Here is a 65,910-nt window from a genome sequence, read left to right as displayed (position 1 = left end):
AATTGACCAAAAAAAAATGACCGGAAATGGCTCGATCGGATCAGTTTTTGATAAAAACGTTGTAATAAGGTTTTTATAAAAAATTGATCCGATCAAGTTCTTCTCGGTCATTTTTTTTGTCGATTTCCTTACAGTATCCTTAAAATCACATTTTGAAGACATTAAGCGGCTCGAATTATCGAAATTCGATCGGAAAAGGAGAGATCCTTATCTTAACAAGTTAAGGGCGCCCTTATAAGAAGTTTTGTGTATATATATAAATACATATAGTCATCGTATTTTCAATTTAACACTACATTATTACGAAATGTTTTTTTAACGAAGTTTTATTTAATAACATCCCCATAAAAGAATAAGTCTTCGGATTGCGTGCACAATGACAAACACCTCACAGATATCAATTATTCACAGTAATAAAACCATATGCTTCCACACAGAGAATCACATGCTTGCTGGTTGTCATCTTCTATTTGCATGCTTCACATTGTTAGGCTGTCCTTAGATTCCTAAACAACCGACATGTTCCCTAATGGGAATAAAATTGTTCAGAAAAAAAAAAAAAAGAATCATGATTTTTTTATACATGTACAGTATTATGTATGCATTTGCATTAAGTCATTAAGGTCAAGATCGTATCGCCGGCAGAAGGGTTGAGACAATAGCTAGGTACGCACCAAAGCAGGGCTGGTTGACCTAACGCTAAATTCAACTACGCGCTTTTTAACTAAGTCATGTATGCGTAAGTACGAACTAATTTCGGATCGTGAAATAGAGAATGACTCATGAAATTAGTTGTAGTATGTTTGATGTGGTATCTGCTGCGCAGATAAATGTAGTAGTTTCGGAGTCAATACGAGCAATAAACACCGACTTTTGGAAGAGATGCATTTATTAGATAAAAAGTTAACATATGCTACTGGAGCTGGAATTACCGTGACTGCCGACAAATATCAGACTTGCACTCCAATGGATCCTCGTTAAGGACTTAAAAATTGTACTCATTGCAATTATAAAAGTAATTTAGTGGTCAATTGGTCATAGAACAATGGCATGTGTGCGTTTTGCTTCCAGACTTGTGTGGGCGCACAAAATGGGATGGATGTTGATTCTGCTGCCCATGTGGAATGGAGAAAGGGTTTTTTCTTGATGCATGTCATTCATGGAGGAACTCTATGCTAAGTTTTTTTTTTTTTTAAATATATATTTTTTGCCAATATTATATATATCAGTAGAGATTAGCGGAGTGTTAATAGGTTAGTCAACCGAGAGTTTCATATGCTATCCATAGAATTGAATTCCAAACGCCCAAGACGGGACTTGAATCCTGGCCTCCCACAGAGGAAGGACAGTATCAATTAGGACAGAGCCCATTGGTAACTCTATGCAAGTTGGCATGCCAGAAGGATTGGAATTCAAAGGAAATAAAAACGTGGGGTACTTGGAGTATGAAAGGCTATGATCAATAACGTGGGAAGCATCGGTCAGTCTATGTGAGAAGTATCGTTAATTGTGAAACTACTGTGACAATTGGACATCAACAAATAGCATGCGCGGTTCCGGCACCTGACCTTCTGATCAATTTATCGCTGGACTAGCATCTTACATTTGATTTTGATGTGTTACGTGTCTTCCTGTGTGTAATAGATTTTTGTTACGGTTGTCTTAGTGGTACACGGTAGTTGTAATCATCGTATTCATCAATGAATTTCTTTCTCTTTCACTTTAAAATAAAAAAAATAAATAATGTGGATAAACATAAATGGATTTGAGTTTATCATTTTTGGATTTAGGCCATTCAAGCAGGACGTGGAAGGATAAGAACCAGAAAGGGAATTATACGTAGCCACTGGTTTTGACTTTTATTCATGCACCCTACATTAATGCTTCAATACATTAATAGATAACCTCCATCGGATGTGTACGGTATGCACCTTTTAATTCATAATATTATTGATGGAAATTCCAACTCATCCCCTCCGTTAAGCTATTCGCCTCCCATATTGCGGGTCGGGCGCCTAGTCATCTTAGCTCGTCTATCCATACCAATCGGTCATCCTAAGTCTGGTTCTTATGTTTTTCGCCCTTCTGCGAATTGGGCTCAGCCCGTTCGTACGTGTTGTCTAAACCATGTCCGGTTCGGCTCACTACAATATATAGCCGGACAGAAAAAAAGTGATGAATTGAGGGGCTATAAAATACAAAAAAAAAAGAAAAAAGAGAGAGAGAAGATAATGCATCAAAAATGCTATAAATTGTTCATTTTAATAAATTACTACAACTTTTGTTTGGTTTTGTAAATCGATCCTTCCAAAAAGCAACAACCCAAATTGTAGTTGCAGAATTCTACCCCTTCATTAGGGTAATAACAATTACCTCTACTTTCAATCAATCATTATTCCCTCCGCACGTAATCCTACTAAATTATTCAAAAATTTCTAAAAAATCCATCCAAACACAACAATAATTTCTTCTGCTCTTTGGAAACTTCAAATCCAAATGGCTTTAGATTATCAATGCATCTACCCACCGTTAAGTTCCACCGCTCCCTCCTCTCACGGGCCACCGCTCGCCTGCATGGCGGGGGGTCCCTCCTTTAAAAAGAGAGGCCTGCAAACACTCTCTCTCTCTCTGAGTTTCTACCCCTCTCCACTAGAAGAACAAAGACCAGGATTTTGAAATCGAAAGCAACCCTTGTCCAAATCACAGCGCTTCGCATTCCGTCTACTCGTCCCCCCCCCCCCACTCTCTCTCTCAACTATGAGTCCATCAGCCTTGACACACCCCCAGCCCCAGGCGACAACGGAAACCCCCCGAAAACGCCATCATTCTGCCGCTGAAATCGAAATCAAGGTGGGACCCACCACCACACAGACGAGCGGTGGATTAAGCGGTAGAAGTTAGCGGTGGGGGGTAGAATTATTGTTAGATTATTGCTTTGTGCTGCATAAGAATGGGCCATTTTAAAAAGGTTACAGAACAAAGTGCGATGCTTGCTTTGTTCTTAATTTAATCAAAGCAACCCCCGGCTTAAAAGAAAATCATCATCATATAACCACTTTGTTCTTTTACTTTCTGAAGTCTTGATTTGACAACGGAAATGACAATGAAGTGAAAGAAGCCACACTGAAATGAAAGTAGTCCCTGCTAACTCTCGCTGACTATAAAAAAAAAAAAAAAAAAAAAAAAAAAAAAAAGAGGAGAAGAAGTGAAAGTAGCCATTTTTAAGTTTCCTAAATAAATAATATGCTTTTTAATTACCCATCAATGATGAAAGTAAAAGGTGATATGTTGTTATGATTCTCAATAAAAATGTTATTTATGAATTATAAAAGTCATGAAACACACCAAAATGTTTTATGATGAAATTGTCTATGGATATATAGGTAACCTGATGAGTAAAAATTTATACACTCCTCTAATCTTGTCTTCGATCACTTTTTTTTTCAGATGAAAGAAACTATTGTAAATCTAAGTGGGTTAAAATATTCTTTTGCTGAGAAAAAAAAATGTAAGTGGATTAAAAAACAGATTGCAAATGATAAAATAGGGAGAGTGTGAAAATAATTTTTTGATTTAATTTGTTTTTATATGTTTTGTTCTCCAAACCATGCAAATATAGTTTTTGGTACAATTTTGTATGTCGAAAATTGTCGATGTTGGATGATTTTGGGTAATGTATTATATCAACTCTGTAAGGTTGTTTCACCAATTCTAACCGTTAATCTTTCATAAAAAAAGTTTTATTTGATCTTGAATAGACGAATGGACATTGTAAGTTCCAGAAAGCTGAGCTCATTTGTGTTAGCAATTTTATTGACAAAACACATATTTTGTATACCTGGCAAATTTTTATAGAATCCTGCTATTGGTACAAACGGAAAGGTGTACATACGGTGTACATCGCCTTGTGGAACCCACTACGGGTTCCACACGAATGATCCGGTCCGTTGATAAATTTTAAAATATGTTTTGAGTGCCTTTGCTAAAAATCAGCTCAATTGAATATGTGTAAGTACTTGATCATTACACATATTCAATTGAGCTGATTTTTTGCAAGAGCACTCAAAAAAATATTTTAAAATTTATCAACGGATTGGATCATTCGTGTGGGACCCGTAGTGGGCCCCACACGATAATGTAGATCATATGTACACCATTTCATCTATACTCTTAGCATTTCTGATTTTTATATGAACGGTTCACAATCTGTGTCGGCGTGCACAGACCTCTTTTAGACCCGTTTCGGGTTCCAAAAAAATAATCAAAGCCGCTCATTTTGTTTAAAATACTTTGTTTATGATCCCTACCAAAAATCAGCTTACTAGGATATCGGTAAGAGTGTTTAAGAAACATGCAACTTTGTCCCAGAATTCAACCCTAAATTCTTGAACAAAATTGGATGTTTCGTATACACCCTTACCCATGTTCTATTCAGTTGATTTTCGGTGGGGACCATAAACAAAGTATTTTAAACAAAATGAGTGGCTCCGATCATTTTTTAGGGACCCAAAATTAGCCTAAAAGAGGTCTGTGCATGTTTGCACAGATCTGAAATCTGTGTGGATATCTTTTTCGTTTTTATATACCTAGGCAAACTATGGTTTTTCAGACACGAATTGTCCAATTAAAATATTATCACATGATGTATACATCTACGGAAGTGGGTTTAATGGAAGCCAATATATGGAGTAACCTGATTGTCGATGTTGTAGCTAGTTTAAACTAATGAATCCAATTAAATGCATTGAACTCTAATTGTCGTTATTGGATATATATTATATATAGTATCTCTATTATAAAACAGAAGGGTGTGAGGACAAGTTGTTGGAACAGTTTAGATTCATTTGATCCAAAGGCTATAGTGCATCTTCTCATTTTCCGGTTAAGTGCTCATGATTTTTACCTAAATCACACAACTGTCATCCCCTTTCAACCGAGATGCGTAGTGCCGTAGGCACGGGCTAACACTAGTTATGCAATAACACATGATGGTTGTAAAGAAAATGCTAATCTCTCCTATATAGCGGTTTGGTTTGCACGCCTTTTAGCTTATTGGTTTATTATGGTCTGAATCTAGACATAATTATGTGATGTCCATATTCAAAGTAAGACAATTAATGGACATACAAAACAGTAATACAGGATGAAAAATTTTAAAATCAGCCCAATGAACTGACAATAACAAGTGTGAATGTGTATTAAAAGGTGTAAAAAAATACACAAAAATACTTGTTTTCCTTGTTTTCTTGTGTGCTTATTGTCAATAGAAAGACCGATACAGGATAACCAAACAGATTTATAAAAAATAAAACACGAAAGAAAAAAGAAAGAAAGATGCGTATGAATAGGCAAATATGGAGTAATTCCAGGAGCTTTGTTTTTTGTTTCTTAATAATCTTAGTGTTCGGGCCAACTTATGGACACCTGATCAATTAGTTCCGGAGGGGACATTATAAGAGCTTTAATTGTTGCTTAGCATGCTTTAGCCTCAAGTCAAAAAGTTTAGAATTTTGTTGGTAGGTAATCTACTGTAGTAATTAATTATACCAAGGTCAAAAAGATTTTGAACTAAAATAATTAGTCTTTTTTGGGGCGTGGGGTTGGGGCGGGCGGTTGTTGGCCGTTTGGAAAAAGCAAATCACAAAAAATACAAACAAATTAATTAGTGTGCCGCTCATGACAAAATGATAAATGGCCTTTCTGTTGGCGTGCTGGTAAAAGTCATAGTAGGGCGGCCGGCCCATATAGCATCATGAGGTACCTAAGTGCAATTGTTTTTTCATGAGGTACCTAAGTGCAATTGTTTTTTTCTTTAATGAGATCATATAAAAACCAATGCTTTGTTTGGTTTTCTTTTAAAATTTCAAACTCAAAAAACACTCGTTACCCTACTTCTAATCATTACTTTCATTTCTCTCTCCACTTATTACCCATATTTCTCTTTACACTCATTATCTCAAAAACCAAACTCAAAAATTCTGAAAAACTTATTCAAACACAGTACAAATAATTTAGGAACTTCCCAACAGCAGGGATGACGACGTCTGCAGCAAATCCAGCGATGGTTTTTCAGCATGCGACTAAAACGAAGTTCAGTTAGTTGCTGATTTTGGTCACTCATCCCACCTTCCTAATTAAGGTGGGTCTCATGGATCCGACACGACACTGATTTCATACATTGTTTTTTGTATTTTTTTTAATTTTGTTTTGTTGTTTTAGTAGCAATCTTTTTTCGTATTAATATAAGCATATAACGTAGGATGATTTTTTGCTAAAAAAATATTGTAATAGTTTTGGAACGTAATTTGCGATGCATGTGGGGTGTATGTATGTGGCTTTGGACACAATTGATTTTAGAGTTGTGTTTATGTTCCTTGCATTGCTCTTAAATATATCTTTCACAAGTTTTAACCACATTTGACCAACTCTCTTATCCTAATAATGCTTTGCAGTGTTCACTATGGAAAAACTGTTGCTCTCCAAAAGTGGAAATCTTTGCATGGATGGCTGTCACAGAGAAGGTGGCAACCAGGTCACTTCTCTTGAGTAGGAACATTATCGGTGAGATCCAATCAGGTTTGTGTCCTCTTTGTCTACTGCATTTGGAAACCCATCATCATCTGTTCATCCATTGCCATTTTTCTTGGACTTTGTGGTCTCTAATTTTGGATTGGTGGAAGGTCAAGTGGGTATGTCCACCCTCTGTTCCAATTTTGGCTAGTTGGTGGTTTGATAATGGGTTCCGCAACCTCGAGAAGCACATTTGGGAGTCTTGCTTCTATGCCATGCTATGGTCTAGTTCGAAACGACTTCGTCTTCAACAACTCTTCTAAACAACCTTGGGAGGTTGGGGATTTGGTCAAAACTAGGGTAGCCATGTAGATGAAGGCGAAATTCAAAATCAAAGTCTATTGTGTGGAGGATTTTAAGGTTTTTCTAGACGGAATCCGGAAATTAAAATTGTAATGTAGTCTAAGGTGTTTATCCAACTATCTGTTGGATGTCTTTCTTTTTCCAGAGTATCCAAGCTCTTTATGCTAGGATGCCCTTTCTCAATGTACCCTTTTGAGTAATATAAAATGTTTCGTTTGCTGAGAAAAAAAAAAACTACATTTGACCAACCTAAATTATTCACAATGTTTAATTTTTTAGTTCTAACTCTAACTCAAGATTTTCCATTTCTTAAAAAAAAAAAAAATCCTACATTAATTCTGACGTAATAAACAGAAAGGCTAGATGGTTCCATGAGATATATAGCCAATATAGGACCAGAATATTAATGATCCTAATATTTCTCTAATGTCTCATGGATGAATTCTTTTAGAAAATGTTTAATTCCAATTCAATGTACTTAATCCAATCGTGTTGTCATATCATGTTCCGCACTCCCACTCTCATCTAGCGTAATCTACATGCACAACACTTCCAATGGAGATGTTATTATGTAAGGGAAAGAATTATGAAGGAAAGAACATTGTTCTTGGAAAACATAATGAGATTTGTTTCGTTTTCTCCGGCTGGATGAGATTTGTTTCGTTTTCTTTTCACTGAGTTGAGTTATTTTGCTCCCCAGCTTTTCCACTCGATGTAACCTTTCGAGATTTAATAAAATTTCTTTTTACTAAGAAAAAAAACATAATGATTTTTCTTGTCAAATCATTATAACTCTTAAGTAGAGCAAAATAACAATAACGATTACATTGACTGCAATTAAATAGGACATAACTCTTAATTATTTTGGGTTAGTGCGATGAAAACTGCTGCAAAATAGTAAAATTCATCACACGAGGATGCAAAACCCCCCTCCAGTGCTGTCAAATCATATACTCCATTCGTCTCTATATAATTGTTCGGCGTACAAATCTAAGCCTTTAAAAATATGCATATTTTTTCGTAAAAAGAATTAAATTTTTTCACAAATCAATAGATATCAATGAGTTTTTTTTTTAAAGTTGTGAAAATATTTGAATCTTTTAACGAAAAAAATACATATTTTTGAAGGCAAAAGTTTACGTGCTGGACATTTATTTAGAGATAGATGAAGCAGTGTACTGAACTACTGATAGTAAAAAGGAACACATAGCTTAGTGACTCGGACCGGCCAAAATACCAATACGCATAGTCTCGGTAAAGAAAATGGTAGGCTAGCCCACATGAGATTTGACAACTTTGCCTCCACGAAGTGTCAGGATTTCAAGACAAATTAAAGGTTCCCATTGTCGAGGAGTGTTTTATTATGACGAGGAGTCATAGAGCAGCCTTGTGGAAAATTAGAAGACAACATAAAAAACAAAAAAAAACTTAAGATTGTCGCAGTGGTTAATCGATTTGCCTCGCCAAGACTTATCACCCAAAGTCACATGGTTGATTCCCCTCGTTCGGCAACGATTTGTTCTTGGGGCACTTCACCTCAAGCAAATGCGCGAAAAGGACTGTGGATAAACCAATGCCAACAAGTTTTCCCCAAAAAAGAAAAAAACAGAAGAAGAAGAGGTTGTAGGGGTTTGGATAATACGTTTCACTATTCCCAAAGTTCTCTTGCTTCGATGGATGAAATTTATAATATATGGTTATTACATCAATTATTATCTGTAATAAAAAAAGGGTCAAGATAAAAATCAAAATAACATATTCCAAATTATCACGGCCAGCTCTAGAATTGTGGTTTAGCGGTGACAAAACTGTACATAAGATTTTTGTAATGCATGACTCTATTTAAACTAAAGAGTTTGATTCGGTTAAAAATTTATCGAGCTTGATTATTTTGTTTTGTTAACCAATACTACCAATTTTTGAACAAATTTAAGTAGATTTTCATTTACAATGGCTACACGCGAATAACCCAATGCAGACAATAGCATAGAAGAATCAAATAATATTTGAAAAATTACAAAATTTTATTGCATAAATATTTAAACCCATGGGGTTTACTTGAATTACCTCAATAACTAGTGTAGTCACCCATGCAAAGTGCAATAAACGAATTTATCATATGCACGTATTACAACCCATGGATGTCGTTTGACACACAGATTTCCTTTCTGCAATTTGCTGTTACATTTCTTCCCTTTTTATTTTATTTTTTGTTGATCTAACACTTAATCCACACAGAGTTTGCATTAAAGGACAAAGTTTGGAGTTTTTAAAAAAAAAAAAAATTTAAACTTCATGCTTCGTAATGTCATTTGGCCCATGAAATTCGGCTTTGTACTTTTTTTCGCCTTCTTTACTAAAACAAAAATTAAAGGACTAAAGACTTTCTAAATAACAAAAAATATTATGAAAATAATTTAGTGGTGGTGGGTTTATATAATTTAGGGATGATCTTTTTGTTTTACTTAAATAACATCATTTTTTTTTAAAATTGTTGTGGTGGCGACCACTGCCACTTGTTCCCCTCAATATGATCCACATGTGTTGAAAGCCATTCAATGTGTGAGTTTTGCATGCATCATGTGGAACTTATGTGCATCGGATGAGTTTCACCTTGCTTCTTCCTTCTCTGACGAAATGCAAGCTAGCTTTAGGTAAGGTTGGAAGGAGCTAGGCACTTCGCTAAAGATGGTATGTCTTGTGAGTCCTAGTTTAGTGCACTTAGCCCAGTTGGTTTCCCGAATGAGATTCTTCATATATAATTTCCTCAAGATCTAAGAAACGACTCCGTCACATCCAAAGGCATATACACAATTGATTCCAAAGGTACTAAGTTTGTGTCCGGATTTGTGTTTTGAAATCTATGTCAGTAGCACCGCTCCGCAAGGAAATTATGCAAATTAAATATGAATGGTCCAAGAATGTTGGCAATAAATATTGAATAGTCCAAGAGCACCAACAAGGCTGCAATAAATTATTGGCAACACTACCTTGCAAAATTAGAAGTATTTTAATCCTAGTGATCAATAAAACGAATGAAAGTTGTGTGAGACTTTAAGGAACTTTATGGGCGTGGTCTCTGGTTCCCATGGAATACAATCTTTCCACTCTTTGTACTATCATTTATTTATTTATTATTTTTTCTAGATTTGTTATGGGTGTAGGGTTCTGGGGAAGCACTTTTTGCTTATGGTTTTGCATTTTCTAAAATGAAAGGAGAGTCTTTTCGAAAAAATAAAAATAAAAACCGAAGCACAGGGGTCCGTTTGATTAGCGAGATAATGGTAGAAAATGCAAGAAAGAGAAAACAATATCTTTTTTTTTGTGTGTGTGTGTTCACGTAGCAAGAAAATCCGAGAAATTAGAAAGTGAACTTTCCCGTATAACCCTCTAAAGCTTGAGAGCTTGCCTCACTTTTTCTCACAATATGTGCGGAGAAATTTTAAGAAAATCAACAATAATTACTCTAACTTCTCTCTTTACCCTCTTTCCTCCACCTTTTCTCTTTTAATTTGGGCAACTTTCATTTTTTTCAAACAATAATATTTTATTTTCTCGATTTTTTTTGTTGCAAAACTTTCATCCTAATCAAATGGATGTGAGAAAAAAATTGCATTTTTTTTCTTTTTTCTTTTACTTCACTTTTTATCTTTGTCACTTTTCATTATATTTTCCTCGTTAATCAAACATACCCTAGGTAAATCATACTCCTAAATGATCTGAATTGTTATATATGGTTCTATGAGTTTGATGGAGTGATTTGATTCTTGATTTAGGACAAAATCGAACCAATAATTTTGAAGATCGCGCATACATCTGGTTTGATGGCCATAATGTTGTAAGATTAATTATCAGGTCGCAATAGTACGTCTAACGTGCTTATAGATTTTAGATCTTTGTTTTATTTGCACAATCATGCACACGCTCGACACATGTAGAACCGTGCACGACACGAGTAATTCAGTCGTCTCGTATTACTGTCACGTGGTGCCTCAATATTATTTTCTACCGCATATTTTGGTGAATAGTGGCTTCACAAGAATGGGTGGTAGAAAAGGGTGGTAGAGCACCACGTGACGGTACCTCGATATCGCTCAATAATTTAAATAAAAAGTGATGTGGCTTGTTAGATGATTCTCCAATTTTGTTATTAATTACGTACTTACTACTAAAAAATGAACTATGACAATATAGTTGTCACTTAAAGTATGTAGCTAAAGAATATTTAGTGACATCATGTATGAATTACAACGTATGAACCTGTGACATTACATCAATTGTGAGAGTTTACGAGATAACAAAGCGCAACAACTCAACCATGGCAAGAAATAAGACCTCAAAGGTAAGAAACAAAGAAATGAAAGAAAAGTTCCTCAAAGGGAAGAACACTAATACGCATGTGGGAAGATTCGAATTCCTGACCTCCAGGGGTAGCTGATTTTAACTCAGAGGTGACAAAAATATGTGCAAAAAAAATTGCATACAACAACTCAATATTAAAAAACGATATTGTCTTGCTTGAACACTTTTTAAATCGGGCCTAATTTATTTTATTTTGTTGATCTATATGGTCTACTCAGATATTTGAGAAAATTTTCATTCACTCTGGCTTCATAGGATTGATTCAGTGCATAGAATGTGAAAAAAATATCAAATTACACACAAAAATATATAAAAACTTTAGTGTATTTTTGGAACCCACAGGGTTCTCTTGAACCCCCTGACATTTTAGTGGAGTCTGTTAGGAAAAATATTGCAATATGATCCGAAATTCCAGAGTACGATTCCACTAATAATAAAATGAATTACAGATTTTTATTTCATGAACAGAAACGAAAAAATACAGAAATTTGTTACACCGAACCGAGCCCTGAATCAGTCTCCTTAAAACAAATTCACCGCCTCACCGTTGGGTGTTGGAGGTTGACCGGCGTCTGTCTCCCAGGATAGAACGGTTAGACCACGGCTATCGGAACACCACCGAAAAGCTGTCTTGGCGAACTGAATGCTACGTCTGTCTCTCTCTCACACAAGAACGAACTCAGAGTATACTTGGAGTATTTTTGTGGACCTGTGATCAATCCAATACGGGACTGCCCTATTTATACACCTCTGGAAGGATTTGTAACTTCCAGAAATGAATTTTGGGCCTTCAATTCACAGCCTTGAATAGGGTAATTCAATACATGAAACTATCAGAATGAATTGGTGATTGAAATCTGCCATAAACCACACTTTTATGGGGCAATAACTTGCTGAAAACTGTTGGAAATTAAAGGATGTCGTCCAGGTACAATGAACCCGAAATCGGGACCCTTCGGTAGCCTCGATGATCCTCCGTGTGCCCCAATTTCCATTGATCACTTATCTGAAAATTTCCAAAAGAGTCGCCTCTGCTGACCTCCTAATAAGATGCAAGAACTATCTTTTGGGAGGGCGAAGTGATGTGGGGGTCTGCAATTCTAGAATATAAGTGCTGAGAAGGTCTGATTTCCTTGCTTATTGAAGTGAAAGCAAGTGCTCAAGGTGGTCAAAGTTCATTCGATTCTGTGCTCCAATTGCCTTATTGTGTCTGGTGATGCTTTGGGCTGTAGCTGCTTTGCTGCTCAAAGGTACTCCAGCTATGATGCTTGGTTTCTTTTCAGATTTAGGATATCTTCTCTTTGTCTTATCTTTTGGCCTAATGTTTTCTTTCTTCCAATACTCTATTGGAAGTCTTTTTTCCCTTTTCCATGTATCAATATCATGGTTTAGGTTTCTTTTTCCTTGATGTACCCGTATTAAGTTTCTAATAATATAATTTTTTTGCCGATCAAAAAAAAAAAAAAGATGCAAGGACTAACCCGATTTATTTTATTTTTTGGAAACACATTAGAAATGCATTGATAAAGATTAAAAAAAAGGACAACTGTACTATCGCTATTACAATAATTAAAGCACGCCAGCAAGCAACCGAGTGAAGGCCAAACTAGCCCAGTTGGTTTATGAACGTGTCAGTTGGTCAACTGAAATCTCATACTATCGGGAAATGTGAAAATAGCCAAATATGGGAGCAGTAAAGATGTTTCCTCATACTTATCTTGGATTGTGTCAATGACTCAATATATGCTTGTTCGGCTAACATAAGTTATTTGACTTATTTTTTTGTGTTTTTATTTAATTTTTTTTGTATTTATTAGTTTTTCGTCAATTTTTTTTGAGGATTATTGCTTCATCGTGACGAGATGAATCTAAAAGGTAAAAAATTACGATTGAAACTCGGTTTTTTTTAAATAAAGACAAAAATAAGTTAATAAGCCAATTTTTTTTTGTTTTTATTCCAAAAAAATTAGGTTTTAATCGTAATTTTTTACTTTTAGATTCATCTCGTCATGACAAATCAATAATCCTCAAAAAATTAACAAATGCAAAATTTTTTTGAATAAAAAAAAAAGCCATTTGATTTATTTAGTCAAACTTTACATGATTTGTGATATACTATCATTTCAAGATGTGGAAAGTCTGTGATCCAAACTTTTGTTTGAAAATTTAAGAGTAAAAAGTGGTATTGGAATATGACTGGCTCATCATTAATTTAGTCCAATCTCATAGAATAGTTTAACAAAAACTCCACGAATACTCGTCCAAAGGCTTAAATCTGATCTGATGTTGTTTTTGGATAAAGGATTAGGATCCTCTCCGTCCTAAGACAATCCTGTTCAGAGCATTTTTTAAGTGTAGAAATTATTGAAATCGTTCGCATTTTAGATTTTGTTGAGAACGTTAATCTTGTAAAAAGTCGTATGGATCAGATGTCAGTGTGCATAAATATAATCGAGTATTGATTGATATACTCATGTACTATATAAAATTAAAACATGAATGATCTCGGTTACTAAAGTGGATTCCAGAATGATCAAAATATGCTCTCAACAGGACAGTGAAGTTTAAAAAAGGGAAAATGACGGTCAATTACGTGTTTTGATAATTAATATCCGCCAAGTACATTTTCAGCATTAACAAATATTCTCAACATGTCCTTGGCGGGTATTAATTATCAAAACACGTCATGGACCATCATTTTCCCTTTAAGAAAGGGACAGAGCTCATGTCCAGTTTTTCTTTTGGTCCAGTCCGTTTCAGTTATGGGCCTTTGAGGGCCTCTTCTAGACCCGCAACAAAAATCGAAAAAGCTCATCGAGTATGTCATCCATGTGGAAATTTTGCATTATTGAACATCGATATATACATAATCAAAAAACATATTTTAACAAGGATAAAATGGGTAATTTATTTGTACAAGGAAAATGGGATGACAAAAAATAATATGAAACTTAAATTGCTGATTTTTTCATTGTATGACTGCGTTTCATTCATATATTATCTATTTTTGTTTGATGAAGCTAATTTTTAAAGCAAATGAAATATTCAACGAGCTCTACAAAATGAATCATGTGTTATTATTGTTGTGAGCCTCTTCTAGGCCCACAAAGACCCAAAATCAGACCGGACTAAAAAAAATAAAATAAAATGGATGAGGTGTTCTGTCCCTAAAAAAAGCCTAGAGATGATTCTCTTCCTTGGGTAAATACCTAATGCACCATAAATGTGCCCGGTATAAACCAATCATTTTGGTAGGGTACATGGTGACAAATATTTGTACCAAAATGGGTACAGGCACAAAAATTACTGCAATTAGTGGAGCATTGGGGGAAGTTCTAGAGGGAGCTAGTGGCATCGAGCGTCAGCTTCTCTTTAATTCGATCAAGATGCAATCCGAGATGTTCATTGTCGAGCATGAACGGCCCAGATCGGCCCACCATGCAGACTGTCCACGCACCCCGGGTTGGTAGGGAAATTGGGCTCGTCCGAATCTCTCCCAGATGATTCGGGGTTGGTAGGGGACGGAATTGAAGATCCGAATTCTCTGCAGTTCAACTGCAGAGAGGCCTCTGTCGTTTTATCATAGCAATTCATTTTTGCATTTAACGGTTCAAATTAAAAAAAAAAAACTCTTCCAAAACAGAATTTTTTAAATCTGAACCATTAAAAACACTTTTAGACGGATTATACGAACGATGCTCTACAGTCCAACAACAGACGGCAGAGAAGCCAGATTCCCACCAAAAACCTATTATTGGGTAACACGTACGTAGGACACTCACTAGGAATCTGAGGACCTTATATATCTAAAACGAGGATCAAAACAATTCAGAGGCAGGATTTTCTGTGCCGGAAATCTTTGCACTTCTATGTCAATGGATTTTAGGGCCGTTTGATTTATAAAATATAAATAAAACACAAGCACAATTCCACGGCCAAAAAATTCTTCGGCACAAAAGCACGAAAATTTTCAGGAACAGAAGAGATCGGATCCTAGCGATGGATTCGGGTTTTATTCGTACCCTGCCCCTTTTAAGGGGACGGTGTCCTATAATCAGGTAGTGCCCTTAACTGTACCATCATCACTCACGTTCTAAAGGCAGAGGGGAATGGACAATAGTCACAATATTATAATAAAGTACTACCCAAAAAAAGAAAAACAATCAATTGAATTTAGGAAAGAGAAAAAAAAGAAAGAAAAAGAAACAGAAGGGTGTCAGTTGGTCCCCGCCACTACGCCGTAGTACTTGTTTAAATGCGTCCACCTAAATAAAGAGGTCTGACTTTTTCGGGTTCTTTTCCACTGCTCTTGGTGCATTATTGCAATCCTCTTTTTTATTTTATTTTTGTTTGTTTGTTTTGAGTAAATTTCACTGACCTCTCTTGAAATTTCTGACAAGCGTAGGGGCCTCCCTTGAGGTTTTTAAAATTATACTTTCCAAACTTTTTTTTCTTCTTCTTTCATTTTGAGTAAATTTCACAGACATTTCCTGAGGTTTCTGACAAACGTAGGGGCCTCCCTTGAGGTTTTTAAAATTATACTTTCCTTCCTTGCTTTAGAAACTATTAGACAGATTCCCGACAAAACTTAGTTTGTGTGTTAGAGTGTGATAAATCTTGAAGTATACCAAGTTTGGCAATGGAGCTAGCAAACAATAAGTGCGTTCCATCTCCATTAATTCAAACTTCAATCATAAATGCCAATGTCCTACCACACACTTGAGGGACCTATTGTTTATCATAATACACACTTTAATGAATATTTTAACACACAAATTATGAGACCCCACCAAGCAAATCCTGCATCGGGGAAAAATAGAAAGGTGAAATGATATATAAGTGAATCCGATTAGCTGCTGTATAACTTGAGGTTAATATTTTGAGTCACATGATTAAGCGAATGGTTAGCATGTTAGCTGGGGCGGATCGTTATACAAATGTACTAAACTCATTGCGGTACTCATATATATATATATATATATATATATATATATACACATACATACATACATACTAAGTTAGCAATGTCTTAGCACACACTTGTGGATCTCATTTTTTTATCTTAATACACACTTTAACAAACATTATAACATACGAAGATATCAAACCCATTGTGGATACTCTAACTCTCTAACAGTGCTAAATTTAGCTCTGAAATAACACAAGTACCCTTAAAGTATAAGTTTATATTTTTTTGCATTATTTTTTTCATTATTTAAATTTTAATTGGATCTGTTAACTAATATTAATTAATATTTCATTAATTGAATTATTGAGTAAATCTCGTTCTTTTTCATTTCCTAATATATATATATAATATGCTTGAACTTGTATAATTACTTATGTATTTTATATGTAGATAATTGTGGTCTATTGTTATTCTTAATTTCTTACGTGTATTTGAAAATAAAAAGCACTCGTAAATGCATAATCCACCATATTAAATATTATCGTGACTTGTTTACTATATATTTTGACAAAATAAAGTTGTTATTACACATTCTTTAATCGCACGAAGAAATTTAAAAAATATTTTTTTACCAAAATATCAATTCCATTTTCTCTTTTTTTCCAAAATCACTAAAAAAAAAAAAAACTATCTGTTAATCAACTAGCAATTTTTTATATCTTTTTACAAATAAAGACTTAAAAACCAATGAAAAATAAAAAATATCACATTTTTCAAAAAAGATCAATATGTAAAGAAAAATAAGAAATGAAGAAGGAACAAAATAAAAAATAAGTCCACAAAAATAAATACTAGTAGTAGTTGTAAAATAAATAATATGGAATAAATAATCAAATTAAAAATGGTATGAGAACATAAAAGCGTATAAAAATTAAAAAATATAACAAGAACCAATAATCAAGGATGAAGCTAGCGGGATAGTAGGGGCGGTCGCCCCCCATATGATTTTAATAAAATATTGCTATTACATGAAAAAAAAAATTATTATCAAAATATATAGTCTCACCCCCGCTTCAGAAATATAGCTCACCCTCCCTGTGCGAAAACCTGGCTCCGTCCCTGCCAATAATTCAATTAATGACATATGAATTAATATTAGGCAACAAACCCAATTAAAAATGAAATAATGACAAATATAATGCAAAAATATATGAACTTATATTTTAAGGACATATATGGCATTTAAGAGGTAAATTAAACATCGTTAGGGAGTTAGTTAATAAAAGGGGAATCTGTATAGTAGTTTCTAAAGTAAGGGAGACAATGTAATTTCAAAAAGCTCAGGGGAGATCTTTGCATTTGTCAGAAACTTCATGGGATTGACAGGGAATCTGTATAATAGTTTCTAGTAATTTTTAAAGCAAGAGAGGGCAATGTAATTTTAGAAATCTTATGGGATATCTCTGCATTTGTCAGAAACCTCATGGGAGGTTAGTGAAATTTACCCTTTCATTTTTCAGTAGTATAATACATAAAAAATTGGTCTTAGTTCCATTATTTGAATTTTATAAGCCCACAAGTCAACCTATTAATTTTGTAAGGTGTCAAGTCCATTTTAAAAAGTTCATAATAGGCCCAGTCCACTCCTTAAGATAGAATACCCAAGAGTTTAGGCATTTTCATTGAGTTTTTTAGGGTGCACACAAAAAGCTAAACCAAAAACATGTCTAGAGGCCTTGAAACCCAGTCATCCTGAGATCACAAAAACTTCAAAATGTTTTCCCTGCCTATGTACTATTATAACTATAACTATGTTGTAATAAATTTGTCTCGAAACATCATCTCTTTTTATTTTATTTTATTTTATTTTACCGCAAACGTGAAAATAGTTTGCTTTGATGCGCTTGATGATTTTTTTTTTCTTTCAAATATGGAACCAATTACATTAACCCAAGTAAGTGATGATAGGATACAGATAATAAAAAACTCTTGCAAAAAAATTTCTTCTTTCGAGCACAAAGAAGATATGGGAGTATTCGCTTGAAATATTAGATATTCGGTATATACTAGTAGCTATTCATATCAGGAAATTGATATAAATACTGGTAGCTATTAGTATTTGGTTGTTTTTTTTTCTTCTTTTTCTCTATTTCTTTCCTCTTGTAATATTTTGTTATTATTGATAAAATACTTTTTTTCCTGTTCAAATAATAATAATAATAATTATTATTATTATAATAATAAATATCTCTTGATAAACGTTACCGTAGCTAGTTTTTAATTGCTAGTAATAATAATTATTATTGGAGTGTTTGGTCAATAAATTTGGAGTGGTGGAACATGAAATGGGTATGCCCAATATCGGTTCTGAAATTAGCTAGTTGTTGGTTTGCAAATGGGTTCTCCAATTTGGAGAAACATATTTGGAAAGCTTGCTTCTATGCGACACTATGGTTCATTTGGTTGGTGATAAATGACTACATCTTCAACAACTCAACAAAACAAATTTCGGAAGTGGGAGATATAGTTAAAACTAGGGTTGCGATGTGAATGAAGGCCAAGTTCGACATCAAAGTCTACACCGTGGAAGAGTTCAAGATCTTTCTAAATGGTATCAGAAAATTGAAGTTGTAATCTAGTTTTGAGGTGTGTTATCCAACTATCGATTGGATGCATTGTATTTTCATGGTGCTTCTATGCTTTATTAGCTAGGTTGTTTTCCCTCAATATAACCTTTCGAGTAATATAAATGTTTAGTTTGCCGAGAAAAAAAAAAAACCATATAAAGATACTTTTCCATTCTTAAAAGAAAAAGGAAAAGTAGCACTTCGTGACAAAAAGATGGGTGTAGAGGAGCATAACCCGACACGAAACCTGTCTCCCCCCTGGCGCATGCCTAAACACTCGCTGGGCTCCACGGACCCAACCACTTGAACGGCTGAAAAACGCTAACCGTAAGCGACGGCCACAAACGGGTGATGCATTAGTTTTTGCCCAAATAGAACCTAGCCTAGCCACACAATTTTTAATTTTTTTTAATTTTGATAACCAGATGTCCGGACCAATTTACGCGCACCTCAATCTGGCCACACAATTGATCATGCAAAGTAAATGAACGTTCGTAGCAACAAGAGAAAAAAAGAAGAAGGTAAATATGAGCGAACAAAATACTTTATTTTTCCTCTAAAAATTCTGATAAAATATATTTTTAAAAATATTTGGGAGATTGGACATTGTTTTTCTCCCTCACAAAAATAAGGCCCCGTTCCGCTAAGATTCTTATTTTTAAGTACTTATTTCTTGCTTTATGAGACGGATCATTATTTCACAATACATTCCTTTTAATTCAACAAATAAAATAAGTACTAATTTGAGTTATCGGAACGGGGCTTAAATGGGAATATATTGCTCAATTTGGATGACAGTGATCTTGTGGAGAAATGAAACTGATATACCATCTTTTCATAATTTCTACGTTGGGATTGACTGGAATGGAAATGTGATTTCCGCTGATATATAAACCAGGAATTCGCATTCCCAAAGTATGTAATGTGATCTTTCCCATACAGGAATCCTAGATTAATTCCTTGGTTCAATCATAAAAAAAATGTTGGACTCTAGTAATTTTGAAAATAAGATTCTTGAATTACTAAAAATTTGATTCCTAATTTTACTAAAGATTACGAGCATCCAAACATAAAATACATAGTACTTTGTTGAATTGAAGTGTAATTTTTACTAAAGATTACGAGCATCCAAACATAAAATACATAGTACTTTGTTGAATTGAAGTGTAAAAAGCATTAGTAGCTTAGAGATCGAATGTCTTTTTTTTATTTTTTATAATAAATTAAGTGATTGTGTGACATCAACATGGGTAATAGACTTTCTCATATGACGATTATTCATAAAACACAACATATTCACAAAACAAAATATAGGATCTACCATATTTTAATCGGAGCCGCTCAAATGTAGGAATCAAAGAAAAAAGAAGTAAAGCATGCAAAAAAAAAAAAAAGAAGTCAGTCATAATTCATTGACAAAGACGAGTCGATCGTCTTAAAAGAACTAAATAAGAGAGTACAATATGTTACGAGGAATACTTATGTCTGATCGATCAGTAACGTTGCCAAAAATATAGATTAGTGGGGCACAATGAAACAGTTACACAAACACAACATAAAGATTTCCTGGGTAACGATCTTATGGCAATATGAAATAGTTTATTGTGAATGCTTTCAAAAGTATCTACTTTCAAGTATACAATCATGTTATCACTCACCAATTATTCACCAATTTGATTGCGTTACGCATTTTCAACCGGATTCATGTTTGAAAATGCCCTCTCAATAATCAATAGTGGTAAATTCAAGTGGTAAGGTTAATGTCAAATAAACTCATGGATAAATCTAATCACTTTGAATTTCCATTTTGGCTAAGTCTTTAGTTTAAGTGTCATTTTTAAAACTCAAACTAAAAAAAAAAAAACCCCCTCAAAGAATGCAGTGGGGCGGGGCCGTGCCTCCACTGGACCTATGCTAGCTCCGCCATTGTGTCTGATCGACTTCATTATTTTCATAGATAATTTAGGTATCTAGACTTATAAAATAAACATCTCCAATAGCCAAATTAGATGGTGGAAGGTTCTGTACCATCTCATTTTCCATATAGATTTTTTGTCGCAAATTAGTAGTATTTTCTCCCATTCGGAATCTTATATTATTACTCTAGCCCTTTTCATAATTATAATCGTTTCTACCATACTCATCTCAAGCTCTAAATAATTTGAGGGCTATTATAGAAACCTACAAAGGTCGGAGGGACACAAATTCATACACAGATGTGTTAGTAATAGATTGACGCAAGTGAGTTTCACACAATACACGCAACATACGAAGGTCTGAGGGACATAGATTCATATATAGATGTGTTAGTAGTAGACTGACGCAAGTGAGTTTCACACAATACACGCACAAAGTCAAACCCTGCGTTCCTCTTTCCTCTTTGGAAGAGTTTTTTTAAAATCTGAACCACGAACTGTGTGATTGAGCACTGCGGTGTAACAGAGCGGTGAACGTAGGATCGGTGCAAATACAGATAGAATCCACACGCATCGAGCGATTTCGAACTCATCAAATTCTGGATGTGTGCTGCATTATCTTGGGTTCTTCCTACCTATCTCTTACTCCGCCGCCGAACAGGACCTTGGTTTAAACACTTTCCCGTCATGCTAGCAAGTTGGCCACTTGAAAAAACAATTCTGGACTCTTGTGCTTACCAGCAGATCATCACAAATCCTACGCGCACCGACTTAACTTTTACTGCGCTTCTATCGCTCTCAATCTCATCGTCCAAAAGTATTTTAAATAGTCCGAATTTTAAAAAACTCGTCTTTGAAAGTGTTTTTTTTTTTTATAAATCTAGATTATTAATTGTTGAGATGGATGGTGAGATGCTGAGCGGTAAAATAGAGCGGTGGACGTAGCACCGCTGTCCAATCATATGTCGCCACGTCCACACGTCGCTCCGAAAGTTCGGTGTCATTTATTTTTTTGCCTTCCTACGGAAAAATTTTTCAGTGCCAAGGGGTACCACGTGATGCTCGCTTGGCGCATTTGAGCCTTCTACTGCATTTTTAGACGGCTCGGATTTAGGGAGAGAAAAAAGAGAAAGTGTTAGAATGAGAGGGTTTTAATACAAACCATCCAAAAATATATTAAACGGCCTGAATGTGTCGAATGGATACAACGTGAGATATACCCACCTCGCAGCGAAAAATTTCTCCTTCCTGCGCAAATAAAACCACCCACCCACCCACCCACCCGCATCGATAAGAACCCAAAAAAGGCCATCGAACCGACTCGTCTCATCACTCTCCCTCTCTCTCTCTCTCTCTAAATTATCGATTCGATCCGTCGGTTACTGTTCGATTTGTTCAGAGAAATTCAGACTTATCGATTCGGTCCGTCGGTTACTGTTCGATTTGTTCAGAGAAATTCAGGATAACGTTCGGCCGACACCTGTTGAGCCTGCATGGAAGGGAGAGATGATCGTTTCTTCTCCTCCACAAGCTGATATGCACTTCTTAAACCGACATGGATTGCGCATCGACAGATTCTCCTTTTTTTTTCCTGTCTCTTCTTCCCCCTTTTTTTTTTTTCTGAGTTTTTTCAATTACTGACGAGTAAACCCTAGATTCAATTACTGAGAGTTTTCGTTTACCGGCCTCTAGTTTCTTTAAATGGGCGGTACCATAACCAGATCTGACTGTTTGTTGCCATTTTTAGAGGAAACGAAAACGAAATCTCACCTACTTTTTCCCCTTGTAATTTCTCTCCTCTTCTTTTCTTTCTTTCTTTTTCCCATTTTCTGGGGAAAAAACTGACAGAAGAGAGTGAGCACACAGTGGTAAATTGGCTATAAATCTGTATACCCTTGCTCTTGTGTGCTCACTTCTCTTCTGTCATTTTCCAGAATTTGATCTCCCCCTCTCTCTCTCTCTCTCTCTCGATCGATCGAATTGCCATTTCTGTTGTTCTTGATACATCAAAATTGCACTGGGTAGAATATTTTATTATATTTTGTGGGATTTAATGGCATGGAAGCGTGGCTTTTGATGGGTTTTTTTTTAAAAGTTCTTTGAGAAGGTAACCCTAATTACTGTTGCTTAATTAACGGAAAATTAAACTGTATGATTATGGGACCATTACTCTGTTGTACTAGCACGTTAAACGTCTCCATCATTCTAGGCTGGTCCTCCACACAAATCCCTCTCCCTCTCTCTCTCTAAATCTGACTCTCTCTCTCTATATCTCTCTCTCTCATCAGCGACTTGGAGTTACTCTATCTTGTTATGATTTTTCCTTTTTTTAAATCACGCGCATGCAATGTTTACTTGAGAATTGTTTCCAATTTGGAGTTTGTTTTTCCACCTGAATCTGGCCATCCTCAGATGGTTTGTGCGCTCAATGCACAAATGGGGACCATTTCTTGTTCAACTCAATCTCAGTGCAAATGGGTTTTTACCAATTTCGTGAGTTCCAATTTTTGTTTTCTTTGTTGAGAGTTGTTAATTGGTTATTCCTAACTTTTCATTTTTACTTTTCTCAGTCTACTCTATTTCCTTCCATGTTTTCACCCTCTTTTGTTTGCCTCTTGTTCCTTTCAGTTTTGTTTTCCAGTTATGGATCGTGATGGAAGCTTGTGATCGAGATTCTGCTATGGACGAAAATGTCACAGGAGAAGATGAAGACCAGGTTGATAAAAGGCCTAATCTCTTGGAGATCATTTGGAAATAAAGTGTAATTTATCTGATTCTCTCTGTGAGCCCTCATTATTTTTGGTCACTAGATTTGTAGGGGTTTTTTTTTTTTTCTGGGATCTCATGAGTTTTGATTGTTTATTAGAAGTCAGTTGGAAATTTCAACCGGTATCTGTGATCTTATCTGAGGAACGAGTGCAGCATTTCATTTTGAGGGGTCATTTTATGTTGAGGCCTCGAGTTTTTTGGTATTCCGATATTCCGTGACTCTTTTCTCCCTTTTTGAAGGTTGAGTTCGTGAATTCGACTGTTCCTTGACCGGAACAGCGATACTGGGGCGGGCGCGACGCAACCGATTCTTGGCCATTACTTGCTTTAGATGCTGCGCTCATTGCACACCAAGGTGCGATGGTTTTTAATAGCCCTAACATAGCGGTTTATCTGCAGTCTTAACACCCTTATACACCAATATACCGGCAAGATAGACTGGAAATCACTGGCGTATAGGCTGGTGCCCGCTAAGTATTGATATTGGGAAGATCAAGGTCGTTGTTATCTTTGAGGTTATATTGAAATCGAAAGGCAAACCACTCAATAATATTAGGAGTGAAAGTCAAATAGTACTTGATTTCTTTTTGATCCGAAGGTTTCTTTTTTTTCCATTTGTCGCCAATGCAATTAGTTTTTGGGGTGAGGTCATCGGGATATACTTGATGTGATACCATTTCATTCTGCTGGCTCATTTTTGTGTTGTGGGCTCTAATTTTCCTGCAGGTGTTCATGCATCTTTTTGCCCTTTTTGAAGTTAGAGTTTTGTCTCGACACGCTATAGGTGCGAGTGGAATGAGCAAATGGGATTACATCATGGAACATACAGGTATTGCTCTTATCTTTTCCTTCCCAGTTTTCTCTGTAGCTTTTTTGAGGTTGTTATCTCATGAATTGTTTAAATTTCAGCATTGATCGGTATGTCCAAAGCATATTACTTTGACATAACACCTAGTATACATAAAAAAGCTAAAGTCGTTGCCCTTTAGATTGACAAGAAACTGTTTCACATTTCAGATATTGGAAAAAATCCGATGTTATCCAGCCGTGAAATTCAATTATTTCCACCGGCAATAGTATATGGTGTGTGATTTATGAATAATCTAGGCGTGAACATTCTTTTCCCCAGCTATTTATCTTTCTCATATCAACTATGTAAGGTGTTATTGGGTATTTCTACATGAAGATGCTAGATAACAACTATCAATGGGGCTGGCATATGTTTAAAGGGCTATTGGAGTGGAGTTTATTGCGAGCTCCTTGGTCTTCTTTATGTTTCTTTTAGACTCTGTGTAATGGAATTTCCGAAGTATGTAAATTACCTTAGACACACGACAATTGATTGAGGGTGTGAGATATGTGTGCCCTAATTTTTATTTGACATTCACCTAGGAAGCATTTTCACTACTCAACTATACGTGAAACTATGATATATGACAAGAAAATCAATGATATATTGTAAACATATTTTATGTTGGAAACTAGGCAAAGTATATTGGAAGCAATATTCATGATGCAATGTCACGATGTTTTTGACATTATAATTAGATAGGTTTGATGCTTAGAGTACATTTACCCGACACCACACCCAAACCATGCAAGATATCTTTTTAGAAACTAAAACGATATATAATACAGCTTCAAGGGATAGAAGGAATACTTTACACGCCTAAGAAGGGTCATAGCGCATGTCCTTCATAACAAAGAGACCACAAACCCTCGTCACTTTGCATCAAATGTCACAATTAAAAAACAACCAATGTGTTCATTTGGTAACCACTTATCCTCATAACCAAGGTTTATAGATTGTACACGCTTACGAAACTAAGACACAATGGTTAGGCAACCTTCGGGATAACTTTTTGCCGAACTTTAGGTGCATTCTTTTTGGTTGTTTGCTTAGCCTCCGAACCTCGCCTTCTAATAAGGTTGAAACACCACAAGCGTAGGGCTAGGTCGTCGATAGCAAAATATCCGAAAGTCTGGGATCGTACTCACAGAGAATCGAAATATAGCTAGTTTGGATTGTAGGTTTATATGGTAGAGTGCGGCGTTCAAAACGGCCAACTTGATTTTGCTTTAAAAGTGAAAACTAAGGAAAAGATTAGAAATGAGCTTAATTAACTTAAAAGAGGCAAGTCTAGAGATCGTCCATCCCTTGACAAACGCCGCTACCGGTTCTCGATTATAACTCAAGCGAGAGTCATGACCGCGTGCTCACGCCCGAAAGATTTAACTTTAATGACTGCGTTTATCAAAAGATGTGATTAAACGGAACTAAACAAACCTATTTTTGCTAATGTATCTAACACGTAGGAGGCCACGAGCCCTCGGTACGTCGCTTGCCAAGACCGCTTGACTAACTTCATACCAAGGAGTTAACACTCCTCGCTTAGACCAAAATTGACTATGTTAATCCATTTCCGAAAACCATGATTTTAAGCCCGAATGTTTGATAACCAAATAACAACCTAAGTCATTGGGAAAGATTAGCTCAAGACTTAGCCAAAAGACTACTCAAACATATTGAAAAGACTAAAAAACATGCTTAAGAAAGGAAACATGATTAACCGATAAAAACGAAAATAAACTTGATATTAGTAAAAATCTAACAAGTAGCTACAACATTAACAAGCGAGAAAATAACATATGACATTTACTTACTTGAGTTCTTGAAGAAAATTACTAGAAAAGCTTGAAGAACATTAATGGAGTCCTACAAAATAAAAATGACTTAAAGTGAAAAATGACTAGCAAGATAAAGATGAGAGAGGGAGACCCTATTTATATAAGGTGGCCTTACTCTCTCACAAAATATCCCAAAAAATATACTAAAAGTAGTCAAAAGTGAAAAATAACCCAAAAGTAGAAGGTTGAAAAAGGTAGCAAAACGTTGATATTTCTCCAATATGAACCGGTATTGTGCAACCCCCAGTACTGGTACAAGGCCTTCAAACGAGCTGGAAAAATTGAACTCTGGACTCTATGTACCGGTACTGGGAATTGGCCAGTACCGGTTCATACTTGACAGATTTTTCGGGCAACTTCGCGGACTCGCTCCGGACACTCCCGAACTCGGATTTAGGCGTTCTTTGAACCGTTGGAAAGCTCGTCGAGCCTACTTTCTAACCCAAGTGGTTTGGATCAAAAGTAATTTGTACATCAAAAATTATGACAATTCTACCATCAGCATGTCGGAAGATGAGTAGCTTTAGTAAAATCCTCACTTCTTCAATTCCCTTGACTCTTGGGCGACTCGAGCAACCTCCAAACCATCTTTCGAGCACCACAATGGGGTGACACATAGCCTTGAGTACTTGGGTGCACCTGGAGCATTCCTTGACGATCAAACACACCTTATTTATGCAGATTGCCTGAAATACACAAAAACACATCTTACGTGCAATATCGCATAAAAACGACAACATATACGTACAAACACAACATACTAGAGGATTTAAGCACCAAGAATATGCATTATTGGGTGCTTATAATTGTTTTCTTTTGATTCTTAGATTTGGATCAAATTTTTAAAACACGTCATTTGTCTCGATGAGAGGGATCAGAAAAGTATAGAAACATAAACCGAAGGTTAAAAAAGTTCATGTAAGATAACGAAAAAGACTCACAAAAAGTAACTTTTTCGTCGTCTTATATGAACTTTCTTACAACTTCGGTCTATGTTTTTGCACTTTTCGATTCTTTCCATCGAGACGAACGATGTGATATAAAAATTTGAACCAAATCTATTAAGAAAGAGAAAATAACTAAAAGTACTGCTAAAAAAATGTCGATAAAAAGTTAGGCCAAAGGGGACCTTAGTAGTCACAAAAAAAATCTGGAAATCTCTCTTTTTTTTTTTAAATTAGTTTATACCAAAGACTTGGCCTTTTGAGATAGTAATAGGTGATTATTTGCTTATGTTAAATGTTCTACTTGAATCAAAAGCAATTTATGATGCAAGGCAGTTGTCATGTATGTCATTGAATGACAGTGTCATGGGCCTACTTTGAGTTGTCTTTAGGCATAGCTTGCCATGGTTTACAAAATTTTGTTTGGCTCCTTGAGCACTTGGTTGGTAACTTTTTTTTGCTCGGCAAAAGAAATTTTTATTAAACTCGAAGGGGTACATTGAGGGGAAAATAAACATTACAAAAGACTAATACCGTAGAAGATATCCAACCAAAGTTGGATAGAACACCAAACTACACCTTCACTTTTCGAATCCCATCCAAATAACCTTTGAAATCCTCCACCGTGTAGATAACCTTCACTTGGTTGGTAACTTGGTAGAGATATTTATTCGCATTGCAAGAACAATGTATCTCCTCAATTTGATAATTGGAAGTCCAGGAATTAGGAAAAGAGCCCATCTTCGAGATATTTCTTTAAACGTGTCAAACTTTCTATGTTATGCATTTGAGTCAACTAATCAAGTTTAAGTGCTATCTAAGGTGTGATTGTCCAACAAATTGTTGGATGCTTTTCTTTCCCGGAGTTTTTAAGCTCTTTATGCTTGATGCTCCTCTCTCAATGTACCGTTTCGAGCTATATAAAAGTATTTCATTTGCCGAGCACAAAAGAGTTTAAGTGCTATCGTTTCTAGCCCAATAGCCTGCCCTGGGCTAAGGCAAAAGAGGTGGCAGCCTTAGGCTCCCCGAAAAAGTGTTGGAAGATAGTCCCCCAAGTATTTTATTTAGTACCTGATGTATGAGATCAATTATTTTTCAAATACCTAAACAAATAATTCCAATGGGAAAAAATTATCAAAATTTGCCTTAGGCCCCCAAAATATTAGGGCTGGCTCGTGTGGCACATGGCTCATGTCTCTTAGATTGATAGAGCTATGTGTTGAAAATGTCTTCTATTCATTCATCAATATGCCTTCCCATATCATTCTGCGATTCAAATAGGAACCAATTAAAAGTCTAAAAATCTTATGAACAATGGTAATATATAACTCTATTGATATTAAACAATTTTTAGCAAAAATGTTGTGCATTTGTTGCGAGATAGTGGATTAGAAAAAGAATACTAAACAATAGTTTGCGGGGCTGAATGATTTTAGAAATGGGTAGTGCTTTACTTTCTTCCTCTATTTTCTCTGCTCTACAATCATTTGCAACATAACAAAATATGTTGGAATCAAAAGTTAGGGCTTTTAAGTTCACTTTGTTATGATTGATGATGATGGCAAACTCTTATTTCAATTCTCTCTCTATGAATCCTTCACTCTATATATGGTTGAAATGCCCAGCTCAAGTATGTGTACCTATGTTTAGTTAAATAAAATGTATTTTGTGAGTATTCCTTAAACAAATACAATGCTAGCTTTCTGTTCAATAATTGAGTATTTAACTATGTTTCATGATTCTAAAATAAGTGGTGCATTATTTGTTCATTTTTTGTTTGATATGAAGGAATTCACATAAAACTTTCTATGGGGTGTAATACATATGAAAGTTATATGGTTGAGTCCAGGCCCAGGAGATGCTATTAAGCAAATAGCATCAAGTTGAGTTCCTTGAGTAAAAAAAGGCTAGAAGATTAAAGTTTATCTCCATTTGATACGATAAGAGTTTGTCCAATAAACCTGAGAACTATGGTTGTATTGAACCGATTGTCCCCTCTTGGGAAGTTTCAAGTATGTTTGAGAAGTTTCAACATTAAGTACATACACAGTGGTTTTAACTTTCGGTTGGATGTTTCCTTTTTTGTTCTCTCTTTTCACTCTTCCTATAGGTGAGCATTTTATGTTCATCTGCTTGCATGTACCCTTTATGAGTTCTATAAAATGTTTTGATTTGCCGAGCAAAAAAAAAAGTACATACACAGTGGTTAATTTATTATCTCTTTATCTTGGATTCCATGACGATTTTTTTTTTTCCATGACGATTGGTATTTTAAGTTTGTTTTTTTTTTATCCGGTATTTTAACTTTTGTTGGCATTGGTTTTTGGTGGTTTTGGGATTCACTATTTGACTTATGAGCTTATTATTGTCCCTTTGCTGGTTTCTTCTTCTTATTTGCTGTTTAGTTCTCTTGACTCGCTACTCCCTAGTGTATGGTTCTATTGAGTCTTAAACTATATACACATGCTTCATTTGATTGGAGAAGGAAAAAGTGCTATAGACTAAGGCCTCCTCCTTTAATAACTTTGTCAACTGAAAATTTGGTAAACAATTTAGCTTATGTTCTTGTCAAATGGACTTGTCAATTGGATGCTTGTTATGCTAAATGGAAGGTGTTTTTAATTTTGATTTCAGTAATATAAGTTGTCTTAAATCTTGGTTTTTTAGTTTCGTACTCAAATTAGGGTACAATAATATAGTAAGGTCGTACAATAATATAGTAAGGCCCCGTTTGGCGAAATAAGGCAACTGGTTTATTTTTTTGTCCTTATTTAAATTTTTTTCGTATTTGTTAGTTTTTCGTTAAATTTTTGGGGATTATTGCATCGTCATGACGAGAGAAATCTAAAAAGTAAAAAAATTATGATCGAAATCCAATTTTTTTTGAATAAAGACGAAAAAATTGGCTTATTTTTGTTTTTAATCAAAAAAATTAGGTTTTGATCGTAATTTTTTACTTTTTAGATTTATTTTGTCATGACGATGCAATAATTCCCAAAAAATTGACAAATAACCAACAAATACGAAAAAAATTTGAATAAGGACAAAAAAAAACCAATTGGCTTATTTAGCCGAATGGGGCTTCAGTTTTTGTGGCTTTCCTTGTTTTGGATAGTAAGTTTCTTTTCGATTGACACATACAGATTAAAATGGGAAAATAATGTGCATTATGACTTGCTTTGGAAATAAGTTTAATGCCTCCAGCCTACCTCCAACAATATAACTCTACTGATGTTTCTGCATACATATACACTATACATATGCGTATGTTTAAGGAATAATATGATTTCTTCACACACGTTTTCAAATTTTTAAAGAAAGTAATAGGAACCTGCAACGTGAAGTACATGCTACTAAAGAGACAAACGATTAAAGTTTATCTCCATTTTATGCGATAAGAGTTTGTCCAATGAACTTGAAAACAATGGTTGTATTGAACCGATTGTCCCCTCTTGGGAAGTTTCAACACTCAGTACATACATAGTGATTAATTTAATTTGTCTCTGTGGTAATCTTGGATTCATTGAGAATTTGTCTTTTAAGTTTTGTTTGCATTGTTTTTTGGTGGTTTTGGTATTTGCTGTTTGACTTCTCAACTAAGTCAAGCTAATCAATCCGTGGACTGCCTAGCAAGGCTGGGATCACAGGAAGAGGAGGAACTGATTGTAACAACAAATGTCCCATTAGCTGCGAGGGAATGTGGGGCATATTCGTACTTAGTTTATCGTTTTGGCATCTATTTGGCTTGTATCCCTATCTGGTATGATGATTCTCTATCTTGGTTGTAGCTTTTTTGTTTAATCTATGACATTTCTGTTCGACAAAAAAAAAAAAATTATCGTTACCTTGCTGGTTGCTTCTTATTTGCCGTTTAGTTCCCTTGACTCGCTACTCCCTTTGCGTTTGAATTATATATACATTGACCAGTTGACTTTCTAGGCAATTGAAAATTTGGTAAACAATTTAGCTTAATTTCTTGTCAAGACTTGTCAATTGGATGCTTATTATTCTGAATGGAAGATGATTTTAAATTTTGATTTTTGATTTTTGTAATTTTAGTTTTCTTAAATCTTGGTTTTTTAGTTCTGTACTCAAATTAGGGTACATGAATATAGTAAGTTTTATGAGGTTTTCCTTGTTTTATATAGTCTTTCTTTTCTATTTTTTATTAGAATTTAAGTACATTTCTGCTTCAAAAATAGCAACAACCATTAAAACATACTGATTTCAGCAGGGAAAAAAAATTCTGCATTATCGCTTGTTATGTGTTCGCATACATATACACTATCCATATGTATATGTTTCAGGAATAATATGATTTCTTCACACATGTTTTCTAATTGCGAAAGATAAAAGAAAACTCTCTTATTCTCCTCGCATATTTAGGGAAATAGGAACCTGCAACGTGAAGTAGATGCTACTAAAAAGTAAAGAGTAAATTTTTTTTTGATAGGCAAAGAAATATTATTTTATTATTATTATTTTTATTTTTTTGCTCAGCAAAAGAAACTTTCATATAAAGCTTGAAAGGATACATCGAGAAAAGAGCATCTAAGTGTAAAGAGCTTGGATACTCCGGAAAATACAAGCATCCAACAGATAGTTGGATAAAACACCTTATACTACGTTATAGCTTTAATTTCCGGATACCATCTAGAAAAACCTTAAAATCCTCCACGGTGTAGACTTTGATGTTGAATTTCGCCTTCATTCACATCACAACCTTGGTTTTGACCACGCCCCCCACCTCCCACGGTTGTTTTGTAGAGTTTTTGAAAATGTAATCGTTTTTTACCAACTAGATGGACCAAAGTGTAAATTAGAAGCAACATTCCCTAATGTGTTTCTTTAGATTGAGATACCCATTATCAAGCCACCAACTTGCTAAAATCGGAACATATGCTGGGCATGCCCACTTGACCTTCCACCAATCCAAAATGATAGACCACACAGTCCAAGAAAAGTGGCAGTTTATGAACAAATGCTGATGGGTTTCCAGATGCAGCGAGTAAAGAGGGCACAAAGCAGATTGAAACTCACTATTAATATTCCTGCTCAAAAGAAGTGATCTAGTTGCTGCCTTCTCCGTGACAGCCATCCACGCAAAGACTTCCACTTTTGGCGAGCACAAGTTTTTCCATAGAGACCCCAGCAAAGCATTGTTGGAGTGTAATAGCTGATCCCATTTCCCATATGCTGATTTAACACTAAATTTTTCGTCTGCCGACCATCTCCATTGTAAATAATCAGGCTTAGATGGATTTAGTGTCACACTTTGAATCCTCTGAATCAAATTATCCAACTCTTGCCTCTCTCGCCTGAACACCCTTCTTCGGAATAGCAACTCCCATGAGCCCCCATTTGCCTCACTCCTCATATTACAAACTTTTTCTGCCTTTTGATCTGATAATAGGAAGACTCTTGGGTACTCTTCTTTCAGCGTAGTCTCTCCTAGCCAGGAGTGTTCCCAAAATAAGTTCGCATTTCCTGAGTTAACTTTGATTCTAAAACTCTCTAGTAATGAATAGCCGAGGTGTGAAGAAGGGTCCTTCAGAGAACAAATATCCGCCCATATTTTCGATGTTGAACCTGAACCATGAGTATATGGGAGCTAGCAATTTGCGTTCAACCCATACTTCCCTCTGATAACTTTTGCCCAGAGTGATTCTTTATTATTGCCCTATATCCCCCACCATTTGGCCAAGAGTGCTAAGTTTTGTTGAGGCATCCTCTTCACCCCCAACCCCCCGTTGTCTTTTTTCTTTGCAATCTCATCCCATTTAACCAAGTGCATCTTCTTTTTATCTACTGTATCACCCCCAAAAAAATTTCTTTGTAATTTCTCCAGTTTCTTTGCCACCGCATCTAGCATTTTAAACAGCGACATAAAATAAACAGACACGTTTCCAGTGTTGGAATTGATAAGGGTCAGCCTTCCCCCCGACGAGATACATCGACTTCTCCAAGTAGTCAAGAGCTTTTTAGTCCGTTCAATAATAGGATCCCAGGTCTTAATTCTACCCGGGTTTGCCCCCAATGGCAGTCCAAGGTACTTGATAGGGAGCACTTCCACTTTGCATCCCATTATATCGGCCAACAACATCACAACTTCATGAGGAACATTCACTCCACTGAGAGAGCTTTTTGAGAAATTGATTTTTCATCTTGACTTCAATTGGAAGCACCTTAGGATTCTTTTGATGTTTGCCATCTCTTCCAGATCATTGTTGTAGAAGAGAGTGGTATCATTTGCAAACTGTAAATGCGATATAGAAACCCCATTGTGTCCCAATTTAGTGCCTTTGATGATGATGTTCTCCTTAGCTCTTTCTAGCATTAAGTTGAGTGCCTCCGCTGCTATATTATTAGATACCCAATAATGGGTACATCGAGAAAGAAATGGCAAGCATCATTGAAAGAAAAAAATCAATCCAATCATATGCATGCCAACAATCCCAAAAAGAGAAAAGAAAAAACCAACCAAGAGTCGAAGGAAAAGAGAACAAAAAGAAACAACAGTTCAAACTTTATGCTTTCTAATGTCTTCCAAATGGCTCCTGAAGTCTTCAACAAAATATGCTGCAAGATTGCATCTCCCTTTAACCCATAATGCCACTCTTAGTTTGATAAGGTTGACCACATCATCAATATTAGGAATTGAATTCTTGAAGACGATCATTTCTAGCTTTCCAAATGAACCATAAGACGGCATAAAGAGTGGTATTCCAACATATTTCCTCCAAGTTATGAAAAGAATTGGAGAACTAGAGATCAATCAGACCAAAGATAGTTGAAGGACAAACCCATGGGAATATTCCACCAAAGAAATATAGCTGACCAGATGTTCCAAGCAAAACTGCAATGAAGGACTAAGTGAGAAGGTGTTTTTGATGATGCAGAGCATAGAGGACAAATGCCAAGATTTGAAGGAATGATGTTTCTTCTCACAAGTACGGATCTTTTGGCAATTCTATCTTGAGCAGCTTGCCTAACAAAAGCATCAATTCTAGCTGGCCCAAGATTTTTTCAAGTTGAATTGAGGCTGCTGTTAACTTGAAAAGTTTTATTCTTTCAATTGGAATAATTCGATTTTACAGAGTAACAACCATTAGAACTCCATGCCCAAAGAGGGTGATCGACCCTTGTTGGAACTAAGTTGAAATTTTTGAACTTATCTTGAAGAGTAAGCAACTCACTTACCTCCCAAGGACGATGTCTTCTTCGAAAGAGGAGGTTCCAATCAACTTAGGGTGAAATAGGGGACACTTTATTTACCAAAGCCTCTTGTTGCACTGAAGTGAGAAAAAGTCTAGGATATAAGGATTTCAAGCTCCCGTTCTCCAACCAAATGTCATCCCAAAATTTAGTAGCATTACCTGATTGGACAGAAATTAAGAACCAAAGTGAGAAATGCTGAATCATATTCTCGCTGTAATAGTTGCTTTGGTTTTTCCTTTGTTATAATGATTGCATTGCTAATATTGGATCCATCTTCATTATCAATTCTAAAGTTGCTAATCATCTGAACCCTTTACATTGAAGCATATTCTTTTAATGTACCTAGGCGTTGGGTTCAACTTCTAAGTCTTCTGGATATATTCGAATTATGGTTTCATCTATTATACCCGACCGTTAGTAACATTCATCCTCATTATGGCCATTTTTATTTGTCTATATGATTGTATCATATATTTCCTCTCTTTCAGGGATGCTAGGTATCATTATTGGGTTGTGGGCATGGGTTATTAACAAGCAACAAGGGCATTCTACTTCTACATCATTGATTTGGATTTAGGTAAGTGCTTGAAACAACTAATCGTTCATGTCTATTTGTGCATGATGTCTCACAAGGTTTAGTATTTTCAGTGTATTTTTTTCATATTCGCAATCACGTTTATATTTTGGAGGTTTAATTTATTAAAAGGAAAGGCAATCGTGATTTGGTTTTTGTTTGCTAACTATGACTATGCTTAGGCCATCTACACACACAAAGAGATATTGAAATTTAGGAGAAAAATGTACTTCCCATAGACTTGTAGGGCTTGTGAGAGTATTTTTTCCTGATGATTGTGCATTCTCTATAATGTTTTGGCTGTAATGACAAACTCTCTGCTTGCTTGACCAGGTTGTGTCATAGTAAAGAGCGCCCCAAGCGTAGGGATAGGTTAGTTGTAGCATAATAAACTCGGAAGTCCGAGGTCGAATCTACAGGGAGCCAATGGAGTTAGGCCGGAGGTTTGATTTACGAAGGGTTTTTAGCGTTAGGATCGCCAACCTTTAGTTCGACTTTGAGATGACCAACTTTTGAGTGATGATAATTCTAATTACCAAAAAGATTAGAAAATGGAATTTGACAGGAAATAAAAGCGGTAAGATCTAGGGGCTCATTCCGCCCATAACTTAGGCCGTTCAATACTTCTCTTTGATAACTCAAGTGAGAGTCATTGTCATTTGATCTCACTCGGAAGATTTAACCATGAAAATCAAGTTTAACTCATACAACGGGGTTTGAAAATGGAAAAGAACTCATTTAGGCATTTTATTAAACACATAGATGTCATGGTTCTAAGCATTGGGTGTGCCAAGGAAATTTGTCTATACACAATCAAAGAAGTTAACAATCCTAAATTTAGACAAAAGATTAGAGTTCAACAAGTTCTTTGAGGTATTTTTGCAAACACCTAGAGTGACATAACTCCAAGCATTATATGTGGTAAGAAATCAAGTTCTTGCCTACACATAATCAAAGAGGTTAACAACCCTAGGTTTTGTTACATAAAAATGAACTTAATCCATTCACAAACCACATTAAGCACAAGAAATGAAAGAAGCCATTAAACTACCCAAGTTATGGGGTAGAAATCACCCCATGACCAAGCCTAGATCACTACTCACCCATAGTGGGTGTATACACAAAGCAAAATGATGAGAGAAATGAAAACATGGGCAGAAATGAAAATAAAAGCTAGATTAATGTAAAGAACAAGAGTACTTACAACATTAATAAAGGAAATCTACCCCAAAACCTTATCAATCCCCTTCCTTTGAAGAGAGAAAGAGAGCTAAGAGAACTAGAGAAGAGAGGAGGAGAGGGAGGTAGAGAGAGAAGGACAAATGAAGAATGCCCTAAAATCGGGCTAAGGGTGGTATATATACCCTCTTTATAAAATAATTACAAAACTGCCATTCAAATGTTCGTGCGGGATTAAGGGATCGATCCCTATGCTTTTTGGATGCTGCTGGAGCTATTAGGGTGGGGGGGGATCAATCCGCATACACAGGGGGATCGATCTCTGTGCTGGCTGGATTCTGCAGACACTTTTTCAACTTCACGGGCTCGCTCCGAACACTCTCGAACTTGGAATTGGGTGTTCTTCGAACCGTTGGAAAGCTTGTTGAGTCTATTTTTTAATCCAAGTGGTTTGGATCAAAAGTATTTTGTACATAAAAAGATATGACAATTTTACCCTCAGATGGTCGGAAAATGAATTGCTTTGGGTAACATTCTCGCATCTCCCGCACTTCCCTTGACCCTTAGATATCCTAAGTATGCTTTAAAGCTTCTTTTCATGACTTTTGGGATTGTCGTGGAGCGCCATGTGGTCTTGGGTACTTGGACACACTCGGGGCTATCCATGGCCTTCAAATGCACCTTATTCACCCGATTTACCTGAAAACGCCAAAAACACACCTTTCGTGCAATATCGTTCAAATCAAGCAAGTTATGCACTTGTGTGTGACAAAAATGAGAGAGATAAGCCATATTATTTACAAAATTGAGGGTTTATCACTCTCCTATTTTCATGAGTTGTATAAAATTTCATTTCATTACTTGAAAAGCCTTTGTTGTAAGTTTTCCTGTTGACTATAGTTAGCAATGTTTTAAAAGGCCCGAGGCGCATCAAAGAGCCAAGGGCACTTGGAGCCTAAGCGACGAAGTGCGTCTCAATTAAGTGATGCCGCACATTTGAAAAGTTGAGTAGAATATACCTTACCAAGTGACAAAATGACCGAATATCATCAAATATGACATCTATTATTGAATGCAACATACTATATAATAAGCCAAGTATCATACTTTGAAGTCCAAAAGGTAGAACGTCAAGAATCAAGTTGACATTCAAATGACCATATATGAAACGTAACAAAAGAACATACTATGCATCCATCAAAAACTAATCTTTCAGTGTTTAACGTGTAGAAATTAGAAACGTGATGAAATAATAGTATGCTAATTGCTTACGCCAATAACTTTGCCTTCAAATGAGGTTGAGACACCCCAAGCGGTTAGGTCGTTATTAGCATAATAAATCGGTAAGACTAGGATCGTACCTACAAGAAATCGGTAACAGCTTATTCGGATTGTAGGTGTAAGGATTTCCTTTGGTTGGTGGGGTTCTTTCTATCAGAATGATTAAAAATAGAATTTACTAAAGTAAAGGCGGTTAGGTCTCAGGGATTGATTTACCCACGACTTAGCCGTTCATCTAACTCAAGTTAGAGCGCGGCCGCGCAGACTCCACTGGAAGAATTAAAGCTGAAGACTACTTGTAACTAAACTCAAAGCTCGGATTCAAATTCAACTCATTCAACCTAAGTGAGATAGGAGAAAAGATCGGTCTCACGCATACGAAAATCAAGCACATAACATAGAGTGAAAGTTCTAAGCACGACGCATGCTAACTACACGACTACAAAGAAGTTACCAATTCAATGATCAACACCGGACATCATGGGTTTAATTCATTCAAAACCTTGATATTAAGTTAAAGGTTGTGAGAAACCATTTGAACTACTAAACCATGGAGTTAACCTCACCCTATGACCAAACCTATAAACTACTCACACATATTGAAAAGATTAGAAATCATGCAAAAACTGAACACATGTTTAATCGATAGAAACAGAAATAAACTTGATTTATACAAAGATCCAAACCATAGCTACAACATTAATAAGTGAGAAAATAACATACGACGATTACCTTAAGGAGTTCTTGAAGGAAATGACAAGAAAAACTTGAAGAAGAACTAAGGAGTTCCTAGAAAGCCAAAAAGACTTAGGTCTAAATCTAACTAATAGCCATCCATTCCATAAAAGGCATACAAGTCTATTTATAGGGCTTGCAAAATATCTCTTAAAAAAGACCAAAAGGTCTTTAAAATATTTCAGAAATATTCCACAAGTAGAAACTTTCTATAAATGAAAGGTTGAAAAAGTTAATAAAAATCTGCAGATTTTACTTTACTGGTGGTACCGGTACTGGCACTTCCTCAGTACATGTACCAATGTTTTTGGATGTTTTGGACAACTTCTGGACTGCTAGTACCGGCATTGGGGAATTCCCAGTACCGGTACCCGCTGGGTAGATTTTTGGACAATTTCACGAGCTCGCTCTGGACATTTCCGAATTTGAATTTGGGTGTTCTTTAGACCGTTGGAAAGCCTGTCGAGTCTACTTTCTAACCCAAGTGGTTTGGATCCAAGATAATTTGTACATCAAAAGATATGACGATTTTACCAACTGGTCGGAAAATGAATAGCTTTGGTAAATCCTCATATGTCTTTCAATTCCCTTGACCCTTGGGCCACCCGAGCAACCTCCAAACCATCTTTTCAAACACTACAACGGGGTGGCACGTGACCTTGAGTACTTGGTTGCACCCGGAGCATTTCTTGCGTTCAAACGCGTCTTATTTATACGAATTACCTGAAACACACAAAAACCTACCTTACGTGCAATATCGTATAAAAACAATAACATGTATGTACAAATACAATATACTAGAGGACTTAAGCACTAAAAATATGTATTATTGGGTGCTTATCACTAATAGTGGCCTAATATGGAAAGTCACAGTCTTGTAGAAGAAGTGCCAGTGGAAAACATATTAGGATTTGAGGCATTTTATAAGAGCTGTGATCTGGTGCTTTGATCACATTAAAAGCAGCTAAAATCAGGTGTGTTGTGTCTTACTCAGCGTTATATTCAAAGAATGTATGGCTCTGATTGAAGGCAAAGGTTTCTTAGAGTTAATGGTTTAGAGCGCGCTTTATGTGCCTTGGGATAATCCCAAGGCCGCGCGTTGCCTCACCCCCGCTTTGCCTCTTGCGCTTCGCTTCAAAGAGCTCACTTTTTGAAATCACTGATAGTTAGGATGCTTATATATGATATTTGGTTCATAAATGAGCCTATCTATTCATTGAGCTCCTTCGCTTGTTTTGATATTTAGTTGGTGAATAGTGAATTTCTCACATAATTTTCTCTATTAAGAGTAATTTCAGAGTGTGAATGTCACCATATCTGTTTGTGAAGTTAAGAGAAGCAATGTATTGGCATCACAGTTTTATCGTACTCACTATGGTTAAAGGAATGCTGGCTTTTCAACCTCCAAGTTTCCTATATCGTTAAGTACGAGTATCTACTACAAGCTCCATTTTCTCTACCTCTGAAATAAAGAACTATGTGGAATCCTTAGTTTTTAGGGAAAATGACGGCCAATGACATGTTTTGATAATTAATACCCGTCAAGGACGTTTTCAGCATTAACAATTGTTCTTAGCATGTCATTACAGGATATTAATTATCAAAATATGTCCTAGGTCGTCATTTTCCCTAGTTTTTAAGGGATTTGTTTAGTGAAGAAAGGGAATTCATAATTGAAGTACTTGTATACTTTAGTCACTTGCATCATTCATGAAAAATTTGGTGTACTGGTGGTTAGTTTGGGAAGTTAGCAAGTTGTGTTGCGTAGTCTCCTCATATTAAGTTGTAAGGGGAGCTAGCTATAGTTTTTTTTTTTGGTCAAACGGAAATACCCATAACTTAATCTAGTGAGCCATAGTTATACGGACTAAGTACCATATTACAGACTAATCTAAGAGGAAAAACAAGAACCAAACTTAGGTTCTAAGGTGTCCAACACCCATGGCGTCGGCAAGAACAAACTCCCCAGCTGCAAAAGGAACATGGAACATTTTTGGTAACCACCAGCTCCTCCTCTTTTTGGGAACCAGACGGGCCAAACAATCCGCAGCTTGGTTAGCCTGACGGAAGGTGTGGGTAATGGTAGAATTGGTCCTAGCTGCATTACGTCTCACCTCTTCGGCTATATATGTAATGATGAGCATGATCCAGAGAGGCACCTTCAATGCACAACTTGACTGCCACACTTTGAGTCGGACCCGATTATGACATTGGTCATCCCTTTCTCAAGAATGATCGTAAGCCCTCTATGAAGTGCTCAGATCTCCACTTCAAGGCTGGAGGAGCAGTCAGCTTGCCATGATGCATGTTAGAAGTTTCTATAGCATGGTGCAATTAAGCTACCCTCTAAACTTTATCATAATTAACTCATAAAAACAAAGTGGACAGAAGCAAATATAAACTTTTATCTTCCCTAGAATCAATTTTGAGATAATCTAATCCCGCAATGAGACGAATTATGAGACCCAGTGTTTGTTTTTCCGCAATTTTTACGTGTGCCGATCATGTATTTATTGAAATCCAATGAACACAATTTTTTATTTGATTAATGTTCTCGCCGAGATCTACAAAGTGAATGGAGCTAATCATCAAAGTGTGCTCGAAAAATGGCCAAAAAATTAAAAATAGACCGGAGGGGGACACCACCACCCCTCCTATCCTTGTTATGATATATTCATGTTTCTCTTAAAAGGGTTATCAATTATTAGGACCTTTCCATGGCCGCCCCATGCATCCAATTTAGTAAGGAAGAGCTATATATCCAGCTATCTATCTTTATAAATGGTCTGCTGTAGCAAGTGTTAGACTTGGAGATCTCTCTGTTACATCCCGCCTAGATTATTCACCTCGCGCATAGTTTATGCATTGACCACAACCTCAACCTAGCTCTCGATTGGGTTCCTCGATTACTGCCTCAACCTAGCTCCTGATTATGCATTGGCCTCCGATGAAAATCATCTCAAAAGCAATGTATCCAACTCAACTCTCTGGCAATGTTTTGGTACAATTGTCCGCGTAGGAGAGCTATATCAATTTTCATCCCTTGTTTAAAAGATTGAAGATACTCTGAGTTGTGTTGCAAACTTAGGAGATAACTCCTGAAGGCCTCCAGAACCAGTAATGCAATTTTAATTTGGGACTGAATTTCTACAGCTTGCATTTTCAGGATGGAAACTCATATTATGTTGTTATCCTTTCTATGGGATACCTACCAATGACATGTTTTCAGTAAAATCAACCATTTTGATTTGCTTTACGAAGTAGCTATGGCTGGTGGAGGATTCTTATGGTGGTCTTTTTGCTAGGTTAAAATGAGATGTTCTTGATTTTCCCAGCAATAAGTTGCACCTTCCAAATTGCTTACTTTCACCTTTGAAGCTTTTGCGACAATGTATTTAATTATCTCGATCTATAAGTGAAGCTAAGTTTTGCCCTCATCTTGAGACTCCATGTCTCTCTCTCTCTCTCTCTCTCTCTCTCTCTTGGAGATCATGAAATTATTATTTTTTTTTTGTTTTTTTTTGATAACTCATATTTGTTTTTGATAACTCAGGTTGTCTGAGCCACTTTTTGCACACTCCAACTAATTCTAGAAACTAATTCTATTGTTCACTAGCAGGGAGCCTAATTCAAACCGGATCGAAACCTTGTAACGACTGGCCCCTCCACCCTTCCCCACCTGGAGTTGATAGCATGCAGAAAGTTTTGAAACCGAGGCTTAGGCGGAGCAGCTTTGAACCCGAGACTTAGGCGGAGCAGCTTTGCTATTGCTACTGGTTCGACATTAGTGCCAACTTGTTTCTAATTCTTCAGGAATCACTTTGGCTCTCTTTGGAACTTAGGGAAAGAAAGGGGGAAATAAGGGAAAATAATTAAGAAGGAAATAAAAGGAAAATTTTTGAGAAAAGTTGACTTGGAATTCAAAATTTTCTCTTCTCTTCTCTTCTTTTCCGCTTCTTTACACAAGTTCCAAACATACCGTTAATGTTGCTTTCATATATGGTGACGATCATTAACAATTTGAATGGCGGTTTGTGGTTCTTTTCCTTTCTTCTTCAGCCTGGATTTGAACACATTTAATCGCTAATCGTGAAGTGTTTTTTTTTTTTTTTTGCTTGCACTAATATTGAAGTATTAAAATTAACACAAGTTGTGTTAATTATTTGGACACTACTTGATTTTGGATATTTGAATCTTCTATAGATTTCCTATTCAGATATGATAGATATTCTTGCATCACCATCTCACATGACTGACATGAGGTTCATTTATTATAGAATTTTTCGTACTTATTCTTTTCTTATTTTCCTTGAGCCTTCAAAAGATAGAATGATAATTTCTCTTGTCCTGTTTGCTTGGGTAATTAGACATACGATGAGCCGTATCTGGTGTGTGGTTTGTAAAATCGGCCCGCATTTGGGGGCTCTTTTTCTTTATTTATTTATGAATTACAGTAGTTATTTAGCAAACTGAATATCGTGTGATGCATACTCGTACGTAGACCTATAAATGCTTACGGTTTTATCAATAAGGGTTTGTTCATCTTGAAAAACTGGTAGGAAAAGGGAAGGCTACATATGTTATTTGTTCATCTGAAGCAGTATGGTGCTTGCTTGGTTTTTGGTGACTACTGATGATAATAGGTTCATGGATACAAACCATGCTATATATTTTCCATGAGTTCTGTTTTCGGTGGTTTTCATATATATGTGGATATATTTATAACTGTTTGTTTCAAGGTGTTGGAGAAGATTTGAGTATTACCATTGAATTTTCGGGATTCGTTTTCGATTGGTGGGTTTGATTTGGGGGAATAATATGGTTTTGGTTTTGATTTGTGAAGGGAGGAGTTCCCCGTCGGAGAGACTCTCATCGGTTCAGAACGACTCGTGTTCGAGACTCTCGTGAATTATCGAGAAATTGAAGTCGATGCCCGTGGAGTGAGTTCAATTGGGAGTCGTGGGGTTCGACTGCGGCAGCGAGACTGGGTGTTTCTGCCATATTTTCTTGGAAGATTACTGTGTTGCTAGACTGGGGCAGCGAGACTGGGTGTTTCTGCCATATTTTCTTGGAAGATTACCGTGTTGCTAGATGTAGCCTAGTAGTTACGAAACTTCTGTTAGATGGGTACAAATTAATGTTCTGCAGAGGATTACTGTTGAGGTGCACGCAACATATTCCAACTATCGGTTGGATGTGTTTGTATTTTTGGTGGCGATCCTAAGCTCTACGAGCTAGGCTGTTATCCCTCGATGTAACCCTGTGGAGTTATATAAAATGTTTCGTTTGCCGAGAAAAAAACGAGAAAAAAAACATATGGCAACACATGTAGCCTAGTAGTTAAGAAGACTTCTTATATGGGTCCAAATTTGGAATCTGGACATGTGCGTACAAATCACCTTTGAGGCCCGTCTCGGTCTCGTAAAGATATTCGGAGTTTACTGATTATTTTGTTTAAGATATGTTGTTTAGGGTCCTTGTATAAAAGTAGCTCAATCGAATATCGTTAAGGGCGTTTATGAAACATTCAAATTCAAGCTTAAATTCTAAAGCAAAGTTGGGTGTTTCATAAATGTCCTAACCGATATCCGATTGAGTTGTTTTTTTCACATGGACTCTAAATAATATATTTTGAACAAAATTAGCGGTATGATCAAAAAAAAATTACAAAAAAACAAAATTAGCGATACTGATCATCTTTGCGTGACCGAGACAGGCCTCAAGGTGTACACTTGACCCCATATTCTTTTTGTGTTCATAAATAATTTTCTTCGGGTCGGATTTCTGGGTTTGTTTGGCGTCGTCTGAGCAAACCCTAGATGTAATTATTTACAAGTTTTCATCTATTTCCATTGCAACAATGCTACAATTATATATAAACACTTAAACACACATTCACAAAAAAGGTGGGCCCTCCACGCATTGCACATGCACACACTTACAAAGGGGGTGGGCCGCACACACGTGTTGGGTTCACAGACTTCGGATTGGTGTTGTGCAGTGAGGTGCACAGCATTGTGTTGCACACTTTTGAGCTATCGGATCGTGCATTCGACGGCTCGAATTTTATCTCGGCAACTAACGATTGAAAGTCATTCATTGCTGAAATCAGATCCGAGCCGTCGGATGCACGATCTGACGGCTCGGAGGTGCGCAGTACATTACTACTCATATCACTGCATAACATCATCCCCAATTCGGGAACCACCCCCTTTGTGAAGTGCAATGTGTGGGGGTCCACTCCCTTGTGAGTGTGTGTAAGTGTTTACGTGTGTGCGACGTTGGTGTTTGTTGGGTTGTAAAATTATTGTTTCCATGCATTTACGGTTCGGAGGTACGCAGCACGGTGTTGCGCACGCCACTGCACGACATTATCTCCAATTCGGAGTCCACCCCTTGTGGAGCACAGTGTGTGGGGTCCACCCTTTGTGAATGTGTGTGAAAGTGTTTATGTGTGTATGCAACGTTGGTGTGTGGGGTTGTAAAATTATTGTTTCCATAAATGGGTGTGCCATGCCCAGATCTCTCATTGCCATTTCCTGCTGTTTCTTACTGCCATTTCTGGGGAAAAACGAAATCTCATCTACTTTTCCCCCCTTTATAATTATCCTCTCTTTCTCTGTGCTCTTTTCTTCTCCTTGCTTCAATTTTTCGGAAAACAAAAAAACTGACAGAAGAGAGTGAGCACACAGTGGTAAATTGGCTATGAATCTGTGTACCCTTGCTCTTGTGTGCTCACTTCTTTTCTGTCAATTTCCAGAATTTGATCTCTCTCTCTCTCTCTCTCTCTCTCTCTCTCTCTCTCTCTCTCTCATACACATTACCAATTACCATTTCTGTTGCCGTTAAGAAGAAGAATCCGGCGGTTTTATTACATCAATTTGTAATCGTTTTGGTTACCCAGAAATATTTTATTATATTTTGAAGGATTTAGTGTGTTGGAAGCGTGACTTTTGATGGGTTCTTTTGGTTTCATTGAGAACCTAACCCTAATTACTGTTGCTTAATTAATGGAGAAAATGTATGATTACGGGACCCCTCTCTCTCATTATAGACTGGTCCTCCACACAACCTCTCTCTCTCTCTCTCATCATCTTCTTTTCAGCTTCTTGCACTCATCATGTTAATGTTTTTGTTCCCATTTTTAATCATGCGCATGCAGTGTTTACTCGAGAATTGGGGAGTTTTTGAGTGTTTTTTTTCCATCTGAATCTGGCCATAATCAGGTGGTTTGTACGCTCAATGCAAATGGGGACCATTTCCTGATTTGTTTCTCCTCTCTCATCAATTGAATCTGAAAATCTTGTTGAGTTCAATCTCACTGGGCAAATGGGTCTAAACCAATTTTGTGAGTTTCTTTTCTTTTCATGTTCCTTTTGTCTCTCTAGAGTGTGCATCTGTTAGATTTTGTTTTTCTAATGGTTTTTTTTTTTGGTGTGTGGATCTATAAACTTCAATTTTGTTTCTTGCTATTTGGTTCGGATCCAATCTTTCCCCCCCTTCTGTTTGCCTCTTGTTCCTTTGGTTTTTTTTTTTCCCCAGGTATCCATTGTGATGGAAGCTTGAGAGATTCTGCGATGGACGAAAATGTCACAGTGGAAGATGAAGACCAGGTTTCTGATCATATACCTGAGTAAGTTTCATGTAATATCACTGATTTTACTGCTTAGAAACTTAATTTAGAAACTAATAATATGTAGAAAATTAAAGCTTATTCCCTTTGAGATTATGTGGAAATTTAAAGAGCAAATTTTTTTTTTTGCGTTTTGTTTTCATTCAAAATCGGCTGCAGTATGGGATCTGTGATATCTTTTCTGAGAAATGAGTGCAGGCGTGCAGCATTTCGTTTTGTGGGGTCATTTTATTTTGTAGCCTCCAGTTTTTTCTACTGGTATTCCATGACTCTTTTCTCCCTTTTATGAGTTTTTTTTTGCTCGGCAAACAAAGTTTTTATAAAACTTGAAAGGGGTACATCGAGGGGAAAAGCTGAGGAGTTGAAAAACTTCTCAACCCGACAATAGGAAAACAAGCGAAACAAATCACATACTTTTTGGAAGTCCTCCACAGTGTATATCTTGATATCAAACTTGACCTTTGTCCACATAGCCACACTGGTTTTGATTAAATCCCCCACCTCCCCAGCCCGAGAAGAAGCATTCAGGAAGATGTAGTCATTCTGCACAAGCCAAATGGACCATAGAGTACGTTACTTGACCGGAACAGCCGGTACTGGACCAATGCAGCCAATTCGTGGCCATTAGTTGATCCAGAAACTGTTCTTAAAGACCATGGCGCAGAGTTTTTAAATATCAGCTGCTACGTAGCATATCGGATGCTACCTAGTGGTCTTTGACCATCAAACATCTTTGCATGCCAAACATATCGCTGAGATTAAAAATTACAATCGTATTGGTCGGTTTCCATTACGTATAAAATTGTTAGTGTGTGAGAAGATGGGAAGATTAAGGTTTGTTATCTTTTAGATTATATTAAAATTGAAAGGCGTATCATTCAATAAAATGAGGAGTTGAAGCCAAACAGTACTTGACTTCTATCTGATCTGAAACCGAAAGTTTGTTTTCCATATTTTTCATGTGGCATTAGTTTTTGGTGTAAGGTCATCGGGATATATTTGATGTGATACCATTTCATCCTGTAGGTGTTTCATGCTTCGTTTTGCCCTTTTTGAAGGTTGAGTTTTGTCTTGACATGCTATAGGTGCAAGTGGAACAAGGAATGGGATTTCATCCTGGAGCATACCAATAGTCATTCTCTACCTGGTATTATCTTGTCATTCCGATTTTCTGTGATTTTTGTGAGGTTGTTAACTCATTAAGTGTTCAAATTTCAACATTGGTATGTCCAAACCATATCACTTGGACATAGCACGTAGTACTAGTAAGTATGAAATCTAAAGGTGGTGCCAATTGGATTGACCAAAAAATGGTTTTCACATTTCGGAAATTGGAATCCAGCCATGAAAATCAATTAGTTCCGCAACCAATAGTATTTGTGTGTGATTTATGCATGGACAATGCGTGAACATTGTTTTCTTGAGCTATTAATCTTTCTTGCATAGGGTGGGCCTGGCGCAACGATAAAGTTGTTCTATTGTGATAAAGTTGCTCCATTGTGACCTGGAGGTTGCAGGTTCCAGTCGCAAAAAAAGCCTCTTTGCTTGCAACGTGCGTACATCAACCCTTCCTCTGACCCCACAATGGCGGGAGCCTCGTGCACTGAGTTTGCCCATTTATTTATCTTTCTTTCATCAACTGTGTAATGTGGGATTGGGTATTTCTCGTTGAAGATTGTAGAGGATAGATTTTTGTGAGCTCCTTGGTCTTCTAAGCAAACTTCCCAAGTATATAAAGTACCTGAGACACACGACAATTGACCAACAGTCTGAGATGTGTGCCCGTAATTTAGGTAAACATTCACCTATGTGACATTTTTACTACTCAACTTTGCTATTGAACAGTTTGAACTCTACGTATAGAACTAAGATATATGACATGAAAATCTATGGCATCTTGTAAAAATAATTTATCTTTGAAATTTGGACAAGTATATTGAAGCCAATGGAGTTATGCAATGTCGCAATGCTCTTGACATGATAATTTGATAGGTCTTATACTAGAGTACATTTGGCCGACACTGTACCCGAGTCCATGCAAGATATCTTTTGAGAAACTAAAAATATTGTACACTTTTAAGGGATAGAACGAATACTTGACGTGCCTAAAAAGGGTCATAACATAGGGCCTTCATAACAAAGACACTACAAAGCCTCATAACTTTGTATCTATTTGCCGATCAAAAAAAACCTTATGCATCAATTGCAATAATTAACAAACAACCAGTGTTCGTTTGGTGAACACTTATCCTCATATAAAGGTTTCATTGATTGTATACGGCTATACATTACGGAACTAAGACACAAAGGTTAGTAACAACACACAAAGGTTAGTAACTTACCACAAAATCTTAAAACCTCAATTATGTTATTACATGCATACCTAAGACTTGGCCTTATGTTCTACTTGAACTAGAAGCATTCTATTATGTAAGACAATTTTCATTTTTGTCATTGAATGATGGTATTATGGGCCTACATTGAGTTGTCTTTAGGCGTAGCTTGTCTCCTGGTTTAAAATTTTGGTTTGGCTCCTTGAGCACTTGTTGGTAACTTGGTAGATATTTATTCGCCTTGAAAGAAAGACGTGTCCCTTCACTTTTTTTTTTGATCGGCAACGTGTCCCTTCACTTTGATATCGGGTGGTTGACGAAATAGAAAAAGAACTCATCTCCAAGACAACGTCTTTTACGCTTGTCAAACTGTTTGTCTTAATTATGACATTGAGGCAACGAATCAACTTTAAGTGCTATGTTTCTCCTTCCATTGATAACTGAATGTGTTTAAGCCTTGACTTGCACATGGCCCATGTCTCTAATATTGATAGAGCTATGTGTTGAAAATGCCTTCCTTCCATTTATCAATATGCCTTCCCATATCATTTTGCGAATCAAACACAAGTCAGTTACAACTTCATGTAAAACAACTTCATGTAAAACGATGATCTAAAACTTTCTTGATCTCGAAGAATGTTTCGCAAAAATATTTTCCTTTTGTGGTGAGATAGTTGATTAGGAAAGGAGTATTGACAACAATTGTTTCTACGATTCAATGATTCTAGAAATGGGTAATTCTTTCCCCTCTTCCTCGATCTTCTCTCCTCTACAACAGTATGATCATTTGCAGCATAATTAAATAAACTGGTACCAAAAGTTGGGGCTCTTAGTTGTTCATTACTAAGCTTTTTTATGCTTGATGACAATGGGAAACCTTTTTCAGTTCTTTATGGATCCTTCATTGTGTGGTTGATATTCCCGGCGAAAGTATGTGTATCAAGTACTTGAGCAAAATGTATTTTGTGAGTATTCTTTAAACGAATACATTTCTAGCTTTCTGTTCAATTTTTTTTTTATTGGCAAGAGGATTTATATAGTTTTCTGTTCAATAATCGAGTATTTAACTATGTTTTGTGATTCTTAGACAAGTCATGCAGTACTTTATTCCTTTTATGTTTGATACGAAAGAATTCACGTAAAGTTTTCTATGGGTGAAATGCATATCATAATTTTAGTGTTGGGTCCACAGGCCAACAAATGCTCTTAAAGAAATTTCAACATTTAGAAAGTTAGTATGTAACATAGCCTTTGGTCACATGGTCATCCTTAGAAGGTGTCATATGTTATTTGATGGGATGGTTTAGGCATTTAAAAATGTCGAGTCCTTCTAAATGTTTAATTGTTGGGAAGTAGGAACTTGTTCAATTTTCCTGTATTATACATAGGGATTTTCCAAAAAGAACTACCATTTTAAACAAGGAACTTATCTTGTAGAAAGGACAGACGATAAGAGTTTATCTCTATTTGACGGGATAAGTACATCCACAATGGTTAATTTACTATGTTTCTGTCTTGATCTTGGATCAATGAAAATTTTCCTTTCAATTTTTGTTGGGATTGGTTTCTGGAGGTTCCAGTATTCGCAATTTGACTTCCGAGCTAATTATTGTCATGTTGCTGGTTTCTTCTTCTTCTTCTTATTCGCCTTTTGGTTCCCTTGGCTCCCTACTCCCAAGTGTACGGTCCTGATAAGTTTAAATTATGTATGCATGGACCAGTCGAACTTCTAGGGGATCACATTCTACTTTAATGTAACTGGCCTCATTTGATTGGAGATGGGAGGAAAAAGCTAGAGAATATGACTGAAAATTTGGTAAACCATTTAGCTTAATTTTAGTAAAATAGACTGTTCAATTGGATGCTGCTGAATGGAAGATGGTTTTAAATTTTGATTTCAATTATTGCCCTTGTCTTAAATCTTGATTTCTTATTTTCATACTTGAAATTGTGGTGTATAATAATAAGTAGAGTAAGTTTCTAAGGCTTTCATTGGTTGGTAAAGTTTTTCTTTTCTATTTTTTTTTTCAAAAGAACTTAAATGCACAAGTTTTTTGCTTCAAAAAATTGTAACAGCCATTGAAACATACAGATTTTGACGGGAAAGAAATGTGCATTATCGCTTGTTTTGGAAATAAGTTTTAATGCCCTCTGGTCACTGCCTCCCCTTTCTCCAGCAATACACTACTAATGGTTATATAACAGTATGCGTGTGTGTGTTTCAGGAATACGATTCCTTCACACATGTTCTCTGATTTTGAAAGAAAACGAAAAACCTCTCTTACAGTATTGCTCTCCTCACATATTTAGGGAAATAGGAAACCTTCAACGTCAAGTAGCTGCTACTAAAAACGTAAAGAAAATTAATGGAAGAATCGAAGTGAGAAATGCTAAATCTTTTTCCCATTGTAGTACTTGCTTTAGTTTGTCTTTTGGTGCTGATATGGATCTCGCACTTTGCCTCGTATTCATGAGTTTTATTCTCCCTCTATGAAATGGAATCCTCCTTCATTATCAATCGCATCTACTCTATTTATTAGGTCAAAGCTGTGCAGCCATTGGTAAAGAAATTTTATGTCATTCCCATCCAAACTCTTTACATTGGACCGTAAATTCAATAATAGACCTGGGCATTAGGTTCAACTTCCAAGTCTTCTGGATTTTAAATATGTTTTCACCAATTTTATATACTAGACCGTTGGTTAAACTTGTCCTCATTATTGCCATTGTTTTTGTCTCTCTCATTGTATCATCTCTCTTTTGGTGATGTTAGGTTTCACTATTCACTACTGTATTGTGGCCCTGTGGTATTTGACAAGCAACAAGGGTTTTCTACTTCTAGGTCATTGATTTGGATTTAGATAAGTTCTTGAGACACCTAATCGCCCGTGTCTTTTTCTGTGCATGATGTCTCACGAGGCGTAGTATTGTTAGGGTATTCCTTCCATATTCCTAATCACATTTATATCTTGGAGGTTTACTTCTTTTAGAGTTATAAGGAATTCGTTGCTTAAATACGACTGATGCCCAGGCCATCTACGAGCACACAAGGACATGTACTGAAATTTAGGAGAAAGTTGGACTTATAATGGACTCGTAGGGGTCATGAGACTACTTTTTGTGCTGATTGTGCATTGTCTTGGCTTGCAAGGGCAAGTATTAATTTTTGGCTGTCATTGTAAACTCCCTCATTCTCATGCTTTGTACAAAATTTCAATACTTGAAAAGTGTTTGTCGTTAATTTTCCAGTTGCATCTAGTTAGGATTGCTTATATGTGATATCTAGGTCATAAATGAGCCTCTATTCATTCAGCTTCACACAGTTCATACAGAATGTCACCATACGACTTGAAGAATAGGTAAAACTCTATTCGTTATGTTAAGAGAAGCAATGCATTGGCATCATAGTTTACTGTACTTGCTATATGGTTAAAGGGATGCTGACTTTTTGGCCCCCAAGTTTCCTGTATCGTAAGTATCTACTAAAAGCTCCGTTTTCTCCACCTCTGACATAGAGAAGATTATTAAATCCTTAGTTTCTTAGGGATCTTTTTGGTGGAGAAACATGAATTCGTAAAAAGAAGTTCTTGTATGCTTTAGTTGCTTACATCATTCATAAAAAATTTGTTGTGCGTAGTTTGGAAAGTTAGCAAGTTATGTTGTGTCGTTTCCTCGTATTAAGTTCTGAGGGGAGTTATTGTTGCCGTAGCCATGGTCCTTGTTATAATTGTGTCTTTGGCATGATGCAATTAACCTACTCTCTTAACTTGGTCATAAATAACTCATAAATTAAGGACACCGACACACCCACTCGACACCAAAAACCGAGTGGACATAAGCAACTTTAAACTGTTTAGCTTCCTTGGACAATCTGATTATGAAATATTCATGTTTTTCTTAATGGAGTTATCCATTGTTAGAATCTTCCCATGGGCGCCCCGCGCCTCCCATTTGGTATGGAAGAGGTATATAGCTATCCTCTTTATAAAGGATTTGGTATAGCAAGTTCTAGGGTTGGAGCCTTTGAGGTCTATCTTCTTCATACCCGCCTAGATTATTCATCTCGTGTAGAGTTTTAATTACTCGACGAGACCTCAATCTAGCTCTTGATTATGCATTGGCCTCTGGGGAACAACATCTCAATGGCATCGTATCCACCTCAATCCTCTGGTGATTTTTTTTTGTTATAATTGTCCAAGTTCAGCTATAGCAATTTTCATCCAGTTGAGCTTAGAGTTAAAAAATTTGGAGATCTTCTGAGTTGTGTTGCAACCAAAACCCTTAGGAGAGAACTCGCCTAGGCCTCCAGAACCAGTGAGCAATGTATTTTACTTTGCGACTGAATTTCTACGGTAATCATTTTCATGATGGTAATTCATGTTGTTAGACCTTTCTACTGTATACCTTCCAATGACATGTTTTCAACACAATGGACCAATTCGATTCGCTTTATGAAGTAGCTATGGCTGGCTAAGGATCCTTGTGGTGTGGTCTTTTTGCTAGGGTAAAATGAGATGTTCTTGTTTTTCCTAGCAATAAGTTGCACATTCCCAATTTCTTACTTTCAGCTTTGGAGCTATTGCTACAATTTACTGAAGCTATAGTTGTGCACTCTTTTTGACAGGGCTTCTATTTTATCCCCTCCCCCCCCCCCCCCCCCCCCCCCCCCCCCCCTTTTTTTTTAATTTGATTAAGAAATTAATTTTTTCTTTTGCATTTTTTCTGTTTTTGATAACTCAGGTTGTCAAGCTAAGGCCAGCTTACCCACACCTCGACGAATTCCTGAAGGGCTAATCCCTTTGTCCATTAGCGGGGAGCCCGATTAAAGCCAGATCAAAGCTTCGAATGGACTGCCCGTCCCACGCTATACCCAGAGTTAATAGCATGTAGAAAGTTTTGAACCTGAGACCCAAGTGGAGCAATCCTCTAAGTCCTTTTTGGTGTTGCTGGTCCGACATAATTAGTACCAACATTTTTGTTTCTAATTCTTCAGGAATTTCTTAATGATGCTTTCATACTGATGATCTTTGACAATGGGAATGGCGGTTTGTGGTCATTTTCCTTTCTTCTTGAACCTGGGGTTCAGACGCATTCGATTAGTACTTGTCATTTGTATTCATTTTTTTCTTTGCTTGGCATTAATATTGAAGTATTACCCCCAAGCTTGTTAATTATTTGGACACTGTTTGATTTTGGATATCTGGATCTTTAATAGATTTCCCGTTTCCATATAATCGGTATTATTCTATGATGATGTCTGTGTCTTCTTAGTTTGAATCTTCAGCGATATATGCACATTTCGTGCGACTGACAAGAGGAAATGAGGTTTCATTGATTGCAGAAATTTTTCATGCTCTCTTATTTTTTCTGGAGTAACCTCATATCCGAAGAAAGGTGATCCACCTTTGAATAATAATCGCAATAATTTCTCTTGCCCTGTTTGCCAGTGTAATTAGATATGCAGTTGGTATTAGTAAACCGAATGACTGTGTGATGCACACGTGCGTGAACGTAAAGTACTATTCTAGTATTCCTTCCGTCCCATAAAGTTAGGCTTTTACGAAACTGTGTAGTTTTTGAGCAGAAAAATAAGGTACTTATCGAAATAATTTTTTGTGTAATATGGATCTTGTTAATAGATTTTGATAAGATCTTTTGAACGATTCAAAAAGATCAAAAAGATCAGAAAATTCATTTGGTAAATATATTATTTTAAAATTTTAAAATTGCATGAAGTTTTGTAAGAGATTAACTTTATGTGACTGAGGGGAGTAGCTTTTTTCGAAGGTTTTACGTGTACTTTTTTTGTTTTTTTGGTTGAAAATAATTCCTTCTTGTAATTATTGTATTTGGGCTAAATATTTATGTATGTGGGCCATGTTACGTTTATGTTGGGTCATGTTAAATTATTTTGTTGATGGGCCTAGTGTAATGTTACGCCCAAGGTGTATAGTATAAATATCAATGTAAGAAGTAGGGCTGTCAGCAAATCAGTTTGGTGAGGATCGGTCCTGTTCACAATTCGATCCACTCGCGGCAAATTGTTGTTTCTTCATCCTCCAATCGTCCGTGAGTGTTGTTTGGTCGGTTCGGTTTGGTCCATTTGGATGCGATTTGGCCGAATCGGTTTCAGTGGATTTAAACATGCAATTTATTTATTTTTATATACACTTATGTTGCTTGTTTTTTTCTTTTTCTTTTTCTTTGAGGTTGATTATATTTATGGTGCATTTGTAGCATTAATTAGGGTTTGCGTGGAGATTACTGGGGTTTTGAATCCATGAACATAACGGAAAGGTCAGTTTAATTGAAAATGCGCAAGGAGTTGATCCAATTTTTCAACTTTTCATTCAAAGTTTAGGATCTTGTATTCTGAATCGAAACTTATCATTCAAAGTTTAGGATCCTAATTTGCCTCTTCGTCCAATGACAATTTGCCTCGTTTTTCCAAATAAATACCCATAACACCGGGCCAAGCCGATGCTTCTTGGGCTAGGCTCGGGGTTCAATTCAGCGGGAATTGGTGCAGAAGGCCGGCCCACCCCAAAATATGAAAGTAGCTTGCATTGTCGTCTAATCCAGCTTATTGGGCCGCGATTTGTTAGTTTTCCACAAGAAGTTTCAGCATAGCTGGGCTTTCCAATTTTAGCCCCCCATCTTTCTGATATTATGCTCCCAATAAAGTCCAATTTTTACCTTACTGCTTCATCTCTCATGGGGTATTATTAGGCCCCGTTTCAGAACTTGAATAAGTTCTTATTTTTTGTTCAATAATAAGGCTTGTTCCACAAAATAAGAAGTAAGTACTTATTTTTTGGTTAAGGCAACTTTAAACTCAAAAATCATGTGTTTACGCAAATAATTTTCCTATCAATATGGATCTTATTTGATAGATCTCATTGAGATTTTTAATACGGTGCAAAAAAAATTAAAAAATTATTTTTCATTTACGTTATTTTTGAGTTTGAAAATGTGAAATAAACTGCTTATTTGAGTTTTCTGGAACAACCCTTCTTATTTTTCTTTGAGAAGTTCCAAAATAAGTACTTATTTTTTAAAAAGGTTTCTGAAACGGAGCCTTAGTCATATTCATGGGATTTCCAGGTAAACTAATGCCCCTCATGGGGTCGATCTAAATTCACACAGCTGGATGAGACATATCTTTTTAGAACGCGGATTTCCTCCTGCCCTGGAGGTGGTAGGAGATCTTTCAACCTCGGACACATGACAATTTTTCATAGGCCCAAATTCTTTTCTCCTTAAAATCTCCATTAAATCTGCTGCATAGCTTTTTCCTACTAAACGTTAACTCCTTAAATCTCACGTTTTGTTAAACGGAAACTCATTAAATTTGATGTTAAATGCTACCAATCTCTTGTTTTTTGAGAAATTTCAGTTACTCTCTCTTCCGTATATTCTCAACAAAGCAAAAAAATAAAAAAAAAATGCTCCTAAGAATGGAGAAAACCTGCATTTAGAATAAGGAAGGGGAAAAATCTAATAGAACTTATCCAACTCTTGTGCTAATCTTACAAGAATCAATCAAAAATCTTGTTATTCGATGAATCATAGTCCAACTTCTAGCCACTACAAAATGAGTTATCGACGTCATTTCCCCCATCTACACTGATGAGAATATTTTTGGAAAAAAAACTGAAATAGTCCCTGTAGTTAAGTATTTGTGTCAATTTGGTCCATGTAGTTGTAATTGGCTCAATTTACACTCTGTACTTTTCATTTTGTTTCAATTTGGTTCAATTACTAACTTCCGTTAGTCCTATAAACAACAAAATCATATGGCCCCCTTTTTTGGGGTTAAAATAGATTCGTTCAGCTAAATAAGTCAACTGACTTAATTTTTTATCCTTATTGAAATTTTTTTCGTATTTGTTTGTTTTTCGTCAATTTTTTTGGGGTTATTGCATCGTTATGACGAGAGAAATCTAAAAAGTAAAAAACCATAATCGAAATCCATTTTTTTTTGAATAAAGACCAAAAAATTAGCTTATTGACTTATTTTTGTTTTTATTCAAAAAAATTAGGTTTCAATTGTAATTTTTTACTTTTTAGATTCCTCTCGTTATGACGATGCAATAATTTCCAAAAAAATGACGAAAAACTAATAAATATGAAAAAATTTTGAATAAGGACAAAAAAATAAGCCAGTTGGCTTATTTGGCTGAATAGGGTTACTCATTCCCCTCTTTCCCTAATATACCTCTGAACCAAAACACAACTCATTCTTCCATTCTCCATTGATAAGGAGGCACTTGGGAAGAAATTTGGTTATAATTTTCTACAAAAAGTTGCCATCGAATTCAGCATTTTCATGATCAGCCACGAGGCATCATAACCACTGATATTGTCTACATGTTCAACTTGGAGAAAAATACTGAGATGCCTTATTTTTCTACATAGTATTGAAAATGCACATAGAACCATGTCCTAAAATTACAACATGATATAGATTCAAAAGTCACAAAATGATAAATAATCATGTCCAAAAGTCAAAATATTATATAAACTCAGTTCCAAATTTACCATGTCATAACCTAATACATAGACATAACAAACCACTCAACTAGGTTACAATAAACCTAACTTAACAGCCCAAGTGGTTACAAAAAATAGTGCCCTGTCATTTCATTCATTTTCCTACATTTGGCCCATGCACTGATTCCTGACTAGGAATGTTGAAAAATAAACCTAAGCCAATTTTTTGGTCTTTATTAAAAAAAAATTGAATTTCGATAATAATTTTTTACTTTTTAGATTTTTCTAGTCATGACGATGCAATAACCCCCCAAAAAATTGACGATAAACTAACAAATACGAAAAAAATTTGAATAAAGACAAAAAATAAGGAAGTTGGCTTATTTAGCCGAACGGGTCTGTTTTAATTCCAAAAAAGGGGGCCATATGATTTTGCAATTTAAAGGACTAACGGCGGACTAACGGAAATTAGTAATTGGACCGAATTGAAACAAAATGGAAAGTACAGAGTGTAAATCGAGCCAATTATAACTACAGGGACCAAATTGACACGAACACTTAACTACAAGGACTATTACAGTTTTTTTCCCAATATTTTTTCAATTGATGTATGAAATTGTTGTTATTTGAACAACAATGACATTTTTGCTCCAGATTCTTTTGAATTTGATTGAACATCCAAATTAGCTATTCCAATTTTTTCTTTTCTAAGGCTTTTCTTTGGCGTTCTCCAAAAAAATCCTTGAATTCCCGATTCGTTCGGAATGGGTAACGGATCGAATATGAACTGGTTGGCCGAGATGGTCATCACTATGGAGGGGCAAGGAATGGCTCGTACGCTGGACAGCATTCTACATATCGAGCATGTACAAGTCTATTGAAAGAAATTTAAACAGCATCCTCAGCAGAACAATTTCCTGGGAAAAAAGAGAGTACAAGTTTGGTGAATATGACGACGACTCAGTCGGCGGGCAGCCTATATTATTAGGCCTAGTTTGGCATTATAAGCTAATGACTTATTTTTTTGTCGTTATTTAATATATTTTTTTTCGCATTTGTTAGTTTTTCGTCGATTTTTTAAGGATTATTGTTTCGTCATAACGAGAGGAATCTAAAAGGTAGTAAAAATTACAATCGAAATTCAATTTTTTTTGAATAAAGACGAAAATAAGCTAATTTTTTTTGTCTTCATCCAAGACTCTGTAAGACTCTCTTTGTTCTTTACCCGACAATCGAGCGTCGTTCTTTTTCCCAAACTATTTGCATTTGCATCATGGGTGTGGTCACTGTCCTCTCAAGAAGAATATATGGCTCTAAACTCCCTCCCTCGTCTTTTACTTCAAAAGAAACGCCTAACTTATGTACAAAAATGTGCATTTTTTTTACTCCATCTTAATATTAGTTAGTTTTCATTTAGTAATGGTTTTTGACAAATTATTAGTGTGTTATTTAGAAAAAACGTGACATGGGTACGGCAACCGTACGGAAAAAGCACGGGCACAAAAAAAGCACGGTTGAATTTCCAATTTACCAAAATTACAAATAAAAAAACACAGACACAGAACTACATTTCTTGTGTCAAATGTAACTTGGGAAATAGCAAATTAATAGGATGGCAAACGAACGGAGCCACTCGCTCGAGGCTCGGCACGACTTGATTCGGTTCGTGACTTAAATGAACGAGCTCGTGCTTGAATATTTAGCTACAAGCTGAGCTAGAGCTAGTCCAAGCTCGAACGTTCCCAGCAAAATCTCAAACCTAACCACGGCGCGCGATCTCTCTCTCACACACACTCTTATTTTCTCTCACTTTCAGCTTTAATTCTTTCCAATTTCTCGTCACCGGAGACGGTGGGTAGTTGACATCACTATCAAAAAAAATGAGCGACAGTAACAAAAAAATTGTTAATGAGCTGTCACTAAAAGTGTATTGCTAAAAAATTTTAGTGACAGAGCTGTCACTAAAATTTTTTAGCAACACACTTTTAGTGACAGCTTAGTGATAACTTTTTTGTCATTGTCGCTATTTTTTTTGGTAGTGCATATCTTTAGTGCCTTTTGAACTGCATTATAGAAGTTTATGTGGTTATGCATTCTTCTCAATTTTTGATCGGCAAAATTTTATTAAAAATGGGAGAGGGGAAAGGGGAGTACTCCAACCAAAAGTTGGACAGCACACCACAAGGGCCGAAGTCCAGCCACCTAAGGTCTAACGGGGAGCCAAAAAATAAAGCAATTAAGCACAACTCGGTACCCAAATAAACAACAAAGCCCAAAAAACAAAAAAACAAAATAGGCACAAAGACCCGCCTGACAGACCCAAACCCACAAAACCCTAACTCACTTCCTAACCACCGCTGTACAAAACACCGTAGGCAACATCGCCCGGACCAAATTTTGATTCTTAAAACCGGGTTTATGTTTATTTCTTAGTCAAAATCAAATGTGGATCAGGTTCCTCTTTCTTTTCAGTTGTGACTGTTTTATCTGATCTGGGGTGGGTTTCTTCACTTCTGCTTTTGGTTAAGCATTTGGCTATGGCCTATGGGTCTACTACGCTGTCCACAATTTTTTTTGTTTGTTTTTCTTCAAGTCCTTCTCAGGGATTCCTTGTTCTATCGACATAGCCCAGGCCATTTTATTTTTTACATGGCACTACAGTAGTAATCATCGATTTTAGTATTGACCGGGGAGGGGATTAATCGAGACTCGCGTAAGCTGATCCGGACCCCTGACTGTCCTACCAAAAAGAAAGAACTATTTAGCAGCTATCTATCTTTCTCATGCTATATATAACCAAATTTAAAGTTATTAGTATTTGTAAATGTAGGATGTCTTCTTCGGAGTCGAGTGACACCCATGGGGCTTCTTCAGAAACCTGGGCTGCAGGAATCAGGTCATTCCACAGGACTCTCACCATTTCAACAATCTGCTAACGCACAGAGCTAAAAGGATTTTTTTAAAAATTTTGTTCTTATTCAAAAAAATTTCGCGTTCATTAATTTTATCCTATAGTACTTCCTTAACAGCTACCAAGGGGCAGCTAACTCTTTTTTTTTTTTTCTTCTTCTTCTTCCTTTTGATCTGCTAAACAGCTATCTATCTTTCGCAATTCGATCTCATGGTATATATGACTAAGTTCAAAGTTATTATTTGTAAATGTAAGATGTCTTCTTAGGAGTCGATTGATTTTAGCTTCGGCCCATGGAGCTTCTTAAAAAATCGAGGCCGCGGGAATCAGGTCGTTCCACAGGACCCTCACCACTTCAACAATCTGCTAACGCACAAATTAAGCCGAGAAGAGAATCAAGAAAGACATCAAGAATGTGGAGGCACGATTCACTGTTGTTGACAAAATTACTAGTAGTAGATAGTTAAAAAAAGAAGAAGAGAGTTTACTCCTACTTCTCTATTTCATGATTAAAAAAAAAAAAAAAAACTTCTCTATTTCCAGTGAGAAAATTCATCAATCTGGAATCTGGATATATATACTACACGGCACAACTTACTTGAAGTGGATGCTAATTATAAACGCAAATGCTAACGGGTGCATCATAGCACCCCGTATGTGGGCCCTTAAGACATAATTTCTGGCCTCTGCAACCTGCAGGTTGAAGTGATTGAAGTTTTAGAGCCAAATTACATATTTGACCTTTTCACTTTTTCTTTGGCTACCCACCACGCTCCAACCAGCTGACGTGATGTGGTGGGCCCCAGCTTTTAATTACACCCTCCTTACCTCAATCGGAAGAAATACACAACTCTCGATCTCCTCCCAATCTTTTTTTAAATTGGGTTCGAATTAAAAAGTTGAGTGATTTATTTTTATTTTTTTGCATTTGCTTATTTTACATCAAATTTTTGTGACTTATTGATTCGTCTTGATAATAGAAATCGAAAAATAAATTTTTTTAATAGAAATTCATAATTTTTTTTAAAAAGACAATAATAAATAAAAAAGACTCAGGTGTTGTTCTGCTTTCTTTTTAAACTTTCTTTTTTAAAAGAAGGTAATTTCAAGCTCAAATATAATGAAAATAAAAAATAATTTTTTAATAGTTTTTACACCGTTTGAAATATCTCAATGAAATCTATCAAACAAAATTCATATTAGTAGAAAAATTATTTGAGTAAACACATGATTTTTTAATTTGAAATTACCTTTATTTTCTAAATTTTTTTTTTTGAAACCGGAACAGGGCCTCGTAATTTTTGGAATAAAGACAAAAAAAAGAAAGATTGAAAAGACAACTTTTTTATGCAGAGTTGATACTTTGAGACGACCACTTTTGACACGAACACATGTACAACTGATCTCACCAACTTGAAGATTATAAGGGACAAATACAGGTTAGACTCACATAACTCAATAATAACTCGTAAAGCTATTTAACTTTTCGTGTCGACACCTTAACATGAAGCAACACAACTAAAATACAAACTCTTGATAATTAGCTCGATGAGGCAAACTAATACTCCATTCATCCCAATTTGTTGGTCCTCTTTGAGAGTGCATGCTATTTTTCAATTTATAATCTTTTAGGTGATTTTAAGAAATTTGTATAAAAAATTTATTGAGATCTATCAAATAAGATCCATATTTAATATAAAAAATATTATAAATTAAGAGATATAACCAATTTTTTGATATTTTCAAAAAAAGAAAGAGGACCAACAATTTGGGATGGAGAAAATAATTCACAAACTTTTATGCAAAAAAATTCAAAAAAATAATGAATGCAAAACTAACAAATACAAAAAAAATTAAATAATAACAACATAAAATGTCAAATTTGACTTTTTTTTTAAAGGAAACTAAGCCCCATTCTAGAAATATTCTTAAAAAATAAGAAGTTTGTTTCACATTTTCAAATTCAAAAATAATGTAAATGAAAAATAATATTTCAAATTTTTTTGCATCGTATAAAATATCTCATCAAGATCTTTTAAACAAGATCCATATTGCATATTTTTATATTTCAATAAGCTCATAATTTTTTAATTTAAAATTATCTTCTTAAAAAATAAGGACTTTTTTTTGGGTTTTGGAACGGGGTCTAATCTCTACCGTAAAAGACGGATGCCTAAAAAAAACTGACAGAAGCCAATCAAAAAACAAGAAGATAAAAAAAGGTACTCCTTAAAAGACAGGTCTCTAAAAAAATGTGTAAGCGGAAAAGGTTCACATTGTTTGAGGGCAAAATTGTCATTTAATTATACATGGGAAAGCACGTTGCCTGTTGTGCTTTTTTCTTGATGTAAAATTGGGAAGTACACGTCCTTCATGGTCAGAAAAGTACAAAAAGTATGGAATGATAGTATAACTAAGCGGTGCACAGTAGCACTGGTTAGCCGGACCCAATTATAAATATCGAAAATGTTCCCCCAGCAAAACCTCTAACCCTTGCCACGGGGCGCGCTCTCTCTCTCTCTCTCATCATCCTCCTTGAAAAGAAAATAAAACAGGGGAAAACAATTCCACTGATTCTCTCTCATCAACCGACTCCAATCTCTCCTAATTTATGTACAGAAATGTACATTTTTATATATAGAGATAATCTTTTGGATCTTAATATTAGTTAATTTTCTTTTAGTAATGAATTTTGACAAAATTATTATAGTGTGTTGTTTTAGAAAACGTGGCACGGGTGCGACAATAGCACTGAAAAAGTACGGGCACAAAAAAAACACGACAAGCTGTTATACTCAAACTCAAACACCAACCCCAGCCGCCTTTGATCATCAAATTTGGTGTAGCCATGGTCCATGCCCTTTTAATCACCATCGGATGGTTGATCCTTCCAGAAACACCTAACTTGACGATTGATCAAGGGAAAGGAAGCGAAGATAAAACTCCAAAAAATGCGTGGGGTTAACGATGTGGATGAGGAGTTCAACGACCTCGTGGCGGCGAGCGAGGCGTTTTGAAGATCGCAGAGCACCCTTGGGGGAATTTATTGTGAAAGAAATATAGACCGCACCTCCCAATGGCATTACCATGATCATGTAATACGTTCCGGTTTTGTTCAAATCAATTGGGTTCGGAAGCAACGCTTCGCTTTTGTCTACTGTGATCACCAGTATCGTCAATAGTGGTGCGACGATAGTTTCGATTTACGGTCTGGAGTCTGGACAAGTGGGGTAGAAGGTTTCTATTCCTTCTGGGTGGCACTCAGATGTTCTTTTGCCAGGTATACTTAAATATATTTGTGTGGGTTTACCGGTGGTGGTGTGGTGGAGCGTGGTGACAGTGATCGGTTTGGATGGTGGTTGCTGTCTGTTGCAACGGGCGGCGGTGGGTGGGGTGGCTGGATGTGCACAGATGAGTGAGTTAGGTTTAGAGTTTTCTTGATATTGAGTTTAATTATTTGGATCTTACAGCCCCCTTGGCTACACAGGAGAGAAAAGAAAAGAAAGGGATGTGATCTCTTTTATTAGTGGGAAAAGAAAAGAAAAGAGCGTGGTTTCTCACCTTGTCAACCAAATAACCACGAGAAAGCAAACTCTTTCCCTCCCATTCCGGCGACCAAACATCTCCTGCGACTCTCCGGCAACAAAATCAAAGGTTCAAAACTCAGTTTTGATCACAGAATTAGCTTTGCCTTGACAAGACGAAGACGATGATGTAGGTACGACGACGATCCGACGAGGGGGTGGACCGCACGTGCTGCCGGAAGTCGACGAGATCCGTTCGTTCTCCCTTTCTCACGGAATCGCGCCACTTTTGGCGAGAAACGAAAGTCAGCCTGGAAGGGGTTCTGCTCTCCCACTGTTTCTCACCTCCCCCGCCTCTTTGATCATCCAAACGTGGGTGAGAATTGGTTATCCCTCCGTTTCTTTTCTTCTCCCCTGAAATCATGCCATCCAAACGGGCCGTTAGTGTTTTGACTCATTTGGGATTGTGCTTGTATTATTTTATCTAGGCCTCTGGGCCTTCTGGTGTACTGAGTTTTGTCCCTATGAGGTTGGGTTTATCCCATTTGGCTGTATTTGCCCAACTTTTTGTTATATTTCTCTCCCCTTTCCTTTTAATAAAATGTTACTTTTGCCTAAAATAGAAATATTTGTCTTTGTTTTCTCAATTGGCTTCGCACTTCCCAATAGTTAGTAAATAATACTCACATGAAAAGGGAGAATTTTATTTTTCAGTTGACATATGCACAAGAATTATTGTTTTCTTTATTTTGTGTTTACAAGATTACATATTGTGGTAACAGCTAGCTTACATTGGAGCAAAATTTGGAATTCAAGGGGAACCGGGAAACCTAACAAAGAGGTATGCTATTGCAGTGGTACTCCTCATATGCATCTCAGTTGCGGGATTCGCTTGGTCATGGGGACCCCTATAGGCTGGTCAGTTCCCAGGGAAATCTTCCCTACAGAAATCCGATTGGCTGCTCAGAGCATCAACGTGTCGGTCAACATGATCGTCACGTTCATCATCGCTCAAATCTTTCCCAACCATGCTCTGCCACCTCAAATTCGGTATCTTCCTCTTCTTCGCTTTCTGGGTCGTGGTGATGACAATTTCCATGTACTTTTTCTTGCCGGAGACGAATAACGGTCCCCAATCGAGGAAATGGTGATTATTTGGAAGAAACGTTGGTTCTGGTCCCGATACATGGTTTCTGTTGATCGATTACCAACATTCACAGATACTAATGTCGGCCAAGTTAGCTGCTTAGAAAGAAGCTGAAGAGGATAATAATGACAGCTCTTCTTCAAAGCAGAACCTGGCCTCATGGATAGAGGACTCTACATGCCCAATTATACGTATCAAGCTTAAGCTCTGCTAAAGGAAGTACCTCAATGTGTCCGAAAAGTTCTAGGTGGTCGGGATATATTGCGTGTCCCGGTCGACGAAAATCAAGCTTAAGCCTGGTAACCGAGGTCATGTCATCGTCGTTCACAATCGGGATAACACAACGCTTAGAGTGTTGTACTCCCTTAACGAAAGCACTCAGTTTCGCCTCCTAATCCATCTCTGAAGCATGAAACTCATTCCTAGCTAGCAACTTCCTGGTCCTGTCTCTCTCTTAGTCTCGCACAAAGTGGAGGAATGTGATTATTGTTAACGTACGCAAGAGCAATGAAAGGTAGGTTACGAGAATTATGGCTAGGGAATTTCAGCAGCAACTAATGGCTTTGTTTCTTTTTGAATGGTTGTCCAGTTGATTTGCATCACTCTTTATCATTTTCCTTTTTCTTTTTCTGGGATCTGTTCTTTTTCCCTCCGTAGTTACAAATTTTTTATTGAGTGTTGCTATATGTACCGACCACGGGGAGGGAAAACGTACCGACGGCCGCCGGCGGGCCGTCTCCGGCCACCGGACGACCGATCCGAGCCGTTCAAAAATTCTAAAAAATAAAACCGAGGGGGTCATCGCGGGAATCAAGGGCATCCGAGGTGTTTAGGGTGCTTGATCAAAGCACCCTTTTTTCGTGTATATATGTGTGTGTACATATATACACGAAAAAAGGGTGCTTTGATCAAGCATCGTAAACACCTCGAATGCCCTTGATTCCCGCGTTGACCCCCTCGGTTTTATTTTTTAGAATTTTTGAACGGCTCGGATCGGCCGTCCGGTGGCCGGAGACGGCCCGCCGGCGGCCGTCGGTACGTTTTCTCTCCCCCAATGGTCGGTACTCATAGATTTTTCGTTTTTTATTTGGGGTTAAGTAGTGTCCAAAGTCGTAATATTGACTACCATTACGTTTTGTACCCAAAAAAACACAATATATAGGTTTTCAAGGTATACCAATACAATTTGTTTTTTTTTTTTTTGGCAAATGTGAGAGGTTGTATTCAACTGTGTGGCGAAAACCTACAAGTACAACATGAAGGAACCCCATGGGGGCAAATGAGTGTCCATAGACTGGACAAACCATTAGAGAGTGCAATCAGAGTACAGTAAATGCAACCTTATTTCAAACTTGGCTAATGAGATCAGGTTTGTAGAAAATAAAACTAATACCAAACACATAACCAATAAACTACCGGACTAAGTCTAGACATAAATCGGACTAAATTCAGACAAAAACAAAATAAAGTAAAAAATACACTCTCCTTCGTCTTTGAGCATCACTTCTCTTGCCTTGCCCCCTACCGATCAAGCTCCCAAGCCAGCGACCCAAGAAGTCATCGGTGACCACGCAGCTGCAAACCCAGAAGCGGTTCGGCGGCGAGCGGAGCTGTGGCGAACAATAAGCGATTTTGGTGAAGAAAGGGAAAGGAAAACCAGATCTGAAGGTAGGGATTGGTCTTTCCCATCCCGTTGCCCAGATTAGCAAATTAGGGTGTAAACTCAAGGGGGACTGCCCCTGGATTAGGTTTCGATTTGGGTTTAACTTCAAAGCATTTGAGTTGTGTTCGATT

The 65,910-nt window shown here is 36.4% G+C and overlaps 1 protein-coding gene, 1 long non-coding RNA gene and 1 pseudogene across 23 annotated transcripts; all 3 read left to right on the top strand.

Annotated features, from left to right (window-relative positions):
• Positions 1–22,057: 22,057 nt before the first annotated feature.
• On the top strand, positions 22,058–53,268 carry LOC131317861 (uncharacterized). 22 transcript variants are annotated; one of them, XR_009197430.1, is made up of 8 exons: positions 22,066–23,403; positions 23,697–23,811; positions 24,183–24,285; positions 30,690–30,848; positions 41,629–41,851; positions 45,302–45,423; positions 45,618–45,688; positions 46,794–47,186. XR_009197430.1 is itself a non-coding variant. In XM_058347532.1 (6 exons), exons 2-6 carry the CDS (start codon positions 23,788–23,790, stop codon positions 52,865–52,867), a joined length of 393 nt encoding a protein of 130 aa, XP_058203515.1. In that variant the 5' UTR covers positions 22,060–23,448; positions 23,697–23,787; the 3' UTR covers positions 52,868–53,268. The 22 variants fall into 22 exon arrangements, 8 of the variants coding, with proteins under 8 accessions (XP_058203517.1, XP_058203515.1, XP_058203513.1 ...); XR_009197428.1 differs by having other exon boundaries at positions 45,618–45,708; XR_009197427.1 differs by having other exon boundaries at positions 45,618–45,708; positions 46,735–47,186.
• Positions 29,347–30,374, top strand: LOC131317863 (uncharacterized). Its single transcript, XR_009197436.1, has 2 exons — positions 29,347–29,791; positions 30,176–30,374. It is a non-coding gene; the product is annotated as an uncharacterized LOC131317863 (long non-coding RNA).
• A 9,025-nt stretch (positions 53,269–62,293) lies between the features above and the next one.
• LOC131317562 (sugar carrier protein C-like) lies at positions 62,294–64,435 on the top strand (annotated as a pseudogene).
• The last annotated feature ends 1,475 nt before the right edge of the window (positions 64,436–65,910 follow it).

The sequence above is a fragment of the Rhododendron vialii genome, chromosome 2a, assembly GCF_030253575.1.
Source record: "Rhododendron vialii isolate Sample 1 chromosome 2a, ASM3025357v1".
Taxonomy (NCBI): domain Eukaryota; kingdom Viridiplantae; phylum Streptophyta; class Magnoliopsida; order Ericales; family Ericaceae; genus Rhododendron; species Rhododendron vialii.
The sequence above is the reverse complement of the archived record's forward strand: the minus strand, read 5'-3'. Positions and strand labels throughout refer to the sequence as shown.

Bases quoted from the DNA above. Each gene is read 5' to 3' on its own strand.
- LOC131317861 (XM_058347529.1), top strand. From the start codon at position 23,341: ATGGAAGCTTGTGATCGAGATTCTGCTATGGACGAAAATGTCACAGGA. The intron at 23,404-24,182 runs GTTGATAAAAGG...ATTTTCCTGCAG, and splicing joins CAGGAGAAGATGAAGACCAG to GTGTTCATGCATCTTTTTGC. The intron at 46,856-52,781 runs GTATTATCTTGT...TTGATAACTCAG, and splicing joins CAATAGTCATTCTCTACCTG to GTTGTCAAGCTAAGGCCAGC.